Here is a 72,089-nt window from a genome sequence, read left to right on the forward strand (position 1 = left end):
GGTGTAACTTTAATTACACCGTGTATGGCTTTGGATTGCTTCACATTTTTTGTACTGGTGGTACTTTTAGTTTTTTGGTTGCTTGTGTGTAGCTATTATGGCACTCCCTGCCATTAGGTAACCCTAGGAATACAGCTCGGGTAGTTTTGGTAACGTCGCACCGTGTGAGAACGCGACCTTACCTTTTTTGTCTTGTTCGCGCGCTCAATGTACTGGCTCGGGAACGCGATAACGACTTTTTACTCGATTCGCGTTGCCGAACACGCCGATTTTGCATTCTCGCGAACAATATGTCCCGAGTTGCATAAAAGTTCCTCGAAAATGTTTAATGTGTCCCCTGTGCTACCAAAAAGTCCTCATTTTTGTTATTTGGTTGTAGTTTTGGCTTCCTGGAGCATGGGCCACTCCCAGTTCCTTTCGGTCCTCTATGTAATGATTTCTTGTTTATGGTTGGGGTGACCAATTTGGGGGGTGGTGTCTGGTGTGTCCATTTTGTGAAGCTAAGCATTGTCCCTTTGGCATAGGCATTTATTGTCTGTCCTCTCTTTCTTTTCATGTAGTGGTGAGGGCCATTTTGTGTGTACTTACTTCCTTTGTGATGATTCTGCTATGTTGTTGTTGGTGGGCAGGCCATGTGGTGGCGGCCATTTTGTGTATGCTTCCTTTGTGACTGATTTTGCCATGTGGTGGAGGCCATTTTGGGTGCATCCCTTTTCCATGTTGTTTTTGGGTGTCCCTGTCCTCCTGGCCCTATGGAGGCGGCCATTTTCTGTGTCCTTCCCTGGTTCTCTTCTTTTGCCATAGCCATCCAAGGCTTTTGTAGGTACTACCACTCACAGCCATAGGTGCATTCAAGTTAATCAACTATTTTTGTGGTGTAACTTTAATTACACCGTGTATGGCTCTGGATTGCTTCACATTTTTTGTACTGGTGGTACTTTTAGTTTTTTGGTTGCTTGTGTGTAGCTATTATGGCACTCCCTGCCATTAGGTAACCCTAGGAATACAGCTCGGGTAGTTTTGGTAACGTCGCACCGTGTGAGAACGCGACCTTACCTTTTTTGTCTTGTTCGCGCGCTCAATGTACTGGCTCGGGAACGCGATAACGACTTTTTACTCGATTCGCGTTGCCGAACACGCCGATTTTGCATTCTCGCGAACAATATGTCCCGAGTTGCATAAAAGTTCCTCGAAAATGTTTAATGTGTCCCCTGTGCTACCAAAAAGTCCTCATTTTTGTTATTTGGTTGTAGTTTTGTCTTCCTGGAGCATGGGCCACTCCCAGTTCCTTTCGGTCCTCTATGTAATGATTTCTTGTTTATGGTTGGGGTGACCAATTTGGGGGGTGGTGTCTGGTGTGTCCATTTTGTGAAGCTAAGCATTGTCCCTTTGGCATAGGCATTTATTGTCTGTCCTCTCTTTCTTTTCATGTAGTGGTGAGGGCCATTTTGTGTGTACTTACTTCCTTTGTGATGATTCTGCTATGTTGTTGTTGGTGGGCAGGCCATGTGGTGGCGGCCATTTTGTGTATGCTTCCTTTGTGACTGATTTTGCCATGTGGTGGAGGCCATTTTGGGTGCATCCCTTTTTCATGTTGTTTTTGGGTGTCCCTGTCCTCCTGGCCCTATGGAGGCGGCCATTTTCTGTGTCCTTCCCTGGTTCTCTTCTTTTGCCATAGCCATCCAAGGCTTTTGTAGGTACTACCACTCACAGCCATAGGTGCATTCAAGTTAATCAACTATTTTTGTGGTGTAACTTTAATTACACCGTGTATGGCTTTGGATTGCTTCACATTTTTTGTACTGGTGGTACTTTTAGTTTTTTGGTTGCTTGTGTGTAGCTATTATGGCACTCCCTGCCATTAGGTAACCCTAGGAATACAGCTCGGGTAGTTTTGGTAACGTCGCACCGTGTGAGAACGCGACCTTACCTTTTTTGTCTTGTTCGCGCGCTCAATGTACTGGCTCGGGAACGCGATAATGACTTTTTACTCGATTCGCGTTGCCGAACACGCCGATTTTGCATTCTCGCGAACAATATGTCCCGAGTTGCATAAAAGTGCCTCGAAAATGTTTAATGTGTCCCCTGTGCTACCAAAAAGTCCTCATTTTTGTTATTTGGTTGTAGTTTTGTCTTCCTGGAGCATGGGCCACTCCCAGTTCCTTTCGGTCCTCTATGTAATGATTTCTTGTTTATGGTTGGGGTGACCAATTTGGGGGGTGGTGTCTGGTGTGTCCATTTTGTGAAGCTAAGCATTGTCCCTTTGGCATAGGCATTTATTGTCTGTCCTCTCTTTCTTTTCATGTAGTGGTGAGGGCCATTTTGTGTGTACTTACTTCCTTTGTGATGATTCTGCTATGTTGTTGTTGGTGGGCAGGCCATGTGGTGGCGGCCATTTTGTGTATGCTTCCTTTGTGACTGATTTTGCCATGTGGTGGAGGCCATTTTGGGTGCATCCCTTTTCCATGTTGTTTTTGGGTGTCCCTGTCCTCCTGGCCCTATGGAGGCGGCCATTTTCTGTGTCCTTCCCTGGTTCTCTTCTTTTGCCATAGCCATCCAAGGCTTTTGTAGGTACTACCACTCACAGCCATAGGTGCATTCAAGTTAATCAACTATTTTTGTGGTGTAACTTTAATTACACCGTGTATGGCTTTGGATTGCTTCACATTTTTTGTACTGGTGGTACTTTTAGTTTTTTGGTTGCTTGTGTGTAGCTATTATGGCACTCCCTGCCATTAGGTAACCCTAGGAATACAGCTCGGGTAGTTTTGGTAACGTTGCACCGTGTGAGAACGCGACCTTACCTTTTTTGTCTTGTTCGCGCGCTCAATGTACTGGCTCGAGAACGCGATAACGACTTTTTACTCGATTCGCGTTGCCGAACACGCCGATTTTGCATTCTCGCGAACAATATGTCCCGAGTTGCATAAAAGTTCCTCGAAAATGTTTAATGTGTCCCCTGTGCTACCAAAAAGTCCTCATTTTTGTTATTTGGTTGTAGTTTTGTCTTCCTGGACAGGCCATGTGGTGGCGGCCATTTTGTAGGTACTTCCTTTGTGCATTTATCATTGGCCTCCCTGCTTTTGGTCTGATCTGATAGTAGGACAGAGTCCCAGAGGTGGTAGTTAGTTACTAGTTAGCGGGGCTGCTTTATGTAGCTGTTTCTATTTGGTCTATTTAATTACCATCATTACGGCATGTGTGTATGCCATTGCATTTCCAAGTTGGTTGTCTGGGCAGGGGGGTAGGTAACTTTTTTGTGTGTGTAATAATTTTATGACTTGTATGTGTTTTTGCAGTGAAGTTTTACAAACTCTTAGCCATGGGGTATTTTGATTTTCCTTGCATTAACCTGTCATGACTCATGTGTAGCAGGCATCCTCCTTTTTCTGTCCATATTGGTATATTATAGGCCTGCTTGACTTTATTATTGGTTATTTCTGGACTTCATGTGGCTGGGAGCTGTGGTGCTCGTAGTATTAGTCTTCTTTTTTGTGTTTTATACATTGCCCTGTGTGTCTTTCAATTGTTCATGTGTTGGCTTACTGCTTGTTTGACTGACGTTTTCTGTCTTCTTTGCTTGTAGGTGCACAGAAAAAGACTGAGGAGGTGCTGGCTGTTTTCATCCATCGCCCGTTCAACTGCCAGACGGACGTCCTTCAATTGTACGCCACGTGTGGTGTGTGACTCATCTGACCACACATCTCTGCAATTTGTGCTACTGAGTGCTGCTGTGTGCTGCTGACATCAGAAGAAGATGGGTCCTAAGAGAGCAGGTACCAGGTCCTCCACCACCAAGAAAGTTGCTGAGAAGAAGGTACAGAAGAAGGAAGTGTCACTTAAGGCTGGTATGGACCCCCAAACCTTTTTTGGGCCCCCAAAACGTACGCCTGCAGCAGCGGTGTCCGTGGTGCAAGCTGGAGCCAGCACATCCGCATTAGCGTGGGCAAGCCACCAACCCAGGGCCAAGCACATGAGGGTCGAAGAGGTAGCCGGCCTAGTGTTACAAAGCAGTGATACTGAGCCTGAACTTAACTTATCGCTGTCTCAAAGTAGCACACAATCCACGCAAGATGAAAGTGCTGAACAACCGCCGCCAGCAGTAGATGTTCAACAACCACAACCACTTCCCGCAATAGTTGTTGAAAAACCACAACCACCGCCCGCAATAGTTGTTCAACAACAACAACCAAATCCCACAGTAGTAGTTGTTGAAGAACCACAGCACGCTATAGTACTTCCTCAAGAACAACAACCACCGTCTCCGCACGCAATAGTGGAAGTTGTTCCTCCCGATGTCGGGGCAGTTCAGGAAGTAGAGCCTCATTCCGAGCAAGAAGAAGAGGAAGCCACTTCTGGAGGTGATCTACTGTCTTTAAATTTACGAAAGGAAAGGAGGGTTAGTGGCAGTGCATCGAGTTCTTCGCATAGCATCCCTTCAGATGACCTTGATAAGGATTGGCATCCACAACGAAGAACTGAGCATTCAAAGGAGAGGCATCAAAAGACCAGGCTGGGAAAAAGGAAGGATCCGTCAAGGCTTGAACTTCCGGAGTTCGATGTAGGTGAACAGGATACTGATGGTGATAAAGACGGGTCTGACACTGACAATGTCATCATCACAAGCGTTATTCCTGGTGCAGAGGATGTAGAGACCAGCATTTTCATCCTATCCAGAAGGGCTGCGATTAGTGATGAGCAGATAGCACGTGTAACTCCTACACACTCAGCGCCCAAAGTAACACCAGCTCCCATTTTTGCATCAGCGAAGGCCCGGCAGCGTGCGACATCCAGCGCAAGCGCCACCTCAACAGAAGGAGGTAGTGGCAGTACTAGTACTGAACTGTCACATAGGGAAATTCAACAGAAAGGCTCCAGTTCATCCGGGATTGGAAGTGGGTCCTCCTCTTCCTATGGCAGGAGACAAAAGTTTAGCTCCCCAGTCTGGGATTTTTTTACGGTTCACCCACATCAGGAGAACATTGCTATATGCACCATTTGTCACACCAATGTTAGTCGTGGTAAGATTGGTACAAACTATGGTACTGGAGGCCCAACGACCCATATGAAAAAAACACACACAATTGTATGGGAGAACCACCTTGCAAGCTTACAAAAAGATGTAAGCACTGGTGTTGGTGGGGAGGATACAGTACTACAAGGTCCACTCATGGAAGAAGAGGGAGACGATGACCTTCTATCTGGGAGTGGTACACCAATGAGCCCTGTCGCCAGCACTGGAGTGGTGCAGTCCAAATCCTCAGCATCAGCAACTTCTCAGTGGCACCAGAGTCAGCCGGAGACACCAAGGGCAAGGAGTGAAAAGTCTGCGTTGAAAGGTGGTCCGTCTAGCAGAACAGACAGAATTACCAAGCAGCTTACCATTACTGGCATGTTTAGGCAGGAGGGAAAGTACGAGCGGAACCACCCAACAGCACGTTTGTACAATGCGAAACTTGCAAAAATGTTGGCACTGGACCTTCTCCCATTTTCATTTGTTGAGGCAGTGGGATTTCGGCAATTAGTGGCAACACTCGCCCCAAAATGGGACGTTCCCAGTCGCTACTATTTTGCAAGAGTTGCTATTCCAGCACTACACCACGACGTGCTGGGATTGATTGGGAAAGCCTTACAACAAAGTGTTGTCCATTGTATCCACCTGACAACCGACATGTGGAGCAGTCGCGAAGCCACAGCAGATTACATGTGCATCACCGCACACTGGATCTCTTTTGCAGGTGTGAAAGACAAGTTAACATCAGGCCTTCTTGACGTTGCTGGGATTTTCAATGACACTCGCAAACATGCAACTGTAGCCATGTTTGGTATGGAGAAAAATCATACTGCTGACAACATTTTGTCTGACTTTAACAGCAAGGTCTTTGAATGGCTGAAACCAAGAAGCCTTAAGATTGGTTTTGTTGCCACCGACAATGGCAGTAATGTAGTGAGGGCAATGAAAGATGGACAGTATTTCAGGGTACCCTGTTTGGCACACTGCATTAACTTAGTCGTGCAAGACTTTCTGAAAAATGAACTCCAAGTCAGCACCATACTGACCATCTGCAGAAGAATATGCACGCATTTTAACCATTCTTTCAAAGCGCGGAAGCTGCTACGCGTCATTCAGCGGGAGCATAATTTGCCAGTCAAAGCACTGATCCAGGAGGTCCCAACACGTTGGAACTCGACTTATTTCATGCTTGAGCGTCTCTTTGAGCAGTACATACCACTGAATGCTTATGTAATGTCAAGAAGATTAGTGGATCCTACTGTTAATCTTAAAAGCCTGACCGTTGAGATGTGGCAGTGGGACATCATTAAATGCTTGACAGAGATGCTACAACCTTTTGAGGTGTTCACACGTGCAGTTAGCAGGGAGGACTGTACTATGGGCCAAGCCATCCCATTGTTGTACATGCTCGAGCAACAGCTGAAGGAGGTCTGTGAAACATACGAAGGTGACGAAGAAAAAGTTGATGCATGTACCTTGGCCAAGGCCTTACGCAACCGCTTATCTGTAAATGCAAGGCTTAAAATGATTGTGTCAGATCCAAATTACATAACTGCAACAATCTTGGATCCACGGTACAAATTGTTTGTCAGCAGTAGCGCAGTCATTCCTTTTTCAGATGGGGATGTTGCCAATTACAAAAGTTCCATAGCTGTGGAAGCTAATGATTTCGAAACTGAACGGCTGTTACTTAAAGGCCTGACAGTGCCAGCCCAGGACAGTCAAAGTACTCCAGGCCATCCTCCTGAGGCAACTCAGGCAAGTTCATCACAGCATGAGAGCGGTGCGTCCGCTTCCCAGCAGGCACCAACAGTACCAAAAGCAGCACCTACACGATCTGATTCAGCAGACACAACCAAAAGCATAACTGCTTTTTTTCTACAGAAGGGGATGGGTAAGTCCGTTGCTGTTGCAAAGGGGAAAGAGGAGCAGCAAAGCCGAGCACCAATGAACACTGAGCGGATGGTTCAGGCCTATCTGCATGACACAACAGAGGTGTTCATGGAGCAAAGCCCATTGGTCTATTGGTATGAAAGAAGGAGACAGTGGCCAGTGCTGAGCAGGCTGGCGATAAAGTATTTGGCTTGTCCTGTAGCCAGTGTCGCCTCTGAGCGGGTTTTCAGTGCTGCTGGTGTCATTGTGACATCGAAAAGGACCAGTCTCTCCCCCAAAAGCTTCGAGAGGCTGACAATGATAAAAATGAATCAACACTTCATACCACCAGACTATACTGTACGTGAATCAGAGCAGGATGAAGAAAGCGAGCCCGAAGAATTCATCACTGCTGGGTTACATGACCTACTGCTGTCCGGACCCGCAGAGTTTGAGGACGAGCACATCTTCCCTGACCAATAGGCTGTTAAATTGTGACTTTTTCCCTTCTTTTATTTGTGTTATTTATTTTCTTATTAAAAATGACTTTCTGGTGCAAAACTGCTAATCTTAAAATAAAAAGCTCAACCAAATCCATCCCCACCACTCATTCTTTTAATGTACCTACTGGAGTTGCACACCTGTGCATTTATTTTCGCTGTATCTTTTTTAGTTACCTCCTGGAGTTGCACGCCTGTGCATTTATGTTCCATGTTGACTGCACTCCTCAGAGTCTTGCTGCATCTTCTTGACTCCCACTCAAGTCAATACAATTCCATCTTGGCAGCCATACATTTGATGTTGTAGATGGAGTATAGTACAATAACAATAATGTAGCCTCTAACAGTCCCTCCATAATAAGTGAACCGTACATGACTACAGCCATCCTCTATTTCATTTGAAATCTGCAACTCATAATAACTGCCTTGCTGAGTCTTACTGTTAAGGCTACCACCTCTGTCTGCAGACAAGACAAGACAGTGCGCTGAGATGGCTCACATCCTTTCTCTCCCGACGCTCCTTCCAAGTCTGGGAGGGAGAAAGCCGCTCACCCTCAATCCCCCTCTGGTGTGGAGTGCCTCAGGGCTCGTCACTGAGCCCCACGCTTTTCAACGTGTATATGGCCCCACTGGAGGAGCTGGTCGCCCCATTCGGAGTCACGATCGTCAGCTACGCTGACGACACTCAGCTGGTGGTGACCCTCTCACACCCCAAGCTAAAGCCCTCCAACCTGCGAGACTGCCTCTCCTCCGTCCATAAATGGATGGGCGACTCTGACCTAAAGCTCAACGGGTCAAAAACAGAGATCCTGCTCCTCGGTCACAAAACTTCGAGTCTCCCCCCTAACATCTGGCCCGCCTATATGGGTGACCCCCCCTCCCCTAAGACAGAGGTTAAGAGTCTGGGAGTGTGGCTGGAGACAGATCTCACCTTTAAGACACAGGCTAGGAAAACAGCCGGCATCTGCTATGGGCTACTTAGATCATGCAGAAAGGTGCTCCCCCTACTACCATTTCAGTCCCGCCTCCTGCTAATTCAAGGCTTAGTGCTAGCAAGGCTGGATTATAGCAACGCTATTTACCTCGGGGCGCCGGAAGCCACCCTCCAAATACTACAAAAAACCCAAAATGCCGCAGCCCGCCTGCTCACAAACACCCCAGCAAGAACATCGGCCAAACCTGCTCTAAAGAAACTTCACTGGCTCCCCGTGAGGGAAAGAGTTGCCTTCAAGGCCCTCTGCCTGGCACACAAGGTCCTGCATAACGCTGGTCCCCCCATTCTGAGCACGTGGATCACTCCATACAGACCGCCGAGAGCGCTCCGGTCTGAACAGGGAAACCTTATCGTTGTCCCTAGGGTGAAGAAAACACGCATCGGCGGCCGCAGATTTTCGGTAAACACGGCCAGAAAATGGAACGCTCTCCCCTCGAATCTCAGAGCTGAACCAAACCTCCTACGATTTAGGAAGTCCCTCAAAACCCTCCTTTTTCCCTGATCTATTCGAAGCTTTCCTGTGCCCCCCCCCCTTAGGAGTCCGAGGTTTCAGCGCTGGGATACTCGAGGGTGACTACGCGCTCTATAAAAACCTAAAATAAATAAATAATAAATAAAAATAAAATTCAGAGACGACTCTTCTGTGTCAAAAGAAACTTGAGCAGGCATCCACAACTGAAGTCAACTTGTTGTGATGACTCGCATTACAAAGGCTCGGCAGCATCTGTGATCAATCTTCTGACAGTGAAAGAGAAGAAGAGCAAAACAGGTATAAAAATGAATGATGCCATGCATTGCATTGGATGTATTTTTTGGCTGACTCTGAGCTAATGTGCATGGAGTTGAAGTATACTAGTAACTTCAGTTCAGACTCACGTGATAGCCAATTCTTCCATGTTATTTACTAATAATAGAAATGATTTACGCACTTGTGTTCCTACTACTACAGATGCAGTCAGGACTTAATTTATCGTAGTCACTCACTACAGACTGAGTTGCTGATGATAATGATGGTGACCACCATATCTTTGCTGTCAGGCAGTTGGATCTGAGCTGATTGATGCACGATGTTTCTTGGAGTGGAATACAAGGTAATAAATAAATACAAATAAGAGTCACAGCACAGTAGACCCAGGCTACTACATGTTTGTGCACAGTGCTGTGGTAGAGTACAATAGTGGTATGATTGATGACTGAGAATGACGCATTGATTTTGTTGATTAATTTTGTAAATGCTAGGTTGCTTTTTCAATTTCATTCACCTTTCTGTGGCTCTGAAATTTTTAGGGAAATGCAGTTTGTATAACGGCCAAACCTGTGTCGTCGTGGGCCTGTTGTGTGCTGGCTCCTGTCTTTTTTTGTACTTCTAGATTAAAAATGATATGCAACTAGTAGACTTATACAAATTGTATCCAAGCCGCCTCAGTCTGAAAGTCCTCTCATACGACTACTCCTCTTGTATTGTTTTTTTTATCTTCACTGTATTACAATTTGTTTAGGTCATTCACATTCTTTTGTATTTGCCTTTTCTTTTTCAGGCTGGACATCTTTCACGGTTCACCCACTGCTTTATAGTATGAGCATCAACTCTCATCATCCTTACCACAGATCCTCATCATCAAGCAATTGGATTGCGGGAAACCAAGAATCATATTCAGCGTGTCCTTTTCTTACGTCCATTGCTTACAATCATTAGCTAGCGGATCAACATCATAAATCATCGTCTTCATTGTTTTGCTTTTGTTGTCTCCAATCTCCATGCGTACTGTTTTTCTTTCTCAAACCTTTCCCAAAACCCCCGTACCCATCCATTAAACAATCCCTAACCCTCTTCCCCCGGGCTGCGTGGTTACATTGAGGTGTGATGTTTCTTACATTAAATATACACCAACAATTTGATCACGCGCTTGCTGGGGCAGATGTGGTCAAAGCAACAATAGTGAAATGTCAACAAGGCATGGCCAGGATCTTCTGCGGCTTCCCAACTCAAGCTCTGTGTATAACGCCAAATAGTTTACCATTAACATCAAACAACGAATGCATCTAATGAATTGGCGTAATTTTTTGGGTTTAAAGTGTAAAGCATTATGATTTAGAAAAGTTTGACGTTGCCGTGAGTACTACAAGTAAAGTTGAACTTCTTATCTTCTCTTGCACTTTGTTTCCAGTCCCCAAAACCATTGTTTTGTTTCAGTTTAGCAGTTGCAATATTGGGTCACCCATGCAATGTACTGTACTTACTTATACTACCCCCACATTGTCTGTCACGCAAATGACTGTCTCTTTCTTTTTGTCGCTACTGGCAGGGTCTGTCTACTACTATCACAGAAGTTCTGATTCTGAACCACAGATTCTTCGCCATTGTCTTGGAAATCAAATGCAGCCCTTGCAGTGCCACACTTCATGATAAATCATCATCATCTCATCAGCAATCACAGGTAAGATAAGTTTGCAGTGAGGTATAACGCAAGACAGACTGGTCGTTCTTCTAATACTACAAATATAACTCGGTGAGGGTTTACTGCATCTATCTGTTTGCATGTTAAAGATGTGGACAATATATTTTATTATTAAAAAGCACTGTCCGCCGACCTGCATGGCCAAATTAAACCTTGCGAGGTTGCACAACGTACATTATTTGGTGAAACACTCCCCCCTCCAACCCCACAAGAAACGCAAATGAACTTCAAATGTTTTCTTTTTAACGTAACTTTGTGTCTCGTTTATTTTAACATAATGTAATATATAACTAAAGATGATACAAAAATAAAATATATATAAATCCTACACCAAGCTGTCCCCCTACCCGCCTCCCCTAACCCCAACCAAATTCCCACGCTCAATGTCATGTAAAAAAAAAGTAAAAACCCAACACCCAATTCCCACCCACCAACAAAAGGATTGAAAAAGGGGCAAACAGGGTCCATCTCATAGCCGGCGGGCTTTTAAGTGTTGATCCACCAGGATCTTTACACGCTCCTCTATCTGTTTTTTAGTCTGACTGCTTTGAGCCTCCAGCCTGGCTACCCGGAGGGGAATTTTTCGCTGGAACTGGCGGCACCTACATTGGCAGCCATGTTGTTGTGGGGGGGTGGACGATGCGGGGAAAATCTGGCGGCGGGCGGCTGCCTGACCACGCCAACGTACTCCTGCAGGCTTGGGGGCCGGGGCATTGGAAGAGGCAGCAGCTGCTGCCGCCGCCTCCTCCTCCTCCTCCTCGGCCTGAGCCACCAGCCGGCGGTAGGCCTCAACGATGGCCTGCAGTTTCCGCTGACGGGCCCGGACTGCCAGCTCCTTCCTCGTTGGTTTAGAAGGAGTAACTATAAAGAAAGAGACAGAATTGTTGTAATCCAAAATCCCAGCAAATCAAGAACACAAAATGGATCCAACACATTGTGGGCGGCACAGTACAGTAGCAATAGCAAGCAAGTTGAGTACCTAAAATGTTGTTTTATCTATCTTGAACATTCTACGCCTTATATACTTCATTTGTCTGCCTTTTTGGCACGGCATTATGCCTGCCCTAGTAACATAGCATGGGTGTACTTCAACGGTCACATACGAACACCTGTCTTTTTCATATCTCGTTTTTTTATATCATATACTCTGTGCTTCCGGGAAAAGTGACAGTCTCAAACTAACATTAAATTAACAGTGGCCAGCTAGTACTAGTAAATGTCTACTCTAGAGACTATCATTCTTTATATCGCCAACAAACGTTAGGTGGTTTGTGTTTCGCCAGCAACGACCCGGAATGCATCCAGTCGTCCCCTCCTTCCCTTGCCTTTGTGTTTAACCAAAACACCGCTGCCAACACTAGTATCCACTATCCACTAACCACCAATATTGGATGTGTCTCCCACCCACGCAGGCAGCTGTGTTTTCCACTTTCTATGCTTCCACAACAACCCACTCATCCAACTGCTCTCAAACACCTGCATTGCTGATTCCAAAGTATCCTTCTATATTATATGATTAGAGCTTTTTCCTTGCACCTTTCATCATACTTAAAATCAATCTCATGTTAATCCATTGCGGTCATGTAATGTTGTGGATAAGACTTTTTTAGTCTGCCACCAACCTTTCACAGCTGAGTTGTAGTCACATAGAAGAGGCATGTATAACTAATTTTATCAATTCTGCCCGGTGGTAATGCTTTTGCTAAGCTTGGTAATGAGAACAGTGGCGTCATATATTGTCCAGTAGAACTTCAAGTTCATTATAAATATCAGAGTACAGTGAGGAAGTTTTCCCCACCCACCAAGTAATGCGGATCACTATTGAATGTAACTTACCATCGCCCACCGTTGTTGTCTCCTCCCCCGCTGCTGCCGGTGCTGCTGTAGGTGCCTCTGGTGGTCCTCCATTCCCCTCCGGGATCGCCTCTGCTGACGGCGTTGCAGCGCCGCTGCCCCCGTCGGCACTGGTGGATGGTACCGGTTCTGCAAAAATAAAAATAAGTAATTAAGTACACCTTTTTAGATGGATGCACAGCCCCCATTGTACTTGTTCACCAAGAACGGAGTTCTGCAAAACAGTTAAGTACAACGTAATCACTAGTAGTCCACATTGCCTAGTACAGCAGAGTAAGTAACACACTACACATATCAGCATTTATTTCATCTATACTGCTACTCTAGTCCTTGGAAAGTTAGACTGAACCATGTAACCTAACCAGTTTGTACATCAATGACATGTCTACAGTTTTGCGCATGCTACCTCACAGCTTGTTGCGCAGTACGAGAAGACGCCTTTGAGGCCACATGATAGTTCAAAGCATACACCTGAAGAGTTTGGAAAATAGAGGCCCGTATTTACTTTTTGAATGTGGATTGTGGAATCCAGTTTCCTTACAGCCTCAGGTTTTACACCTTTTATTTAGCATGACAGCTAAAAAGTTGAATAAATGTATGTAATGTTTTCATACTGTCTAACATGCACCACTTTTGTCATTATCTTTCGGCAGATGAGAAGATTTACTTCTACGAAGCAAAGATTTGCAGAGCTTACCAACAAGAGGCATATGCAACCAGTATACGTTCAATGGTGAGGGGTCTCCGACATTTCCCACATTTCCCTATCGTGCACTGGTAGCTGTACAAATGTAGAATACTTTTTATTGAGCCTTTTTTAACTCTGGATTTCTTCTGGTGGCCCTGCCCTTGACGTATTTGACAGAACAACTTAAAAACATTTATGTTACTTACTTAGTTACTTCTAACAAAATAAAGGTTTTGAAGTACCACATTGACTCGGAAGTATATTTTCAGTGTCTGTTGTCTTGTAGACTTACATGAGAGAGTGAGAAAAAGGGGGTTACTTAGGTTATGGATTGTGTAATAAAAGCATTTGGCATCTTCATATTGGGGTTCAGGAAAGGGGTAATTGAATAATTGACCAATGACTGAGCCCATATAGGTTGTCGTTCATTGAATTGTGGGTTCCTCTGAGTTCTGTGACTGAGGTGTAAGACTGTAAGTAAGTAAGGTCCAACCTGCCTATCAACAACAACATCCAATTTTGGGGTGCATACATAGTTATGTATGTCACTGCATAGAAGAATACCCGCAAGAGTAGTAGTGGTATTCATTACTAACGCTTACAAAATAAAGTAGACCAACATCTGCATGCATACTTGGTTGGTGTCAATTGCCAAAGAAGAGACATTACAGAGGAAAAAGCATAAGACAGGAGTGGACCCAGTGCCTTCCGCTATTCGATCACAGATTTTTTGAAAAGATTGATACCTTAACTAAAGTTAGGTGAAATGTCATTAATCGGTTGGAAAAAAAGCTCCGTTAGAAAGTTAGGGAAATATCATTGTTCCAAAAGAAAACACTGTTGGACTTACTAGGGACAGCAGCAGGATCCTCAGTAGAGGAGCTCTGTGCCTGTGGTTCACAATCACGTTCACCCGCCGACTCGGTCCCAGCCTTCTGCTTGCCCCTGGGTTCTGTGGTTCATGTAAGAAATAATAAAGAAAGAGAAAACATTGAGTGCTGTGAAACATAGACAGCAAGCATTTCAAAAACCACTGCTACAACATTAAAAGAAACAAACATTGGTCTACCAAATGACTACTGCCTTGCATGATTCACTGACTAGTGTACTTGGTGAAAACAAATCAAATGTTTTTTTTTTTTTTTTAAACCTTTATTTGGAGACAAGCAAGATCAAGGGAAGTGCATACACAATACATACAGACATTCATGGCCATTACAATGGTACGTCAAAAAAACCCAAAAAAAAATGATATACAAGTCAATACAGGGCAGCAGACCAGTCAATATAAGGAGCAACATCGGAATGCACAGTGCAAATTAGAGAGCAATGATCCAGCATGTACAGGCAAGCTAATGAAACAATACAATACGGACACAGTCGATTAGCTCACAATAAAGAAAAGCAAAGGGAACACAGATGCAAGGGACACATATAATAAGGGTACCCGACAGGGATACGGCCTCAGGCACCATCCATATACTTGTCAGAAGGGGAACTACAACCCCCAACAGCTCGCACAGAAAGGAGACAGCGTAGCCTCTCCCCCAACTCCGGAAGACTAGCAGGTGTAGTATAAAATCCCAGCCCATCAAGGTGCCATCAACCAATCCCTTCACGGTCCCCTGAGTCAGAATCAGAGTCCTGCACAGCTCTGGACAGGAGGTACACCTGGAGCGGGCTCCAAAAGTCCTTCGGTCTGCATCGGACAGGCATAAGGTCAGAATAGATGTTGTATTGATCCTGACAATATATGAGGTCAGTCACCCAATCCTGAAAGCGCGGCACCCTGCCACGACCCCAGCAACAAGCAACCCTACGCCTAGCCAGCAACAGGGCCACGTCAACAAATCTACGGTGAGAGGCAGGCACGTCCTTAGAGTAGCCCAGCAACATCACTAAGGGGTCAAATGCTACCCCATCCTCCGCCATAATCTGCAGGGCCTCATGAACCTGAGTCCAATATTCTAATACACCCGCACAACTCCAAGCCAAATGCAGGAAGTCAGCGCCTTCCGCACGACATCTAGCACACCTGTCATCTTCCGCTAAATGAAATCGTAGTTTCCTCGCCGGGGTATAATAGTACCGCTGAACAAACTTGTAGTGGATAATTTTAAGGCGACAACTAGAAGAGACATTGGCCGTGAGCCCACAACAGTACTTCCACTGCTCGTCAGTAATAGGAGCACCTAACTCGGCAACCCACTGCTCGTGCACCCGATTGGCCGGGACCGAACGCTGTCTGCGAATAGCCCCATATAATTTCGACACCAGGTGTCGTCCATCTGAGACCAACAACACGTGGAGGGGGAGGGTAACCCCAGGCTCCGAAGGGAAATCTGAAAGCAGAGCACGCATGCCCTGCCGTAAGCGGATGAAATAGAACAGCTCTAGAGGGGAGCAAGCAGTCGCTCCAAAGAAATGAGCCTGCGTACGGAAGGCACCCGCATGGAACAAGTCGCCCCACGTGAGGATGCCCAGACGTTTACACATTCGCTGAAACCCCGTTTCCAACAACAGCGACAGATCAGGATGATAAGACAGAGGCAGAGCCGGCGAATAAAGAAAGGAGACGCCCAGCAATTGAGCCACCCGCTTCCAAGCATCCACCGTGCACGTCACAGTCGTGCGAGGTGTCTCCACGTCGGACACCTTGCCCAAAACCATCCCCTCCAGTGGGAGCGGGTGGGCAACCCAATGTTCAGCAGCAATCTGGGGCATGAACGGCGTGGGGCGCATCCAGTGATAAGCGTAGTGCGCCTGAGCGCTGAGATAATAAAGCTCGAAGTCAGGGACATCGAATCCGCCATCAGCATAGGGCAACGTAAGGGTAGCCCACGCCACCCGCGGCTGCTTGCCCCCCCAGAACAAACGCAACAGCTCGGAACGGAGCCTGCGGAAGAAATAGGCACCCGGATGATACGGAAGGTTCTGAAAGAGGTAAAGAAAGCGGGGTAAAACTACCATCTTGATGAGGGACGCTCTACCGGCCATGGAAAGAGGCAAGGACATCCACCTGGTGACATCATCTGCAAGCTTGGTAATAGCCACCCCATAATTAAGCCAAACTGATTCGTCTCTATCCAAGGACACGACAATGCCAAGATAACGCAACTCCGAATCACACCATTCCAGAGGGTAGTCAAGGGGAAACCTAGCCACAGCAGCAGTGAGGGGGAAGAGCTGAGACTTCCGCCAGTTAATATGGACACCGGAGACCCCCCCAAAAGCAACCAGCTCTCGTAAGAGCGAATTAAGGTTGTTCTCAGGGTCTTTGACATAGAGCGTAACGTCATCGGCGTATAAAGAAATACCGACCTGTCGCTGCAGACAATTAAAGGCGCTCTGCTGGTGAAACTGACGAATCCTACAGGCCAGTGGCTCAATGGCTATAGCAAACAAGAGGGGCGAGAGGGGGCATCCCTGTCGGGTCCCTCTCGTAAGAGGGAACGAGGGGGACAGCACCCCATTCACCACCACCTTCGCCATTGGATCAGTGTATAAGAGCTTAACCCATGAGATGAAGATCCTGGGGAAGCCCATTCGACAAAGAACATCAATAAGATAGCCCCACTCAACAGAGTCAAACGCCTTAGTGGCATCGAGAAAGATGGCGGCGACCGGGACAGTAGGATCAATGGTTGACACAAGCGAGAACAAGGTGCGCAGATTGTGGGAGGTAGCACGGCCAGGCACAAATCCCGACTGGTCAGGCAGCACAATAACGGGCATGAGTTCGGCTAGTCGTACTGCCAATACCTTCGCGAGAATTTTGACATCGCAGTTGAGCAATGAGAGGGGCCTATAAGAGCCCACATCCAACGGATCTTTGCCCGGCTTAAGCAGCGACGTAATGGCGACCTCGCGCATGGAGCCCGGCAAACGCCCCTCCTCCAGGGACTCCTCAAAAACCTCACGCAGCACAGGGGCCATGATGTCCACATAACACTTATAAAATTCAGCAGGAAGGCCATCCAGACCGGCGGCCTTCCCATTAGACAGAGACATGATGGCATTCCTGACCTCCTCAACCTCCAGGGGCCTACCTAAGAACTCCCGATGACCATCCGATAACCAGCAGAGTGCCAGCTCATCAAGGAATCCGCCGTATCGAGTCTCACCCGTCTGCTGAGTCGTGTAAAGGTGCGTATAGTGGTCAATAAAGGTACGTTGGATCTCCGAAGTGTCTCGGCAACGAGTGCCATCCGGCGACACCAATTCCAGAACGTCAGACCCATGTCTTGGATGTCTAGTAAGGGCAGCGAGGACCTTACCGGGCCGCTCCCCTTCACAGTATCGCCTCGCCGTCCAGTATTTCCCCCTATGCTTAGCCTCTCTAGCAGCTTCCTCCTCATAGTCAGAGAGCTTAGTACGGAACTGCACCAGAAGGTCGGGATCAGAGTCAACCTGCATCCTGCGTTCTAAGTCTCGCAAGTCAGCCTCCAAGCCCTCGAGGGTCCGAACAATCAGCCGAAGAACTCCACAACTTTTAGAAATAGTGACACCCCGGATAGTAACCTTGAACGCCTCCCAAATGACCTCGACGCTGTCCACAGAGCCCTTGTTCCTAGGGAAGAACGCCTCTACCTCCACGCCAAGCTCCTCCTTGAACACCGGGTCAAGCAAAGCAGTCGGAAGCAGACGCCAAGGTGGGCGCGGCCTATGTAACCCGGGGACGGATAGGACAACCTTCACCGGACAGTGATCAGAATATGTCCGAGCCAGATGAGTAGCCTCCCGCAGGCCAGTTCCCAGCCCCCTAGAGAGAAACACATAATCCAGTCTAGCCCATGAACGAGCATGTGTGATGTAATGAGTGCCCTCCTTGGTGGCAGGGTGGGCGTACCTCCAGCCATCGACCAGCCCGGCCTCTTCCACAATCCCCCGCAACACTTCTCTGGCATGTACATTATACTGAGGGCTCCCCTCGGATCTGTCAACCTGGGCATGAAACGCAAGATTGAAATCACCTCCCCACACAATGTAAGTGGCATCCACAGCAAGAACATGACCCCACAAAGTGACAAAGAAACTTGGCGTATCAACATTAGGAGCATAGCAATTAACAAACAAGACAGTGTTCTGCCCAAGCCGCCCCCACAGTAGCACATATCGCCCCTCAGGGTCCCCAACAAATCCCAGTTCCTGAAATGCGAGCGATCTTTTAACAAGGATAACAACCCCCCGAGCATAAGAGGAATAGGAAGCAAACCTCCTGGCCGCAGCCCACCTCCCGCCAAAGTTGGGGGAAGGAGCGGGACGCAGATGCGTCTCCTGGAGGAGAGCTACATGAACAGCATGCCTGTCCAAGTACTGGATCACACTACGACATTTCCTGGCGTCATTAAGTCCCCGTACATTCCAGGACAGAATCGATATCTGATCCATAACAGCAGCAGACATCACCCAATTTCAGGGCCCAATGGGACCCAAGAAGCAATCACAGGGCATCCAACCACCAGCAACAGCCAAAAATAGGTCCACACCCTAGGGCGCAGACACCCCCCCACAGACACACCGCACAGTCCCCAGCCATCTCCGAACCAATCAACCAAAACCACAACAACCCCCCCCAGCCAAACCGCCCATGCAACAAGCACTCATAACATACTGCACGCCGCATGCCACCAGTCCATCTCGCGCGACCCACAACTCGCACACGTGTTTCTCTTACATAGCACATCCCAGCACGTGGCAGCCTAAAATGGCGGCCAGCGCATCCGGGCCCAAGATGGACGGCAAATCGGATCACATGATCAGTGCCGCCAGACAAAGGAATGAACCAGCCCAAACAACGGGCATAGCACCACACCCATACACCCAGACAGCAGCAGCATCTATCGTACCGACCCAGAGATTCTGGGCAATTAAACATGGACAACTTCACCCCCGCCCCATCCACCCACCTGAGATCACCCCAACAGTCAGGCCATACGCGTCCCCACCCCCCCCCCATTCCCCAACAAACTTCCAGTCAAACAACAAAGGACTAGAATCCAAACCAAAGGTACACATGGGGCACACCCTCCGGGGAACCTTCCAGAGGTGCACGACCCCACTCCCTCACGCCACGCCAGTGTCCGCGCCAACGAGCGTCAGACGGCCCCAGGCGCCGCGCGGGGGTTGGGTGCCCGGAGCGCAACATCAGATAGCACCATCCCGCGGTGCCACCCCGACCCCAGGGAACAGCAAGCACTCACACAGCTCACGAAAGACATGACCCCCGCTCCAACAAAAGCAAAAGCGGGCAATAAGAAGGCCGCAAATGTGGAGAATGAGGGCAACAACACTAAATATGAAAGACACGCGACCAGGACACTCCAAAAACAGGAAAAAGAGAGACAAAGTCCAAAGTCACCGCAATCAGGCGACCTCCTCCTCAGCCGCTGAATGTTCGTCCTCAGGGCCTCGATCGCCTCCCCGGTCCGCGGCTGCCCGCTCGCGCTGGAGGCGCTTCGCAAAATCCTCAGCATGCTGTGGGTTGGTGAAGAAATGTTGTTTAGCCTGGTGCGTCACTCTAAGTTTAGCAGGGTACAGCAGGGCATAGTCTACTTGCAGGTCCCGAAGCTTCTTCTTCACCCCCAGGAACTTACGGCGCTGATCCTGCACCATTGGCGTGAAGTCAGGGTACATGGTGAAAGACACCCCTTCGAAAGAGAGGGCCCTGTTAGTGCGGGCGGCCTGGAGGGCGGCATCCCGGTCTCGATAGTTCAAAAGACGCGCAATAATGGGGCGCGGTGCAGCCCCAGAGGCCGGCCGAGGTCCCAGTGTCCGATGCACTCTCTCAACGATGAACTGGGATGAGAAAACTTCCGCACCAATGGCGCCCACAAGCAGCCTCTCCACATAAGTCTCCATTTTGCCCACATTCGTGGATTCCGGCACACCTATAATGCGCACGTTGTTGCGCCTACTCCTCGCCTCCAACTCCTCATTCTTGGCGGCAATAACACGCAAGATATTGTCCATTCTCGCCAGTTGGGTGGTATGGGTGGCCGCCGTGTCATCATGGTCCGAAATGCGCTGTTCCGCCGCCGTCAAGCGCTCCTCGTGCACATCTAACTTCTGGACAACCGCATCCATGCGTGACGATATCTTGTCCACTTTGTCCACTATCGTGGCAAACCCCTGCCTCATCTCCTGCATCATTTGGGCAAAGTCCGGCGGCGGCGGCTGCGGGACACCATCAGCGACATTCGGGGGGGGGGACCGCGAAGGCCCAGCATCCTGGAGCAATCGCGTCGCCCGCCTAGCCCCTCCAGAATCAAAGGATAGCTTGGATTGTTTAGTGTCCGGCTTCCCCATAATGGTGCGCTAGAGACGTATTGGAGGACAAAGAAACAAATGGGGTCGAAAGCGGACCAAGGGTACGGCCACAAGCAAAAAACTCGAATCGTGGGGGCACGAGCAGGCCAGCGCGCCCCGCCACACCCAACGACGAGAGAATGGCCGTCCCCGCTCCAAAGCCAAAGGAGCGAGCCCCCATAAACCAAGAAGAAGATCCGTGGCACCTCCGTGTGCAATGGTATCCGGGCAGGCAGATGCAGGAGCCAAGAGATAAGTCCGTCAGCAAGGAAGAGCCAAACGGCTTGCCCAGCGAGCGAGCGGGCCCCGATGAAGAGGGGCGGAGCAAGGCCTACACCACACGTGCAGAGCCCCGGACTGGCATGAGCAACGACGCCGGGCCAGGGGGCATCAGACTTCCAGAGCGCAAGTCGGGGAAACTTGGGGTCCCCGTAACTTCGGCCAGCAACCTCCAAATGGCCCAGGAATTGTACCGTGGGTGGTCAGTCGGTATCCCAATAGATCCGTGGGGTCAGATCAGGGCGCAGCGATGGTCATCAGGATCCCTAGACGGATAATAGCTCCGGGCAGCGGGAGCCTCACGACAGTGCGGCCATTCCGCAGTGCGCCCTCTAGCGCCCCCAAAACAAATCAAATGTTCCATAAACATTCTGATTGCAGATTACTAAGTAACACAGAGGCAGTAAGACCTGAACAACACCACAGATTCAAGAATGGGGTAATCAATCAATTATCTGTAAGTAGCCATTTCTTTTTCATTTTTTGCCAGCAAAATGCATAGATCGCAAGGAGGAGACATGCTTAACTTTGTGCATACTAACTAACATGAAATTGTACGTTCATGGCATCATATTTTGTTTTGCTACTGACTGAATGCTACTGCTGCCCTACCCACTCAATAAACAAACTACATCAGTTCTATGGAGGGCTGAGGCAGGGGCGGCTATAGGCTCATGGTGGTCCTGGACTCCTGGCCAGGGAGCGTAGGTGGGGGGCCCGGAAGAGGAGGTCGGGGCGGAGCACGGAGGCCAGTGAAGAGGGGGGAGTCAGGGTGTTTGGAAGTGGAACAGAGCCAGAGGCACCAAATCCCTGCCAGGGGCCGCCACGCAAATATGTATCCATCCTCTGAGGATTATTAAATTAAGGATATATATTGGTGGGGTGGCCCCTGGCGTTTGGTGGCCCTGTGCAGTTGCACAGCTTGAACATGCCTAAATCCGGCCCTGGCTGAGGTAAGAAGAACAAAGTAACTTTTGCATTCATTGCCAGAGGAGTATTATTCATGCAGAAGAGAAGGCCGTGAAAAAAAGATACAATATGCATTGCAAACACGTACAATTATCCATCAACGGCTATTTCACTGACGGACAAAGGAAGGACAAGACTCTATTAATAGCATTAACTAACTTCAGTTCTCTACAATAAAGAAAATCTCACACCGATAAACAGCAAAAGCTAGCGCCAAATTGAACACGCAAGAGTCAGTGAAGATGAAGAAGCGCAGCATAGACCAGTGTCATACAATTACAGTAGATATAATAACGGAATACATCGGAAATGTAACTAGGAGCACCAGTCATCGCGTTACTTATTCAGCCAAGATTTACAAAGATACAACAACAATACTTATACTACTATAGAGATATATTATACACACACTTTTTTTTTTTGGGTAGCCACTCACCAAGACCCACGACCTCGACGCCAAGCAGGTCCAACAGGTCCTGCTCCCGGTCCAAAATGTCTGCCCAACGGTGGGTCAGCTGGTGGTGGGTACGCCGGATACCGGAGCAGCGGAAGACTGCCCGGCGCACCTTCACCCACCGCCGGAGACGCTCCTCAATATGCTGGTAGCCGGAGCCGGGCCTGCCACCTGCTGCCAACATCAAGGGGAGGTAGCGCTGGATAAAAAAAACCAGGGCAGCCACCTCCTCCTCCCCAAAAAGTTGGCGGGGCCTCACCCCTAGGGGGCGCATTCTGCCGCAAGGCAGCCTAGTTTTTTGGGGCACTGGCGCCTTGCCCTTTGAGCCGCCGCTGCTGCTGGCGCCCTTGACCATGGTTCTGGGTGGAGGGTAGAAGAAAACTAAAAGTTCAAGACAAAAAGGTAGGGGAAAGAAGAAGCAAGGTAAAAGAACAAGAAGGAAGTAAAAAGCAATAGAAAAGTTGTAAAAGTAGAAATAAAATGAAAAATATAAACCTAGGCACAGAGAGAAATAGGTAATAACTAAAGAAAGTTAGAAAAAGTGGGTAAAAAGACAAGGATTAAAGAGATTTTAACAGGATGCAAAAGTAGGCCCAAAACCATAGCCAGAGTGTGTGATCCAAGATGGCTGCGCCCATCGCGACCGCATTGGTAGATTTGCGCGATATTTAGCGCGATCACGCACTTTTGTAGTGCGAACGAGAAGATGAGTTCCCGAACATGTCTTGCACAACGCGACCACGTTAATTGTGACCCGGAACAGGAAATAAGGGAACGCAAGCAGGCGGGACAAACCTCTGGGGTAATTTAGCGCGCTAGCCATCCCGAGCATGCAGGCAACGCCCCGAACACGCGCACCGCGCTCCCGAAGACGATAAACGGCGCGCGAACGGGCCCAGCAAGCAACTCCGCATGCTTGCGGAGCTACGCGTAGTTCGCGGAGTGCAACTACGTCTTCGCGGAGCTCCGCGGAGTCCGACTCCGCGAACTACGCCCAGGGTTAGTAAATACCCTCAGTGATTATGCACAGGTGCAAAACCTGAAGCAATGCTTTCTGGGACTGGTGGTTCGATAAAACCCAAGTGGGTCGCCGCCGCCATTCGCATGCAAAAAAAGTTTTAAAGGGATTGCCAATGTCCCCGCAAGCACCCCGCAAGTAAAGGCACCTCCTGTACCACAAAAAGCTGCCCAAATGAGGCAGACGTGGACCCGCAGTTGTCCGCGGATGTGCAAACCCGCGACCGTGGCCGGCCGCTAACAAATGGAAGAAAAGGTTGCCACCTAGGTGGGAATGCACTTACAGGTAGGAATTAATGGCAGCGCAAGGGCGCGAGCTGCGAACAGAGTCCCTTTCCTGCCAGACGCGTTTCGGGCCAACGCCCTCTTCAGTGGCAGCACATGTGACATGACGGCAGCTGCAGGCACCAGTAAATACCCTCAGTGATTATGCACAGGTGCGAAACCTGAAGCAATGCTTTCTGGGACTGGTGGTTCGATAAAACCCAAGTGGGTCGCCGCCGCCATTTGCATGCAAAAAAAGTTTTAAAGGGATTGCCAATGTCCCCGCAAGCACCCCGCAAGTAAAGGCACCTCCTGTACCACAAAAAGCTGCCCAAATGAGGCAGACGTGGACCCGCAGTTGTCCGCGGATGTGCAAACCCGCGACCGTGGCCGGCCGCTAACAAATGGAAGAAAAGGTTGCCACCTAGGTGGGAATGCACTTACAGGTAGGAATTAATGCCAGCGCAAGGGCGCGAGCTGCGAACAGAGTCCCTTTCCTGCCAGACGCGTTTCGGGCCAACGCCCTCTTCAGTGGCAGCACATGTGACATGACGGCAGCTGCAGGCACCAGTAAATACCCTCAGTGATTATGCACAAGTGCGAAACCTGAAGCAATGCTTTCTGGGACTGGTGGTTCGATAAAACCTAAGTGGGTCGCCGCCGCCATTCGCATGCAAAAAAAGTTTTAAAGGGATTGCCAATGTCCCCGCAAGCACCCCGCAAGTAAAGGCACCTCCTGTACCACAAAAAGCTGCCCAAATAAGGCAGACGTGGACCCGCAGTTGTCCGCGGATGTGCAAACCCGCGACCGTGGCCGGCCGCTAACAAATGGAAGAAAAGGTTGCCACCTAGGTGGGAATGCACTTACAGGTAGGAATTAAAGCCAGCGCAAGGGCGCGAGCTGCGAACAGAGTCCCTTTCCTGCCAGACGCGTTTCGGGCCTTTACTTGCGGGGTGCTTGCGGGGACATTGGCAATCCCTTTAAAACTTTTTTTGCATGCGAATGGCGGCGGCGACCCACTTGGGTTTTATCGAACCACCAGTCCCAGAAAGCATTGCTTCAGGTTTCACACCTGTGCATAATCACTGAGGGTATTTACTGGTGCCTGCAGCTGCCGTCATGTCACATGTGCTGCCACTGAAGAGGGCGTTGGCCCGAAACGCGTCTGGCAGGAAAGGGACTCTGTTCGCAGCTCGCGCCCTTGCGCTGGCATTAATTCCTACCTGTAAGTGCATTCCCACCTAGGTGGCAACCTTTTCTTCCATTTGTTAGCGGCCGGCCACGGTCGCAGGTTTGCACATCCGCGGACAAACTGCGGGTCCACGGCTGCCTCATTTGGGCAGCTTTTTGTGGTACAGGAGGTGCCTTTACTTGCGGGGTGCTTGCGGGGACATTGGCAATCCCTTTAAAACTTTTTTTGCATGCGAATGGCGGCGGCGACCCACTTGGGTTTTATCGAACCACCAGTCCCAGAAAGCATTGCTTCAGGTTTCACACCTGTGCATAATCACTGAGGGTATTTACTGGTGCCTGCAGCTGCCGTCATGTCACATGTGCTGCCACTGAAGAGGGCATTGGCCCGAAACGCGTCTGGCAGGAAAGGGACTCTGTTCGCAGCTCGCGCCCTTGCGCTGGCATTAATTCCTACCTGTAAGTGCATTCCCACCTAGGTGGCAACCTTTTCTTCCATTTGTTAGCGGCCGGCCACGGTCGCGGGTTTGCACATCCGCGGACAAACTGCGGGTCCACGGCTGCCTCATTTGGGCAGCTTTTTGTGGTACAGGAGGTGCCTTTACTTGCGGGGTGCTTGCGGGGACATTGGCAATCCCTTTAAAACTTTTTTTGCATGCGAATGGCGGCGGCGACCCACTTGGGTTTTATCGAACCACCAGTCCCAGAAAGCATTGCTTCAGGTTTCACACCTGTGCATAATCACTGAGGGTATTTACTGGTGCCTGCAGCTGCCGTCATGTCACATGTGCTGCCACTGAAGAGGGCGTTGGCCTGAAACGCGTCTGGCAGGAAAGGGACTCTGTTCGCAGCTCGCGCCCTTGCGCTGGCATTAATTCCTACCTGTAAGTGCATTCCCACCTAGGTGGCAACCTTTTCTTCCATTTGTTAGCGGCCGGCCACGGTCGCGGGTTTGCACATCCGCGGACAAACTGCGGGTCCACGGCTGCCTCATTTGGGCAGCTTTTTGTGGTACAGGAGGTGCCTTTACTTGCGGGGTGCTTGCGGGGACATTGGCAATCCCTTTAAAACTTTTTTTGCATGCGAATGGCGGCGGCGACCCACTTGGGTTTTATCGAACCACCAGTCCCAGAAAGCATTGCTTCAGGTTTCACACCTGTGCATAATCACTGAGGGTATTTACTGGTGCCTGCAGCTGCCGTCATGTCACATGTGCTGCCACTGAAGAGGGCGTTGGCCTGAAACGCGTCTGGCAGGAAAGGGACTCTGTTCGCAGCTCGCGCCCTTGCGCTGGCATTAATTCCTACCTGTAAGTGCATTCCCACCTAGGTGGCAACCTTTTCTTCCATTTGTTAGCGGCCGGCCACGGTCGCGGGTTTGCACATCCGCGGACAAACTGCGGGTCCACGGCTGCCTCATTTGGGCAGCTTTTTGTGGTACAGGAGGTGCCTTTACTTGCGGGGTGCTTGCGGGGACATTGGCAATCCCTTTAAAACTTTTTTTACATGCGAATGGCGGCGGCGACCCACTTGGGTTTTATCGAACCACCAGTCCCAGAAAGCATTGCTTCAGGTTTCACACCTGTGCATAATCACTGAGGGTATTTACTGGTGCCTGCAGCTGCCGTCATGTCACATGTGCTGCCACTGAAGAGGGCGTTGGCCCGAAACGCGTCTGGCAGGAAAGGGACTCTGTTCGCAGCTCGCGCCCTTGCGCTGGCATTAATTCCTACCTGTAAGTGCATTCCCACCTAGGTGGCAACCTTTTCTTCCATTTGTTAGCGGCCGGCCACGGTCGCGGGTTTGCACATCCGCGGACAAACTGCGGGTCCACGTCTGCCTCATCTGGGCAGCTTTTTGTGGTACAGGAGGTGCCTTTACTTGCGGGGTGCTTGCGGGGACATTGGCAATCCCTTTAAAACTTTTTTTGCATGCGAATGGCGGCGGCGACCCACTTGGGTTTTATCGAACCACCAGTCCCAGAAAGCATTGCTTCAGGTTTCACACCTGTGCATAATCACTGAGGGTATTTACTGGTGCCTGCAGCTGCCGTCATGTCACATGTGCTGCCACTGAAGAGGGCGTTGGCCCGAAACGCGTCTGGCAGGAAAGGGACTCTGTTCGCAGCTCGCGCCCTTGCGTTGGCATTAATTCCTACCTGTAAGTGCATTCCCACCTAGGTGGCAACCTTTTCTTCCATATATATATATATATATATATGTTACCTGGCGGTTGCCAGTAGGTAGCTATAGTTAGGACCTAGTTTCCATAGGAAATCCACAACATTCTATTTGGAATAACTTTGGTGCCGGTGGACGAATCTTTGTGAATTTCTCCAAGAAAATGGCCTGCTTGGTTCCGCTCCATCCCTGAAAGTTTGGGGGTGATTCATCAAGTGGGGGCTGAGAAAAAAGGGGGGTCCCAAAACATGTTTTCCCCATGCAATTTTCCATAGGGAACTTTAGCCAGGTCTACAGCCCCAACGGCTGAGCGGAACTATACCAAATTTGGCAGAGAGGTAGAGTTCGGTTCGCAGATTGTGCTTTTTGTTAAATAGTGTAAATCCGTTTAGTAGTTTCTGAGAAAATTGCAAGTAAAATCATAGCGATATCTAGAGACGGGGTGCAGGACGCGTACGGAAATCCGTTCACTTACGAGCGCGAGTTGCATGCTGATTGGCTGTTTACTGTCTGTCAACACTTGAAACCAGGAAGTGTTGGTGGCCATCTTGTGCTTCAGTAGAACCGAGTAAGAAGAAAATAGTAAAGAAAGTTGAGAAATAAGGGACGTGGGTAGGCTACAAACATTTTAATCCTTTACGCTTGCTCAGGGGGTTGTACATGGATGTTTAGGCTCTATTCTTTTTTTTAAAAGAAAAATCACAGAGTACGCGTACGGAAATGCCTAGAAAGATGAGCATGAGCTGCATGCTGATTGGTTGTGACCTGTCTGAACACTCGATACCAAGAAGTGTTGGCAGCCATCTTGTTCATCGCTAGAAGCGAATCACAAGAAAACAGTAAACAAAGTTGAGAAATAAGGAAAGGGTGCAGGGTAGAACGACTCTGACCCTGTAGGTTTCATCAGGGGTTAGCTTTAGAATTTTTAGGCTATTTTTTAAAATTTTATTTTGAATAGAAAAATCACGGAGTAAGCGTATTTACGTGCACGAGCTGTATGCTGATTGGTTGTCGAAACTAGGAAGTGTTGACAGCCGTGTTGTTGGTCGCTAGAACTGAGTCAGAAGAAAACAGTTAAAAAAAAAAAAGGTGAGAAATAAGGAACGGGGGCATGGTAGAAACATCCTGATCCTGTATGTTTGGTCAGGGGGTCGGTCATGGATTTTTAAGCTCAATATTTTTTTCTTTTGAATAGAAAAATTGTGAAGTACGCGTATTTACGTGCATGCTGATTGGTTGTCAACTGTCTGTCAAAGGTGAGAAATTATGAAAGGGGGCATTGTAGAAATATCATGATCTTGTAGGGTTGCTCAGGGGGTCGTTTATGGATTTTTAAGCTCTATATATTTTTTTTTTCAAATGGAAAAATTACTGCGTACGCGGACGTACAATCACGAGTTGCATGTTGATTGGCTGTCAACGCTTCATGTTGTCAAGGGGGCGTACGTGCCCCGTGGTCCGCCACCTTCCTGGGGCAGTAATCTTTAAAGTAGGGTGGCTGTGAGGGTATGGATCTCCTAGCTCCGGGAGTTACCACTTTTCAGGGCTTTTTAATGTTGGGAGGGGGTAGCAGTGATTCCGTCCTGGAGCTCTTAATTGTTCTGTGGACTACTGCAGTGTCCCGGGGTGTGTACCCTAGTTTAAAGGTTAGATGTTGATTTTCTGGGATATGACATCTAGTATGATCATATGAGTTTTGAAATTGATAATGAGGTATATAAAATAAATTATGAAATTATTTTAGGTCTATTAAGTTATGAGATGTTATAAGAATAAATTTATTAAAATGGCTGCAAGTGTGCAAATTACCCGGTGCCTTTAAGTAGTAGTTAAAACAAAAAGGCTTGATGAAGGGTCTTGACGTTCAATCAGAATGTGATATTGAAGAATAATTGATAATACCAGTCGAGAAAGGAAGAAAGTGTGCAATTTAAGAACTGCTTTCGGCTGAGGTAGTTCATACTAATTAGAAGATAATGTCAAAAAAGTAATGTTGAGCATAGTGATGATCGAGATCCATGCATTTTATTAGGTCGATAGATTGTTCCTCGTAAGACAAAACATCATCACAATAAATGCATAGAATGTTAATTTCATCGAAATGAGGATTAATTTGTGGGCCTGGATTGGTTGCTGAATGTGCTACTGCAGTATTCGCTGTGCTTTGTGCAGCAGTAGGTAGGTTCTCTATGTGAATGAAAAGGAGGAAATGTTTCTGTGTTAGGCTCTATACGAATAATAGCCTGAAATGGATGGACACATTTAATAAGAATAGACTCATAGGTATTTAAATGTATCAGTTCAGAAGGAATTATTATGAAGCCTACATTATTATGCACAGCACTAGGAGGCATTTTGTTCTTATCCAATTTGTTATAAAAATATTTAGAAATATGCTGATTAGAATGCAATTCAAAACAATTCTGTGAGTAATAAGTTGCAAAATGTTTCGTCATTATTATTTTCCTTTTTAAATACAAATGAACAGTACTGGTTTGAATTTTAAAACGAGTTTGTTGAAAACAAATGGAAGAATAATTTGGTGTTTTGGTGTTAGTGAAATCGCCTACAACTTTGTAATATGTTGCTCACAATTAAGTACAGTACAACATTGTACATTCTGTTCCACATTTTCTTCTATTAATATCTCAGTTTCTGCACGGTTTTCCTGCGGACCAAAGTAACTAAGCTGAATTTCTTCAGAGACATTTGTTACATCTGATACAGATGCACGGAAAAGAGTACTGTTAATTTTTTTTAACATTAGTGCTGGAATTTTTGCGTAATACAATGTTCTGATTAATTTTCTGATTTGAGTATGATGAACTGGTAACATTCTGAATTGGTGAAAAACACTTTGGTATACTTTTTTAGAACGATAAGGCAGGGATGACTTTGGAAAGCAGTATTTTCTCTCACTCTGCATGAGTCTAGTGCGTGCCACATCTTAATCTTTTGTTTAACACTTTTGTTATTATAGTTGGGTAAAAACTTGCATAAGAAAATTAATAGATTCTTAACTTACAGTATAAATACTACTACAATTGGAAGTGTTCACTGGAGTTTTAGAATGTGTCCCTAAAAGTTCCTCAGGTAACACTTATTTTGCATTTGTAGGAACAATTTTGTGTTTCACAATAGAACAACCATTTCTAACTTCATAGGTATGAATACTAGTGTCATCTGTATGCAAATCATTACTCTGAAGATAACTTGTCATTAAAAAAGGCTTAGAACTTGATCTATCGTTCCAGTCTCCTAAGAAAAATGTCTGAAAAATGTGTTAGTTTCTTTTTTCCATTTACTTTTGGCTTTCATTAAAGGGATCGATGAATGCAATTTTGTCACAGTTTCAGTCAGAATCTGTGGACACAGTACAATTATCTGTCTTAAATAAAGCAAAGCTACATTCAATGTAGTCCGTAGTGTAGATGGAAAGGTGAATTGAAGTTGTTAATCCTCTTGTCCATAGTGTAGGTCAAAGGCAGTAGTTGAGACAGAAATGGAGGAATGCTTTGTCTCTTTTTTAATACAAAATCTGAAAACATACAGTAGAAACATCTATAATTTTAAGAAATGAAGGCTGAATTTCATAATGTACAAACTGTAAGGAAATGTGATGACATTGTGAATTTGTCTGTTTTAAATAAATCAAGATTGTATTGAATGTTTTCTGTACTACTGGTGGTATTGGTATCTAGTTGTGAACTCTAGTGAGTGCAGAATTTATTGAAGGCTCTTCTTGGTAGACATAAGATAAATTTACATGCAAAAGTGAATTGAAGTTGTCAACCCTGCTGTCTGCAGTGTAGATTGAAGGCAGTTGTTGAGACAAAGATTGAAGAATTGTATTTAGTTACAGATAACAGAATCTGAGGACATAGAATTGTATTTGTGATAAGGAAAACAGTGCTTAATGTAATGCGGTCCTTCATGTAGAAGGAAAGCTCAAGTGAGTTGTCAACCCTGCTGTCTGCAATGTAGATTGAAGGCAATTGTTGAGACAAAGATTGAATAATGCTATTTAGTTACAGATAACAGAATCTGAGGATATAGAATTGTACTTGTGATAATGAAAACAGTGTTGAATGTAATGCGGTCCTTCCTGTAGAAGGAAAGCTCAATTGAAGTTGTCAACCCTGCTGTTTGCAGTGTAGATTGAAGGCAGTTGTTGAGACAAATATTGAATAATGCTATTTAGTTACAGATAACAGAATCTGAGGACATAGAATTCTATTTGTGATAAGGAAAACAGTGTTGAATGTAATGCGGTCCTTCATGTAGAAGGAAAGCTCAATTGAAGTTGTCAACCTTGCTGTGTGCAGTGAAGATTGAAGGCAGTTGTTGAGACAAAGATTGAAGAATGCTATTTAGTTACAGATAACAGAATCTGAGGACATAGAATTCTATTTGTGATAAGGAAAACAGTGTTGAATGTAATGCGGTCCTTCATGTAGAAGGAAAGCTCAATTGAAATTGTCAACCCTGCTGTCTGCATTGTAGATGGATGTATGTCGTTACAACACATACTTTTACAACGCATACCTTTACAACACATTTTTTACACCGCAACATTTATTACAACGCATTCCATTACAATGCATGCCATTACAATGAATTTTTTGAAACTACTGTTACAACGCATTCTACTACAACGCATACTACATTTACAACGCATACCATTACAACGCATACCATTACATTGCATTTATGGTAAGTATTGGATAGGGTAGGGTTAAAAATTACTATTCTAACTCCAGAGGGTGCAACAGTAGGGTAAGTGTTGGATAGTGTAGGTATGCGTTGTAATGGTATGCATTGTAATGACTGCGTTGTAATGACATGCGTTGTAGTGGTATGCGTTGCAGTGACATGCGTTGTAATGGTTGTGTTGTAATGGTATGCGTTGTAATGGATGTTGCGTTGTAAAAGTTTCTTTGTAAAGGTAGTGCGCTGTAAAAGTTGCGTTGTAAGTGTTGTTTCCCGTGTAGATTGAAGGCAGTTGTTGAGACAAAGATTGAAGAATGCTATTTAGTTACTTATTACAGAATCTGAGGACATAGAATTCTATTTGTGATAAGGAAAAGAGTGTTGAATGTAATGCGGTCCTTCATGTAGAAGAAAGGTGTATAGAAGTTGTCAACCCTGCTGTCTGCAGTGTAGATTGAATGCAGTTGTTGAGACAAAGATTGAAGAATGCTATTTAGTTACAAATAACAGAATCTGAGGATATAGAATTGTAGTTGTGATAAGGAAAACAACACCCGGCCCTACTTTGAATTAGAATAATAGTTGGCAAAGACAGTTAAGAAAGGCAGTAGGTAGGTGTGCTTGTGCTAGTGGATGTAGAATAAGGTGAAAATTAAGAAAGACAGGAGACGTGGACACTACCGACCGTTTTGTAAAGGAAGTGGGTGTTTAGTTTTCTAGTGCATTACACAGAGACTGTGCGTCAGATTTTGTAGTGGGACCCTGAAAATGGGTATCACATCTAAGCAAACAGTGCAAGTGCAGAAAGTACAGTCACTGTGCGGTAGAAAGGACGGAAGAAAGGACACAAGTGTGCAAATTACTGACTGGTATTAATGGTTTGCCTTTGGACGGGGTACTTATTACAACAAAAAAGTTTGATAAATGTCTAACAACTAATGTTAAGGACAGTGACGGTTCAGTTTGTTGTTTTTGATGAGGTTGATAGACTGTTTCGCGTAACACAAAAGTTATTCGCAATAAATGCATATAAATTTAACTTTACCAAATTGAAGATCAATATGTGAGTATGGACTGTTTGCTGAAGATGCTGTTGCAGTAGTTGATGTGCTTAATGCAGCAGGAAGTGGGTTGTTCTGCAATCTGTTTTGAAGTGAAGCTAAGTTGTTGGAGTGCAAGTTGTTTAAGTGTTGCACTATATTTGCTGTGCCACAGGAGGATTTTTTGCGTTGATCACATCTTGAAAGAGTTGTTTGGTAAATTTAACAGATTACTAATGGTTGGTGTGTTTCAGTTAGTATGTGTCTGGACTTTGCTGGAATCTTTAAGGGACACATTAAAGCTTTCATAATGCAGAAAAACGTTGTACTTAGTGACGTCTAATTCTATTTTGTGAAGAACTGTTGAATTCTACATCCGTCTTTAGAACTAGTGGGAGGGTAGCATTTTAAAGTGTTTGATCGGTTACACTATAAGTGTGCATGGAGGTAAAGAAAACTTAGCATGGTTATGCATGGGAATAGTCTTACAGAAAACGTAGCATTGAGGATTGTAAAAGCTTGACATAGTAATCTGTTTAGAGTTGGAGCAGAGTTCCTGTAACATTTATAGTTAATTTTCTTTTTGAAATTCAGCAATTATTTTCTTTTTCTGTTGAAATATAAATTTAAATGTTCCTCTTTGAAGGTCAGGAAGCAACACCGGTCCTCTACACAATATTGTTCAATGGTAGTCTAAAAAGTAGTGGTAATTTCACTGTCACCAAGGTAGATATCTGACTATCGAATGAGTTAGTTGTTTTTTTAGACAACTATTTCATAGTCCTAATAGAAAAGGTGTTTAGACTCAACAACATTTTTTTTCTTTTACATATATAGGCAGTAACAGGTAAGTATGATTTACATTTCCTTTTATGGATCGAAGGTCGTCATCTGCTGCATTCGAAACATTGGGCCTGTTGAAAAGAAAGTGAAAAGTAAGTTGTAATTAATATTGCATGGTTTAAAGGTGAATAGGTTGTTGAAATAAAAACTTTATAAGTATTTATATGGTAAGCAGTTCCAGGGTGAGAATATGCGGTTTCATAACCTGGATATCGGCACACAAAGTAGTTTTGTTCAGTGCCAGTAACTACTGTGGAAGTTTGTGCTTTTTAAAACCCAAATTTTTTAGTTTTGCCAAAGTTTGTTATAATGGTGAGGGCACAGCAGCTTCCACTGCAATAACGTTTTAGAAACACGATGGCAAAAGAAGTCAAGCAATGACAAAACTAAAAAGCTGACCATCAATTTTAGACTTACTGCCTTTGCCAATGTTTGTTTAATTTTGTTTTCCATATTCTTTTTGAAACTAGTTATAGAGATTTTCGATAATGACATTTTTGAGAAATAGTATGGATCAACATGTTACTAAAAGATTCTGCAAAAACATGGAAAGCGAAATTTTATAGTAGTTTAGCAAAATGTTTTTTTCCTGCTTTCTCTTTTTTATGAACATTTTAGTTTGAAAGGAAATAATCATCAATCTTGCTTTTAAGCTTCTGCAATTATTTCCATCAAATCGCAGAGCATTATGGGAGCAGCAAACATAGCCTCATAGTAGTAAACTTTGCAAATGTGTGTACACTTTTTTTTAATATAAAAGCTGTCAGTAGTGTAGTCTCAGCTTACAACATTTATTTTGAACACTCACTCTAATAATTATGACTTTGCATCAATGTTGTTGAAGGTGGAAGGTCATTAACATATGGACACAAATATTACCTCGGCAGCAGACAGTTTCCATTCCTGCTCCAGAACGTTTTATTGAAAATTGGCAGCTGAAGGATTTGTGCTGCAGGGGATGGGACTACTTGTTCCAAAGACAAAGTAAATGTGAATTTTTTATAGCCCTGGCCCCAATAAATATATCATGGTGATCATTGAGAGGTGGAAGAGTTCCTGATAAGTATACGTGGGTCAGACGTGTTTTAGAGCTGTATGCTTTTGTATACTGCAGTACAAAAGGGGGTGGTGATGGACGGAGCATCTGAATCAATCAAACACTCACACCCAGTCAAAAGATCTGGGTTTAATCCATCACCGTTCTTTAGCCCACTCTGCCATCCCAGTTCAGACATGGCCATATGCAAATCAGTCTGACCCTGTGCCTCATGGGAACAGTCCAGCCTGAACTGCCAAGCCATGTCTTCCCTGGACCGGAAACAAGCTTCGGAGGACCGGTTTCTGGCATTTCAGCCGTCTTCAGCCCGGCTTGCTTGAATCAAGTGGCAAAGTGAGCAAGGGACTCACGTCTGAGCATACCCTGCCATACATATGGCGGCCAAAAGCGGTACAAAAGGGAGTGGTGATGGACGGAGCATCTGAATCAATCAAACACTCACACCCAGTCAAAAGATCTGGGTTTAATCCATCACCGTTCTTTAGCCCACTCTGCCACCCCAGTTCAGACATGGCCATATGCAAATCAGTCCGACCCTGTGCCTCATGGGAACAGTCCAGCCAAACTGTATACTGCAGGCACTGATAGTGTGCAGTGAGAGCTTCCAACATTTACTTAGAGTGTCTGGCTGAATAATAAAGGCATTGAATTATTGAAGCATAAATACAGGTTTGAAAAGTATTAACATATGGGCAAACATATTACCTTAACTGCAGACAGTGCCCTTCCCTGACCTATTATGTGGTACTGCTAAGTGGTAGAGAAAGGGTTTGTGCTACAGGGAGTTGGGACTACTTGTTCCAAGGATATAATACACATGAAAACTTGTTGTTCTTGATCCCAACCAATATGTTCTGTGCATCGGGCTATAGCAGGGGTCTCCAACCTTTTCTGTAGTAAGAGCTAATTCTGATGAAGGAAAGTCCTGCTGAGCTACTAGCATATTTTATCACTGTAAAATGCCGATGATATGTATTAACATTACACTATGACCACTCTAAGCACAGTTATCAGAAGTAACCCCCCAAAAATTTCAGGTGAAGTTATCAGCAGAATGCTAGGACAACGTTTATCAATATAAAATGCTTGTAATGAAGTAAAATTCAAATCATCACATGCTGTGTGCCACAAAGCGTAGTACCACAGCAGTAAGTCTCTCCAACTCAAATTGTATTATCATTCTGCTAACAACTTTAAATGTGTTTTAGAATTGCCATATTATGTCTTCATTCGCATATTAGTTTTTGAAAATACACATAGTTTTCTATCAAAATCCCTTTTATCTTTGAGCAATCAAACTCAATTTTCCAGAAAAAAAACCTTTAAAAAAAAATAAAAAAATCAGTTTTCATTGTTAGAGAATACACAGTCCCTAAACATCAGCTTTTACTTTTCATTGAGTACCGCCATGTAAAAATGGGTATACAACTGTTACAACGAAGTTTTTACAATGCACTACCATTACAACGCAGGCATTACCACGCATACCATTACAACGCATTGCGCTGGGGGGCGCTCTAGGATAGGGAATAAGTATAATTTTATATCCAACACCTTCCCTAGTGTCCACGGGGACTGGAGTTGGAATATAAAATTATACTTACCACTATCCAGCACCTCTAAGCGCTATGCGTTGTAACGATATTCGTTGTAAATACCGCGTTGTAATGGTATGCGTGGTAAAAGTATGCGTTGTAACGTCATACATCCGTAAAAATGCCTCTCATGGACAAATTATGCTTCAAATACAGAGGTATTGGAATCATAGGCCATGGTTCCTCACCATAACACTAAGGCCCCCATTAGGATGACGGGCGGACTTTGTCCGCCTGCCATCCCATCGGAAAAAGGGACCGCCCGCCATTAGGGCGGGGGTCCCGTTGGGGGTATTAGGATGTGCCCGCCACAGTGGCGGGCACATCCTGCATTTTTATCATTGTGGCGGGCGGTGCTCTCAGCACCGCCTGCCAAAATGATAAAAATGCATTCATGCATTTGCATAAACAAAACAGCAGGCACCGCGCGGTGCCTGCCGCTTTGTTTATGCAAATGCAGGGGGGTACCACAGGTACCCCCCGTGTGCATCCCCACCTCTCCTTCACTCTGGGGGCCCGCAGGGGTCCCCCAGAGTGAATACCGCATGCCTTTCCATGGCGGCATCGCCACCGCGGAAAGGCATTTAACGGAGCCCATCCTAATATGGCTGGCGGTGTAAATCAGACACAGCCACCATATTAAACATTTTCCGCCCAGGCCGCCTTGTGACTGGGGCGGAAAAGCGGCGGACGGTCTTTCCGTCTGCCGCGGTCCCCCCCGCCTTCCTAATATGGCGGGGGGAATTCAGGTGCAGATGGCGGGGGCAATCCGTCTGCCATCCTAATGGGCCCCTAAGAATGCCTCTGTTATGCTAATAATGCCCACCATTAAAATAGGGCTACCACTGTGCCACAGCTGGATGCCCAACAGTTATGGCCATTATTATGGGAGAAGATGCTGCCACTCTGTCAGGAATGGCTAAAAGCAGATCAGTCATGCTCTTAATATGTCAGTGATGGCAGCAAGTATGTAATTACTCTACTTGTGTGCCCAAAATAGTCAAGGACGAAAATATTATAGCTAGGGCACAATTATACATGAATGGGCTCAATTGCATCAGATATAATACTCTTATGCTGGAGACCAGCATACATATTTGGTAGTCTTTGACGCTAGGAGTAGTTTTAAGGAATCCACACTGTTTATTTAGGAAGGACACAATGTAACACACCCACACAAAAATGAATGTGATGTTTTTAATTTTCCCTGCTCTGGATGCATACTCTGTTCTCTTCGGCTCTTTGGTTGATCATGCTCCCAACTAACATATTTTCACTTGAAGTCACACCCTTTGGTGGGTCATCCCTGGTTACTGTTGCAACTATTCTTTGATGTCACATACCGTGCGACTGATGGAGCCGGGTGGATAATATGGCCAATCTCTTTCTTAGGTAGATTTAAAGTGGATAAAGATGGTTCATGTGGCAGACCCATAGGCCAATGCTGCATCTTCCACATGCTTCAACACCCTCCACTTACTCAGCAAGACCTTCAAATGGACCCACCCCCCGAATCCAGGAAGACCATCACCTATGCACCCATCATCAGCAGGCTGGACTATGGGAACACCCTCTATGCCGGAATCAACAAATCTCTACTCTACAAACTTTAGGCCAGGTCCACGGCTAGACTCATGCTCAGCATCCCATGACAAGACCACATTACCCAGCAAATACGTTCCCTCCATTGCCTCCCCGCAAAAAAAACAGAGTGATTTTCAAGCTGCTCACACACACCTATAAAGGTCTCCACAACATCGGACCTCAATACCTCAACAAATTAATGTCCTTCTACACCTCCAAAAGAAACCTCCGCTCCTCTGACCAGGTCTTGGCTGAGATCCCCAGCATCTACAGAACCAGTACAGGAGGCATACCCTTCTCCTACATCATGACCAAGACCTGGAACAAACTACCCCTCAGCATCAGATGAAGCACCACACTGAAAGCATTCAGGAAGAGCCTCAAGATCTGGCTTTTTGAATGACCTGAGGTGCCCAAATCCCCCGACACACACTCCCCCAGCGCCTTGGGACCCTCACAGGTGAGTAGTGCGCTCTATAAATCCCTGATTGATTGATTGATAGGCAACCAAAGTGTGTGTTTGAGTGTTATCAAATGGCCCTGCTATTGGTTTGGCTGTCTGTAACTCTTAAGGGTAGTGGAATGAGCAGTGTTGCCTTTTACAATATATAGAGAATCTCCTAGATTGGCTTGGTTTGCTTCACCTCTGAGACCTACTTTGAGGGTGCTGATGAGCTACCAGTAGCTCCAGAGCTACTGGTTGGAGAGCCCTGGGCTATAGGAATTCCACATCCGTGACGGTGCATAGGCAGCTTTCGAACATAGTGGAAGCAACTCAGAAAAGATTCTTACCATAAAGTTTTCTGTAGAAATTGCTGAAACTTTTTGGTTGTAGACAGCACAAGACTTTTCAACAGACTGTAAATATAAAAAAAGATGTATATAAGCAAATTATAATAGCAATGCTAACCATTGGAAAGTTAATTTGTAAATTATTGTAATTGTTGCAAGTGTTTTGAAATCAACGCAATGGGACTGTGGCAACTATTCAAAAGAACAATAATTATTCGTATTGGGGTTGAAAACCAATCGTAGGTTTGACAGTAACTGTGTTAGGACCATAGTAGTGGTGAGACAAAATGATGTGCAAATAGCAATATGGTTCCGACGGGCACTATAGATTCGTTTGGTAGACGTTCATAAATGTTATCCTTGAAACCCCTCTTTGCTATTTACGAGTATTTTAAAGAAGTAAACTATTAAGATGAGTTACTGCCATTGGTCATAGTCGTGGCGATTCAATTGTTGGAGGGAAAGCCTTTAGAGAGATACGAATGGTTATGTTTAATAGTTTCCTTTTTTAAATTTCAGAAATGATATTGGCAATTTTATATTTGTGCAATATAATAAATAATAAAAAGATAAGGGACATTTTTTTGTAGGGAAAAGTTACCTAAAATTTTAATGAAAACTCTTGATAGGTCTGAATTTTGTTACTCCGTGAATCATGACCCATTGTCTTTGTTAAAGGTTTGGAAGTGTATAGAAAATATTGTAGGAATATGATTTTTAATATGGAGAGTTTACAGTTTATGGTACAGATGTCTACATTAGATACATTATAAAATTATTTTAAAAGATTACCCTTTAAATTATTTGATAAAACATTTTTAGATAGTTAAACTATTACAACCAGTTATATTTTCCAAGAATAACTTTGAAAACGGACTAATAAATGTTGAAAAACTTGCACTTACCAGAAGTATTCAATGACAGACAGTATTTGTCGGGGTAAGAAGAATGTCCATTTTCTGAAAAGGTACCTGTAGAGTTTAATTGCAATCATTAATACGTTTACATTACAACCAAATTACATTCGTTTAGAGTTATAGGTATTAGAAAAAGTGAATATTAATAAATATATTTTCAAAAGGAACATCGTTTCTTTGAAAACTTTAAAAAATATCTTACATTTGTCATAGTCTTCTAAACGGTACTCGATTCTACTCTTAAACATTAATTTAAATAGAGGTCTGAGAGGGCCATATGAGGTAGCAGTAACTATTACAGCCATGTAGGCATCATTTTAAAGAATACAGGTTTGGGAGTGTCACGTGACACAGTAATAAATATTAAAACTAATGGGAGAATTAGGAGGGGGTAAATACGATGAACTAGAAAGTATATATTCTACAAAAATAAAGCAAAACAGAGCTGGGAGGGCCACATGACAGATTAAAAAAAAATAATACTATTGTGAAAGCACAATTTGTATCAATACAGGCTAAAGCACGTAACAGTTTAAAAATACGAAACTGATATTTATGCACAGAGAATTTTTACAATTAGAGGTCTGGAGGACCTTGTGACACAGAAAGAAACATTTATACTATGTATATACAATTTAAAATTGTTGAGGGGTAGGAGGGCCACGTGATGGAGAAAAGAATATCATCATGAATGTACAATAAAAAGAACACATACAAAAGCACGTGACAGTATTAAAAAATACGACACAGAAATTCATGCACGGTCAGTGTATAAAAAAAAGAGGCTTGGGAGTGCTCCGTGACACAGCAGGAAATATTAGGATCAGCAAAGGAAGATCAATAAGAATACAAGCCTGGGAGGGCCTCGTGATGCAGAAAAAAAAATACCATCAAGCACGCACAATTAATAATGGAGGCCTGAGCACGTGGCGTAGTAGAGAAATACGAAAAAGAAATTAATGTATGCTGAATTTATAAAAAAAAAGAAGCTTGGAGGACTTTGTGACGTAGAAAGAAAAATTTCCATTATGTATGCACAATTTAAAACCATTGAGAGGTGGGAGGGCACGTCATGCAGAAAAAAATACCATCATGCACGTTTAATCTATAAGAGCCAAAAGCCCGTGACACACTTCTAAAACAGAACACAAATTCATACATGCTCAATTTATATAAAAAGAGGCTTGGGAGTGTTTCGTGACACCGAAGTAAAAATATTCCGATCATGAACAGAAGATGAATATGAATAGAGGCATGGGAGGGGCTCATGACGCAGAAATATATAATATCATGCAAGCACAATTAATAATAGAGGCCTAAGCACATGGCGTAGTACAGAAATACGACACAGAAATGTATGCACGCACAATTTATAAAATTTAGAGGTTTATAGGACCTCTTGACTTATAAAGAAACATTTCAATTATGTAAGCACACTTTGAAACCATTGAGGGGTAGGAGGTCACGTGATGTAGAAAAGAATACCATCATGTACATACAATAAAAAGAATAGATTCCAAAGCACGTGAGACTCTTCAAAAATACGACACAGAAATTCATGCACGCTCAGTTTATAAAAAAAAGAGGCCTGAGAGTGCTCCGTGACACAGAAGGAAATATTAGGATCAACAAAGAAAGATCAATAAGAATACAGGCCTGGGAGGGCCTCGTTACGACGAAAAAAAAATACCATCATGCATGCACAATTAATAATGGAGGCCTGAGCACGTGGCGTAGTAGAGAAATACGAAAAAGAAATTTCGATTGTAATAACTGTTGTTTGCGATATAATTATCATCATTTTTTTGTAATGCTTGATGTTGAAATGCTTTCTAATGTGTAAATAATGTTTGTCTTTAATGTATGTACAGAGTCTATTTAGCCTTGTAAATATTTGAATCTATTGTCTTCTTTTCTGTTATGAGTTTTTGCAAATATGAAAAAGATATAAAATAATTGACACAAAGTAACGCTGTCTAGGGAAGTGACAATAAATTGGTTTCTTACCCTTTGAAAACAGGTATTGAGTAATTGTGGTATGGGCACTGTTTGCCTTGTAATGGCATGCGTGGTAAAGGAATAAGCATGGCAAAAGTGTGCGTTGTAATGGTAATGCGTTGTAACTGCACTTATGTTGTTACAACCACGTTGTAATGTCATGCTATGTGTTTGCATGCAATATAACGTCATATATTCCCTGAGAGACCTTCACTTGCTATCTATCAACAAAAGAATTACCTTAGCTCAAGCGCCTCACGCACTCCTACAAATCCTTCCACAATGACAGACATACATAGCTCAACCACCACTTCTGCTTCTACACTCTCCCCTGACATCTCCACTCCGCCCAACTGGCGCAGGGCACCATCACACATCTGTAGACCAGTGCTGGAGAAAGATCCTTGTCTAAACTTCTGGAACTTCCTGCCTCTGCACCTCAGGCAATCACCATCACGTCCACAATTAAGGAAGGACCTCAAGACCTGGCTCGTCAAATCAATCGCAGATCCTCTCCCCTCAACCTCCCACACACAGCGCCTTGAGACCCTATGGGTAAGTAGTCTTGCTTTAAATACTAATTGATTGGAAGCAATGGAGCAGAAAGAAAGGCGTAAAGCTTATCACATCATAAGACGCTTGCTTTTGAATGGAAAGGGGCGACCAATCGGTCCCCCCGAACGTATGGTGGAGTACCCCGATCCCCCCGGGAAGCCATCTTGGGCGGGAGGCGAGTCTCGGCTGGTATGCCCGAAGCGGCGTAGCCGGGGCGCGCTTTTTCCCGCCCTAGAGTGGGTTGTCCTAGACACCGAAGCCGCCAGCCAGGCCCCCGGAGGCGGGCGGAGGCGGGTTTACGCCCGCCCTGAAGAAGGATATAAGGAGCGACAAGCCAAGGTAGCATCCTCTTGTTCCTGTGCTCTGAAGCTGCACCTCCCCGCTGCACGTGAGCTCGAGACGGAACGAAGAGCCAATTTTGAGCGTTGTAATTTTGTCTTTGTTCTTTCAGACATCATCGTTGGAGGATGCCGGGCAAGAAGGCCGGAAAGCGGGTCGGTACCGATCAGATGCTCCGCATGCTCGTAAAAGACATGGCCGTGATGAAGAAGCAGATGGCGGCAATGAACGGTGTAGGGGGCCCTAAGCGAGTCGTCGGACCAGCATTGCCGGGAGTAGTCCCCAACGGGAGAGGCAAGAGGTCCAAGAGGGGAACAACTGGGGGAGAGGCCCCGGTTCCCGAGGCGCCGCCGGCGCTTCCCAATACACCGATTGAGGAGCCGATCCCGGTTCCAAAGGAGGGGCAACCAATTCCCGTCGTAGTCACCCCTGTGAACGGGGAGGATATGCCTCCCGAGTTGGCTGCACAGCTGGCAGCGTGGTTGGGGAAAGATAGTGAAGGCACCACGGCAGATGACGCCAGGGCAGTAATGAGGCAGTTGCGGCAATCAAGAGAGGCTGCAAAGGCACCATGTTCTTCTGTTCCCCCACAGGCTCCAGTGGGTGAAACCGCAGCGGGCACGAGTTCGGCAGCGACTACGGCTACAGCTTCTAATTTAGGTAAGCGGCCACTGCCGATTGCGGGGGAGGGGTCTGTACCCTCACGAAGGGAGAAAGTGGCCCAGCATATTCCGATTGAAGTCAAGGAAAAGATTTGGGCTGATAAGTATGTAAACATGTTTTCTTTGCTAACTGATCATTACGAGATCGAGCATGTGAAGGGTCAAAAAGAGTTTCTGCATCCGAGTGTTTGGCGCGCCAAGATGGCCGCCTTTAAGGTCGATGAGAACATAGGTAACTGGGGCAGAGCGTTTGGCATATTCACTTCAATTATGGGGGAACGAAGGCCTGAACTGTTGGCCGAGTTGCCCGTGTACCAGACACGTATTATGGAGTACTCTCAGTCATATGACGGCAATCAGTGGTTTTGTTATGATAATGTCTTTCGGAAGGCCAAGGAGTACGACACATCTCTGACGTGGGATTGTTACGACTCCATTTCCTGGCAAAAAATGGAGAAATCAGGCATGTTAAAGGCACCATTGTCGGGGGGGAACGGGGGTGAGTTTTCCCGCCATTCATCTGGGGTGCCCATTCGGGCGGGTGCAGGTAACGAGCATCACTCAAGGTCGAGTGGCAACACAGGCAAAAAAGGGATCTGCTGGAATTTTAACAGGGGGAAATGTACAAGGCCCCAGGGGTCATGCAAGTTTAGACACGACTGTGGGGGGTGTGGGCAGTCCTCTCATCCTGAGTCCATGTGCAGAGCCAAAACGGGTGATAACGGTGGTAGGGGAAGCGCCAAACAGGTCTGAAATAGTCCGAGGGGCGCCTTTACCTACCCCGGTTGATACCATGGCAATGATTCCTTGGCTCAATGAATACCCGGATCACGTCTCCGCTGGGGTGTTGCGAGACGGGTTTTCGTATGGTTTCCGCATCCCAGTGGGGAATTTTCAGGGTAAGGCACATTGTAGGAACCAACTGTCGGTCCTGCAGAATACGGCGGTGGTACAGGCAAAAATTGGGAAAGAGGTGGCCCGGGGTCGGGTTGCCGGACCTTTCGACATGCCACCAGTTGCTAACTTTGTTTGTTCCCCCTTGGGAGTGGTCCCCAAGAAGGACCCGGGTGAGTTTAGATTAATACATAACTTGTCAGCCCCGAGAGGTCTTTCAGTGAATGATGCGATAGACCCGGAGGTGTGTTCGGTGCGGTACGCATCTTTTGATGAGGCCGTCGCCATGTTGAATCGCCTGGGGCCCGGAGCGCTGATGGCCAAGTCAGCGTTCCGGTTGCTCCCGGTACACCCAGACGATCAGCCTCTCCTGGGTTTTATGTTTCAGGGTCGCTATTACATGGATAAATGTATGCTGATGGGATGCTCCATATCTTGTGCTTATTTTGAGAAATTCAGTTGTTTTCTGCAATGGGTTTTCACAAGAATGATTGGGTTTCAGCATGTTATGCATTATCTTGACGATTTTCTGTTCCTGGGGCGGCCGGGGATCCGGAATGTGCACAGGCCTTAAAAGGGTTTTGTAGTCTGATGAATCATTTCGGTGTGCCATTGGCGCCAGGTAAGACTGTGGGGCCATCTACTTCGCTCGAGTTTCTTGGAATAGAGCTCGATTCCGAAGAGGGTTGCTTCCGGTTGCCCAAAGAAAAGGTAATGAAATTCAGGGCCTCGCTTGAAACATGTATTCGGGAGACCAAGGTGAACTTGCATCAATTGCAGCAAACTGTGGGTCAGTTGAATTTTGCCCTTAGAGTTATGCCAATGGCCCGCCCTTTTTCCCGCTCGATTGCACAAGCCATGGTCGGTCTTAAAGAGGGACACCACCGCACGAGGCTCTCGGCAGAGATTCGCCAGGACATGCGCATTTGGTTGGCATTCCTGGCGGATTTCAATGGTCGGATTGTCTGGAACAAGCCGGCGGTGTCCTCCGAGGAGTTGGGGCTGTGGACGGATTCGGCGGGGAGTATAGGCTTTGGCGCCATATTCAGTAATCACTGGTCGGCTCAAAAGTGGCCGTCATGGTGGCACGAGTGTGGGCTGACGAGTAACATTGCTTTTCTTGAACTGTTCCCCATTCTGGTGGCCCTAAAAACATGGCCTGAGGGGTTCCGGGATCACTCTGTGGTTTTCTGGTCTGATAACATGACCGTGGTCGAGTGTATCAATAGTCAGGCAGCACGATGCAAATGGATTCTGAGATTGCTCAAGGAAATTGTGTTACTATGTATGCAATTGAACGTGCTCTTTAGGGCAAGGCATGTGCCCGGAGTACTTAATCAGGCCGCTGATGCGCTTTCTCGTTTCCGTATACAGGCCTTCTGGGGTTTTCTGCCCACAGCGGACCCGGTGGCGGCACCATTTCCCGAAGCTCTCTGGTCTCTCGGTGCCCCGAATTACAAAACCTCGTGGGAGAGAGTTTAGCACCCAGGACAAGGAAGGCATATGAAGGGGCGTTCCGTTCCTATTTGTCCTTTTTGGGTTCGGCTAGGGGGGAGCTTTGGGGCCAGGAAGAGTCTGTCGTAAAATTTTTGCTGTCTTTACATCAGGCAGGCAAATCGGTAGCCACGGCCCAGAGGCATCGGGCCGCCATTTCCTTCATGGCGCGGGCTCATGGGATCCAGGACCCTACTGCATCTTTCGTAGTACAGAAAGCCCTGCGTGGGTGGCAACGCCTTGAGGGTCGCAAAGTAGATGAAAGGCACCCGATAGGTCTGGAGAGGTTGGCTCTGTTATTTTCCGTTCTCCCTGCGACTTGTTCATCTCAGTCTGAAACAGTGTTATTCCGGGCCGCTTTTGCATTAGCATTCCATGGGGCTATGCGGGTAAGCGAACTGGTGGCGAGGAACAAGCAGGATACGGGGGGGGACTGTGCCGAGAGCACGTTCTAGTTAAGGGGGATACGATGACTGTTTCGTTTCCCAGGTCCAAGACCGATCAGGGTGCGATCGGGGACAGTGTAGTAGTCCTTCGGATGCCCGGATCTCCCATGTGCCCCGTCGTATGCGTTGAGGAATATTTGGCGCAGAGGGCGGCATCATGGGGGGGGGACTTTGTTGAGACACACTGATGCCACCCCACTGACGAGGTTTCAGTTCCAGCGGGTGCTTGCAATGGCAATTTCGGCCGCGGGCTTGAACCCGGGCGATTTTGGGACCCATTCCTTCCGGATAGGGGCTGCTACAGAGGCTACAGCCAGGGGTCTGAGTGTGGACAAAGTGAAACAACTGGGGCGTTGGTCCTCGAATTGTTACAAAAGGTATGTGCGGTTGCACATGTTGTGAAGCTGTAATCATGTACTCACGCTTCTTGTTTTTGTTTGGTTTACAGTTTCGCAAGCTTACGAGGCGGGGCGGACTGTGCAGTCGACCCGACACCTGGGAACTAGCGGTCAAAGATCACCGGCTGAGGAAAAAGTGGTGTGGGTCGTGGGCCACTCATACGTGAGGCGTGCCGCGGACGTATTCAAAGCAGGTGACATGATTCACATGGCTGGGGAATACGGGTACAGGGTGACCTTCTACGGAAGGGGCGGGCTCTGTATTGACCAGTTTCAACCTTTTCTCGAGGGTTTGTTAGCGCGGACAAGGTCACCGCCATCTATAATCATAGTGCATCTTGGGGGCAATGATTTGGTGACCACTGGTAGACGACTACTTCTCGAGGCAATACTATCCACAGTAAGTTGGTAGGCGAGAAGGGTTCCAGGGTGCACGATTGCATGGTCCCATATGATTCCACGAAAGGTGTGGCGGGGGGCGAATTCTGTGTCTGCTATAAATCATTCAGTGAAGATGGTAAATAACAAATTGGTAGACTGTTTCGTTCAAGTTCATTGCATTCGATTCCTCATGGTTGTATTAGGGGGGACAGTATGTATCTAGAGGATGGGGTACATTTGTCTCGGGTGGGGAATTCTTTACTCATAGGAGACCTCGTAGCGTGGCTAAAGAGTTTACGGCATGACCTTTAGGTAGGAGTTTTGTGGGGGGTCCGGATAGCCGGTCAACTATCCGGCCTGTGGCGGTAAGGTCATGATCGGTGAGCAGTAATTGGAAGATCCCTATGGGGGGGGCGTCACCCATTACGGATGGGAGCGCCCGGGGGGGAGGTGGCCATTGGCCCCTCAACGGGGAGGCGGTCCCTTCTAAGGATGGGACGCCGAAAGGAAAGGGAAGGCGGTCAAGGCCCCTCCCTGGATAGGAGGGGCTACGGGCCCCTCCTGGGAATTTCCCGGGGCCAGGACATCTGCGACGGCAGATGTGGTAAGTTGTGTGGGGTGGGGAGGGGGGTCTACGCTACCTTCTAGACACCTCACACGAGTCCTCGAACGACCATAAAGTGGCGTCGAGTTAATTGGGGCCCCCGTCAAGACAAGGGAAATTGGTATGTGCACAGGAGGTACAGTCCTCTGTGCGGCCGCCCCTCACAACTGAGGGGGTAGTTCTGGTTTAGGGATCTGACACCGGTTACGACCTTGCCGTTGGCCCTTAACGTTAGGATGTACAATTTCAATTTAAGAATGTATTTGAAGGATGTTAGTATCGGCTAGGAGAACCTTTGTATTAGAAATATGTTAAGGTCAGCCAAAACGTCGTAATGTGGAAATGAAATTGTACATGATATGAAACTGTTATTTTAATGCTTTAACTTTTGTTTCATATTTTTAATAAATACGGCCGGGAGGGTAACTCCCTCCCGCCTTCCAAAAGTTCAGAAAAACGTTTCCGTATTCCCATTCTTGGGGATTTGTGTTGAGAGGGGGTGGCGGGTATCTCAGCCATATGGAAAGGGGCGACCACTCGGTCCCCCCGAACGTATGGTGGAGTACCCCGATCCCCCCGGGAAGCCATCTTGGGCGGGAGGCGAGTCTCGGCTGGTATGCCCGAAGCGGCGTAGCCGGGGCGTGCTTTTTCCCGCCCTAGAGTGGGTTGTCCTAGACACCGAAGCCGCCAGCCACGCCCCCGGAGGCGGGCGGAGGCGGGTTTACGCCCGCCCTGAAGAAGGATATAAGGAGCGACAAGCCAAGGTAGCATCCTCTTGTTCCTGTGCTCTGAAGCTGCACCTCCCCGCTGCACGTGAGCTCGGGACGGAACGAAGAGCCAATTTTGACCCACCCACCAGCCCCTGAAGACAGCAAGTGGTTTGAAATAAAGTTTTGATGGTAAACGCAATTTTCTTACAGGTTGTTGATTAAAGTCGTGATTCATTATGCAATAAAGTGGATAATTCTTTACAGTATGTTTTATCGAATAAAGTTTTGCACCAGTGTTGATCAGTGATGTTTCGACAGTTCATACTTTGAGCATCTGTGTCTTTTAGTAATTAGTCTTTTAGTTTAATGTCGTATTTATTTTTTCGGTCGGGCGGTAAGGTCATGATCGGTGAGCAGTAATTGGAAGATCCCTATGGGGGGGGCGTCACCCATTACGGATGGGAGCGCCCGGGGGGAGGTGGCCATTGGCCCCTCAACGGGGAGGCGGTCCCTTCTAAGGATGGGACGCCGAAAGGAAAGGGAAGGCGGTCAAGGCCCCTCCCTGGATAGGAGGGGCTACGGGCCCCTCCTGGGAATTTCCCGGGGCCAGGACATCTGCGACGGCAGATGTGGTAAGTTGTGTGGGGTGGGCAGGGGGGTCTACGCTACCTTCTAGACACCTCACACGAGTCCTCGGACGACCATAAAATGGCGTCGAGTTAATTGGGGCCCCCGTCAAGACAAGGGAAATTTGTATGTGCACAGGAGGTACAGTCCTCTGTGCGGCCGCCCCTCACAACTGAGGGGGTAGTTCTGGTTTAGGGATCTGACACCGGTTACGACCTTGCCGTTGGCCCTTAACGTTAGGATGTACAATTTCAATTTAAGAATGTATTTGAAGGATGTTAGTATCGGCTAGGAGAACCTTTGTATTAGAAATATGTTAAGGTCAGCCAAAACGTCGTAATGTGGAAATGAAATTGTACATGATATGAAACTGTTATTTTAATGTTTTAACTTTTGTTTCATATTTTTAATAAATACGGCCGGGAGGGTAACTCCCTCCCGCCTTCCAAAAGTTCAGAAAAACGTTTCCGTATTCCCATTCTTGGGGATTTGTGTTGAGAGGGGGTGGCGGGTATCTCAGCCATATTTGTATTTGCACAAATAAAAATTTTAATACCACTATTTTGTTTTTATTTCTTCTCATAGTGCTACTCATCCACATGTAGGGTGTCAAAGCGCTTTAGATCACATGTACACATATATTGACAATAAATGAAGAGTGTAAATCAATGTACAGGTTGTGTTACAAAAGTAAGTGAGGGTGGTTACAAGGTTGAAGGGTTGCATGCTGTTTACAGCTCACTGTGCTATATTGGAAGGATTAAAACGTATGAACTGTACATAACAAAATGAGCTCTGTATTAAAAGCAGTAACCCACTTATCTAGATTCATAAAATAAAAATCTGTCATCTGCATATTACATAGCATTTTACATGATGTGCTTTGCATGAGACACATTAACCCTTGCAAGTTTATTTAAATGCAGTCATGAAACTAGACTGTGCTATATGTTGAAATAATTACAAAGTAGCATATTTAAATAATATAAATATTGCAAAAATAATTTAAAAGAACAATAATTAATATTTCACACTTACCCCAGTTATCAGGCAGCTTCTGTTTTGGTCAGTCAGCCGGTTGATGCTAGTTGCTGGCTGGCTGTGCTTCTTCTGTTGTTGTCCAGCAGCTATTGATTCAGAGAGAGCTGAAACAGTAGAGCTTTCACTTTCAGGATGAAAGTGAAAGCTCTACTCTGTGCAGCATGTGACTCCACGTCACAGGGTCATGTGTTAAGTCTCATGACTCTATTTAAAAAAAAAAACGCTGTAAGCATTTTATTTATGTCACAAAGTTAAAAGTTTATATACAATAATCATTCAGTGCAATGATTATTGTAATTTAAACAATGACCTTTCCCAACTGAGTCGTCTTTGAGAGATGGGTGGGGTCAGTTATGCATGACCCCACCCCCTCCAGTGACGACTGATCAAAGGGTGGGGTGAGGCTGTCCTCATCATGCCCCAGCCTTCATGTACAGACTTCAATGTAGCCTCGTGCTTACACTGTACCCGCCTGAGGCTGCTGTAAATTTATGACGCCTGCTTGCGTCATTTCTGGGCGGGCCCCAAAAGGGTCAATCTTTATATTCCCGGGCTGGCACCTAATGCGCCCGGTGTTTGCACTTTTTAAGTCTTAAATTGTGACACATGCGCAAAGCGCATGTGTCACAAATCACCCCACACGCTGCCTCCATTTCCTGCCTGGCCTGCCTGCTGCTGCAGTGACGCTCGCTCAAGTGCATCCTAAACTGCAGGCAGGCAGGCAGCAGGACTTCACATGGCAGACACCAGACGGGGCTTTGATTGGCAGTGCGGCTCGGGATTTAAAATGGCAAGTAACATTGCTGTAACTTAGCATTTTAAATCCCTTACTCTCTATGCATGCCGGCCGCGTCGATAAGGGGGGCGGAGCCCCACCGCCCTTGAAAGAAAACCGCCGCCGACAGGGACAGACTGACAGTTAGAGCCAGAGACGGAGGCAGACACAGATAGAGGCAGAGACAGTTAGAGACAGAGACAGATAGAGACATATAGAGAGAGAGACGGATAGAGGCAGAGACAGAGGCAGAGACAGATAGAGACAGGGGCAGGCAGAGCTAGATAGAGGCAGAGACAGGGACAGACTGACAGAGGCAGAGACAGATAGAGGCAGAGACAGATAGAGGTAGAGGCAGACAGAGACAGGCAGAGAGATAGACAGAGAGACATACAGAGAGAGACAGAGTGAGAGACAGAGAGAGAGAGAGACAGATAGAGGCAGGGACAGATAGAGACAGACAGAGATAGACAGAGACAGATAGAGGCAGAGACAGACAGAGATAGAGACCGAGACAGACAGAGATAGAGACAGACAGAGACAGGGACAGACAGAGACAGATAGAGGCAGAGACAGGGCGGGGTAGATAGATAGAGGCAGAGACAGAAAGAGACAGAGAGGGAGACAGAGGGAGGAAGTCAGAGACAGAACAGACAGAGACAGGGACAGACAGAGAAAGGGACAGACAGAGACAGATAGAGGCAGAGACAGGGACAGACAGACAGAGACAGAGAGGCAAAGAGACAGAGAGATAGAGAGAGGGCCAGAGAGTGGGACAGAGGGAGAGAGAGGGAGGGAGAGGGCAGGAGACAGAGGGAGGGAGATGGAGGGCGATGGAGACAGAGAGGGAGACAGAGGGAGACAGAGAGAGAGGGCGACAAAGGGAGGGAGAGAGAGGGAGGGAGAGGGACACAGACAGAGGGAGGGAGAGAGAGACAGACAGAGGGAGACAGACAGTGGGAGACAGACAAAGGGAGAAAAAGGGAGGGAGACAGACGGAGAGGGAGAGAAAGAGACAGTGGGAGATAGAGAGAGAGAGAGAGAGAGAGAGAGAGAGAGAGAGACAGAGAGGGAGGGAGGGAGATAGACAGAGGGAGGGAGACAGACAGAGGGAGACAGACAGCGGGAGATAGAGGGAGGGAGACAGAGGGAGGGAGACAGACAGAGGGAGACAGACAGAGGGAGACAGAGGGAGGGAGACAGAGGGAGGAAGACAGAGGGAGACAGAGGGCGACAGACAGAGGGAGACAGATAGAGGGAGGGAGACAGAGGGAGGAGGGCGACAGAGGGAGGAGGGCGACAGAGGGAGGGAGACAGACTGAGGGAGACAGACAGAGGGAGGGAGAGGGAGGGAGACAGAGGGAGAGAGAGGGAGACGGAGAGAGCGAGAGGGAGAGAGACAGAGAGAGAGAGAGAGAGGGAGACAGAGAGAGAGAGAGAGAGAGAGAGAGAGAGACAGAGTGAGTGAGACAGAAGGAGACAGAGAGAGAGAGGGAGAGAGAGAGAGGGAGGGAGACAGAGAGAGAGAGAGAGGGAGGGAGACAGAGAGAGGGAGGGAGAGATAGAGAGAGTGAGGGAAACAGAGAGAGTGTGAGAGAGAGAGAGAGAGAGAGAGAGAGAGAGAGAGAGAGAGAGAGAGAGAGAGAGAGAGAGAGAGAGAGATGTTTGTATGAAGGGTCAGGTGGCTCAGTGGACGAAGGCGTCCACTGAAGGGGCCTTTCTTCAACCTCATGGTGACAGTTTTCTTTGTTGCTCTAGCCCCGCCCTCCTCCCCCACTGACCCCGCCCCAATCGGTGCAGCAAACCACACTGTAAATTTGCCCCCCAAGATAAAGTTTGTAGTACCCATGCGCTAACCGCTGCAGCCATCTGTATTCATCAGAAAACCCCCAGCATCTTTTTCACAACCAAGAATCAGCTTCCTAACACAGGGATTTCAGTATGATTTGCGTGGAGACAAAGTATTGCACAAAAATCACTGGTTTTGTTTTATTTCTCCCTCTCGTATTTCTCTTTCTCTTTTCTTCTTGTTTCTCTTACCCTCTAGTTTTGTTTTTCTCTCCTCACCCTCTCCTTTCTCTCCCTTTACATGTTGTTTTTCCTTCTGCTTCTCATTTCTCTTTCTCTCCCTCTCATTAACCTATCAGTTCACTTTCTTTCCATCTCTTTTCTTTCACTCTCGTTTTGCTTTCTCTCCCTCACATTTTTTTGCACTCTCGTTTGTCCATGATTGCAGTTTATATTTCTCTTGAACTCTGATTCCTGCTCTTTCCTCTCTTCGTTTCCCTTTCGCTTCTCATTCTACTTTCTATATATTTGTATTCTTTCACCTTCAGTCTCTGTCCATTACTCTTCCTCACTCATTTCTTGTTTTGTCTAACTCACTACTCTCCTTTCTTCACCTTGTATCTATTTCTCAACACTTCCTTGTCCTCCTGTCTTCCTATTTTTCTTTCTCTCATTTCTCTCTTAGATTGCACTGCCTGTCCTTTCCTGCTCTAATTTTTCTCCCCTATGGTTCCCACTTTCTACCTTTTCAGGCTTTGCCTTGGACTGTTGCATAATATGCTGTATAGCTAAATAATTATAAGGACCCAAAAGCGAGGGACTGGCACATACCTTTGCACAGACAAACACAATTTTGCTCTAACATTTGCACTGATGGTTTGATGCAATAAATGTGTTTTTGTTCCAAACAGCTCATGCACATCTTGTTTTTTGCATGTGTTGATCAATTTAAACTGTTATGCAAAATTGGCATTTTGCAATCTGCACTGAATCAAATTAATGCATTCATACATGCTCATGTACAGTCCTTGCTACAGTTGTCAATTTAAATGCAAGGCGTCTCTCTAAAGCGCTCTGATGCCTTTGGTCAAAGTTTGCGCTATATAAAACTGCAAGAAAAGTCCCTAAGGTCTATTATCATTATGCATAAGTACCAGCAGATACGCTCCGCACTAGTGCTCATCCCACATACTGTTCACCAGTTTTCAATAGTGCAATATCACATGTAGGCAAATCCATTCCCAGAACTTGGAGTGCCCTATCCAGGTACTACATACCTTAAAATGCTGGTGCACATCAACAAGCAAGTGAGTTTGTGGCAATCACAAACTTTGCAAAGTGCATTCCCACCATGGATATGACTTGACATTCAGCCTTATCTTTGTAAGGAGCAAAGATGGAAATAAGGCAGGAACACTTTCAGAATCACTAGGGGTGTGGGAGAATGTATTTCATTTTTCCCTTGGAAACAGTGAGAAAAAAGTTTGCAAGTGCAAATACACATTTTATAGCTATTTAGACGTGCATCTGTTCCCTACTTACTTTTACATGTTCTGTAAATACCTGCAAATGTAGATACACTTGCAAAACTGTAATTATCAGAGCACTTTAGGTCTCTTTTAGTGCACTCAGCATCAGCACAGCACCATCTCAACATCAGCACAGCACCACCTCATCAGTGCACCACCACCAGTGCAGCATCAAATCAGCACCATCTCAGCACCAGTGCAGAACCACCTCAGCATCAGCACAGCATTAGCACAGCATCACCTCCGTATCAGTGCACTGCCACCAGTGCAGCACATGTGCAGCCCTCCTCAGCAGCAACTCAGTACCAAAGCAGGACCACTTCACCTTCAGCGCAGCACTTGCTCTGCATTAGCGCAACATCAGCTCAGCCCAACTCAGCAACACTCAGCACCACCTGAGCACCAGCTCAGCAATGGCCAAGCACCAGCTAAGTACCACAGAATGACTGCACCACAACAGCATGACTCTGCATCATCTCAGCATCAGCACAGCACCATCCCCTGATCAATGCATCACCAGCTCCACCTCGGCACTAGCGTAGCACCCTCAGCATGAGCACAGAACCACCTCAATATCAGCACAGCACCAACTCTGCATCAGTGCACCACCACCAGCATGAGCACCACCTTAGCATCAGTGCAGCATCACCTCAGCACAGCACTAACTCAGTACCACCTGAGCACCAGCTCAGCACCACATGAGCACCAGCTCAGCACCACAACAGCATCACTCAGTGCGACCACAACATCACTCAGCACCACCTCAGCACCAGCACAGCGTCTCCTTAGCATCACTCAACACCACCTCAGCACCCCCTAAGCACAGCACCCCCTCTGCATCAGTGCGCCACCACCAGCACAGCACTAACTCAGCACCACTTCAGCATTAGAACACCACCCACTCAGCACCAGTACAGCATCACCTCAGCACCCGTGCAGCACCAACTCATCATCACTCAGCACCACCTGAGTACCATCACTGCACCACCTGAGCACCACCAAAACATCACTCGGCACCACCTTAGAATTACTCAGCACCAACTCAGTAACATTTAGCACCACCTGAGCAAAACCTCTGCACAAGCACACCACCACCTCAGTATCACTCAGCACCATCACAGCACCATCTCAGCATAAGTGCACCACCTCCTCATCAGTGCACCACCACCAGTGCAGCACCCCTCAGCACCAGCTCAGCACCACCACTGCATCATTCCGCATCAACACAGCACCACCTCAGCATAGCACCATCTCTGCATCAGCGCACCACCACCAGTGCAGCCCAACCTCAGCAGTAATTTAGCAGTAAGGCAGCACCACTTCAGCATCAGCGCAGCTCCACCTCAACACAGCACCAACTCAGCACCACCTGAGCACCAGCATCACTCATAATCACTCAACACTACATCAGCATTACTCAGTACTACCTCAGTATCACTCAGCACCACCTCAGTATGTCTAAGAAGCACTTCAATATCACTCAGGATCACCTCAGTATTACTCAGCATCAGCTGAAATGCACCACCTCAGCACAAGTGCAGCACTATCTCAACATCAGCACAGCACCATCTCAGCATCAGCACAGCACCACCTCATTATCAGTGTACCACCACCAGCGCGGCTCCACCTCAGCACCACCACTTCAGTATCAGTGCAGCACCACCTCTGCATCAGCTCTCTGCCTCTGCATCAGCTCATCACCACCTCAGCATCAGTGCAGCACCACCTAAGCACCAGTGCAGCACCACCTCAGCACCAGTGCAGCACCAGCGCAGCACTAGTGCAGCACCAGCGCAATACCTCAACATCAGTACAGCACCATATCATTATCAGCACAGCACCAACTCCGCATCAGTGCACGACCACCAGCTCACCCCACCTCAGCCCCACCTCAGCACTAGTGGAGCTCCACCTCATCAGCAACTCATCACAATGCAGCACCACTTCAGCAGAAGTGTACCATCACCTCAGCACAGCATTAGCTCAGCATCACCTGAGCAATAGCTGATCACCACCTGAGCACTATCTCACCAGCACCACCTCAGCATCACTCAGTAGCACCCCACAATCTCTCTGTACCACCTGAGCACCAGTGCAGCAGATCAACCTCAGCATGACTTGGCACCACCACAGCATTACTCAGCACACCTCACCATCAGCACAGCAGCATCTCTGCATCAGCACAGCACCACCTCCTCATCAGTGCACCCCCACCAGTGCAGCACCCCCCAGTACTAGTGTACCACTCCCTCAGCACCACCTCAACGTGAGCACAGCACCTTCTCAGCATCAGCACAGCACCATCTCGGCATCAGTACAGCACCACCTCCGCATTAGTGCACCATCATCAGTGAAGATCCACCTCAGCACCAGCACAGCCCCACCTCAGCAGCAGTTCAGCACCAATGCAGCACACCATCAGCATCAGTGCAGCACCAGCACACCACCACCACCATTACCACCTCAGCATCACTCAGTACCACCTGAGTATCATTCAGCACCACCTGAGCATCACCGCTGTACCACCTGAGCATCACTCAGCACCACCTCAGACTGCCTTCAGACTCTGACGTCTGTTGTTTTTCCCCTAGTGTCCATCCGCTGCCAGTGTTGAAATTCAGGTACTATTTCCCAATCTCCACCCTCTTGTTGTTTATATCCCTCCCGTAGCAACAAAAACCTATAAAAAAAACAGCAATAGAACAGGCAGCAAGACATTGCCAGCATTGCAAGGACTACAAAAAATAGAAGGCTTTTTTATGTTAATTCTTGTTTTTATTAGGGTCATTCAGTTGTACCTAATGTCTTCTTAGTTATATATAAGGTAACAAAAATGGTTAAAACAGTATTTGAGTATAACTTTTCAACATGATGCACAGCAGCCACACTGCTCTACAACATAGCTGAAAGACATTGGCAAAGTCAATAGCTCTGGCTCGCCACATTCAAACAGAGAAGCAAAGCTCGACTGATAGGGCCTACCACTTTATTGTGATCTTAGAAACCTTAGAAGCCTTGAGAAAAGCTGTGGACCATGGGAACTGTGAGAAGTTGGCCTGGTAAATGAAGTTCACTATTCTAGTGAGCACCTTGCACCAGTCCAAACGACCCTTATGGTGATTGGTTGTAAGTCAAACTTATAGACCAGCTATCCTAATGGTAGCGTGGACAAAGCAGTCTTAGGCTAAACTCAAGAGGGCATGTGAAGCCAGCTCTTTTACCATATGCAATCCCTTTTTAATACCAAATGAAAGGACACCAAACAAGTTATATATTACAAAATATATGTATGTATTTCTAGAATAATCCCCTTAACTCTTTATGAGCACAGGAGTACAAGCGTTAAACAAAGAACACAGTATAACATACAATAAGCTGCACAATTATGGCTAGGCCGGGTGGCCACTCAAACCATATATTGAGAAAGTGGTATAAGTACCACGTCATGGACAATGAACAGGCCTAGGGAATCGCTGGGCCTACACTGGACTAACAAAGGTTAGGTCGGGAGAGGCCCACAGGATACGGGTGCAGAGTCTATAGGCAACCCCGTTTACCATACAAGTCAATGGTGCATAAAAATCAGAAAGTTAGAGGTTTCGGAGACTTCCGACTGGACTAGAACTTAGCCACTTAAAACTAGGACACTAGAGGTGTAATCCACTATAAGAGTGCTGAAGTTAGATCGTTACTTCCCCCACAGGAAGCTGGTGCATAGGTGCCAAAGTGTGTCGGGTTTCGTCGTGAAGTTCTTTGGAGCCTGGAGATGAAGATGCTGCATGCGGCCAGGCGAGAAGAGTCTGGTTGGATCCAAGGGTGGATCGAAGATGTAGAGTATGTAGAGTACCTGAAAGCAGAGGGTACAGAGTTCAGGTCACTAGCCAGTGACCAGCGAGGAACCAGGAAGGAACCAGGCGATGTCGGGTTGCAATCAGGTGAAGGTCGAGGTGTTTGTCTCCACTGCCACGTGGACCAGGAAGGATCGAGGATAACCAGCTGGTGAACACGAGCTGTCCCACGAAGGCTCTTGCTGTCGGCGGTGTCGGTACTCGATTCGGAGTCACCAAGCCTTGGCAAAGGCAACCCACGCAGGATGCAAAGATGTCTTCTTGATCTGACCGGGAGGGTCAGATCGATGGCTCCTTTTCAGGGGAGCTGGGGCCAGTCTGGAGCAACCAGACCAGCAGTGTAGTTTTGATGTTTCGTCGTCACAGAGGCCACTAGCCAACGGGCAAGCGACCGGACAGCGTGTCGAGCAGGAAAAGTGCAAAAGGGCCCCACGCAGCACTCAGAGAGTGTGGAGAGGTGATCTTTGGAGCACAAGCTGCTCGGAGCTGGGGCTTCTCAAACCCCAAAGCACAGCATCGAGGGTGCCTCAGGAGCTGCGCTGGAAGCACTTCGTTGACTTTTCAAGATGGCCGGTCCCACGTCTCTCGTCGCCTCCATGGGTCTAAGCTTTGCTAGGACTGTGGATCGGGCTGTTGGAAGTCTGGGAGTCCAGGTCTTGTCGTTCTCTGTCATTTGAGCTCCGGCAGAAGCAACGGCAAAGAAAGTCTCGTCGCGCTGATGGTGCCTGCTTGCACAGGGTGGCCACTCCTTGACCACAAGGGAGATTCTTCATTCTTCAGTCTTCTACGTTGAGTAGGATGTCGAAGGGTCCAGAGATTTGTTTCAAAGTTTCAGTCAGGATGATCTAAATTGCGTTGGCACAGCTCCTACCTTTATTCCAAATCAAGGGGCGGGATCACCTGCTAGGTCCCTCCTATGGGTGGGACCCAGGAAGGGGGTGGTTACACCCCTTTCCCTTTGTCTAGTTTCGCGCAAGAGCTGGGGCTGGTGTGCCCCAGCACCGGTTTGAACTGGGCTACGCATGGAATGCCTTGTGCGCCCCAAGCAGTGTCTAGTTTCATTTAACCCTCCCTGCTACAATCCACTATCTCCTGTCTGGGGTGGTGTAACACCTCCCTGTGACAGAATACCATTTGTCCAGGCCTCCCCTGCCGGAGTTTCGGTCAGCAGCAGGAGGCCAGACTTGTGTCTGTGGCAGCAGCATCCATTTTGTGATGCTGGGGCTCTGTTTAGATTTAACCGCGTTTAAGCAAAGTAACAACTCTACTCCCTCTAGAAGGGTGGAATGCTACCCCCGTCACCAGAACTGGCGAGGGAGTAGTATTTTAAAGCGTATGACACCTTACACGACATGTTTTGATAAAGCCAAACCAAAGTTAGCAAGTAACCGCGAGGATTATAATGCACTTAAGAGTATATGGTATGGCAATATCCCAGAACAGCTAAGGGAGTTGGTCCCGAGAGCTGAAGACAGGCTCAGCTCATGCTAGAGCACCATCTCACATAAAACCAAGCACTCTGACTCCAGGATTGATAACGCCTGCCATAGGAGTGACTTATAGGTGTATATGTGTCCAGATATAGGTTTAGATATAGGTATACTATATCTAAGCACGTGGTGATTACACCACCTTGCCCCAGCTGAGTGATCAGCCAGTTGTGTCATTTTGGATGGCCAGCCAGGAGTGGCAAAAGATATGCTGCCGCCCCTGGTATGCCTTGGATGCACCTATGCCCTGGGTACCTATAGTACACTGTACAGGGGCTGATAAGGTGACCCAATATCCAATTGGAGATGTACCTAGGGTACATGGAGTCCATTTTAAAGAAAGAGCAGATAGCCTGGGGCACTGATTAGCAGGGTTCCAGGCCAACTAAGTCGAAAACCAGCTAAACAATAGGCAAAAAATCTGGGGTAACCATAGTCAGGTATCCACCTTCCAACACAACTCCCCCCCCCAAAACAAAAGGAGATAAGGCTTTCCTTGACCAGGTATTTTAATTAAATTTTAATTTGCGGGTTTCTAACTCGCTAGAATCGACTCCCGAAGGAGTATCTCTGCGCAATAGACTGCTGGGGAACCCGTCCTGGCTTTCCCTGTGAGATGGTCCCTACTGGGTATCTCCAAGGTGAAACCAGGCATACCCGGCGTATGTGGGGGGCCGTTGTGGAGATGAGGCAAGCTAATGCCCAGAGTTGCCGAGTGTGATCCCTAGTTAGAGTAGGCACCGAGGTGAGAATTATCAAGTCCTCTGACCCTGGTCCACGACCCTGCCGCGTCAGGAATTGAACCCTGGTCCCGGGCCGTCCTCTGCTCCCGGGTCTGCCGCCTCTAACCAGTAAGCCACAAGCCTATATTGCCTAAGTGGCAATATAAGGAAGTACCTGCACTAGCATGATTACCCCCTGTCTCATGGTCCACTAAGCAATCCCTCACCCTAGGGGTATCAGAGGGTCTCCATCACAGGGAATCACTACCTGTGGTGTGTTTTGGCAAAGTAAAAGGCTGGTGTGGGAATGGAGTATTGAAGTGAGGCTCCCCTAATGTAGGGCTCAGCTTTCTCCAATCACTATCCACCCTGGATGCCTTTCTTTCCATGACTGAGTTGCACTGTGCTCTCAGGGTCAACCTCTGGCTACCTAAAGCTGGAGGCTGGGTCCCTTCCATTGGCTTACCGGAGGGACAGGTCAGGTTTGGGGCCTTTGGGTCCCAGGTTTGGCTGTGCCCAACAGAATCCATCTGGGGGAGGCTCTTAACTAAGTTTAAGGGAGTTCCCTCAGGAGTTTTTAACTTTTTCACCTTGCTAGGGCTGCTAGCTTTGGTGCCCCTAATCTGCTGATGGGGTGGTTCTTTTGGACAGGGGGCCCTTTGGGGTCCACAACTGGCCTCCCTGACCTTTAGAGCCCTGGGCTGACTGAGGCAGGGTAGAGAGGGGCAGGTTACCTGCTCCAGACTGGGTTCCACCTGGGAAGGGTCCACTGACATCAGGGGCTCTGTCAGGCTAGGCCCAACCACCTCTGGGGCAGTTCCTTCACCAGGGGTAAGATCAGTTCCCTGAGGAGGCTGATCCTTTCCTAAAGTCTGGTAGGAGGGAGATTTCTCTTCCTCCTCAATGCTCTCTGTTTGTGTGGAGTGATTCATAGTTTCAGGCTTCACAACACATGCATCTGTTTGAGTTTGGGCTGTGGCCATCACAGCCCCACCAACCTTTTCAGGAAGGGACTCAGTTTGGGTATGGGCTGTTACCATCATAGCCCTGCAGCTGAGATTTCCAGACATTCCCCAGTAGACAATCTACAGGCAAGTTTGATGACACCGCCACTCTCGTGCGGCCAGTGACACCTCCCCAGCTGACATTTACCACTGCCATGGGATGGTCTTTCTGCACTCCATCAATGTTGATCACCTGGTATGTGGCTCCAGGTAAATGTTGCCTTGAGGGAACTAGGCTCTCAGTCACCATAGTGATGCTCGCCCCTGTGTCTCTATAGGCCTCAACTTTCAGACCATTGATGAGGGGCTCCTGTCTGTACTTGTCCAAAGTGTTGGGACAAGCAGTGAAGTTGGCAAACCCCATGCCATTTTCACAGATAAGAGTAGCTGTGGTAGGGGACCTGGTTAGGCCAGAGTCCACCTGTGTTCCCCAAGTAAACCCAGCCAAATTTTTGGGGGCAATCCCACCACCTGGGGGATTACTACTATTAGTAACAGGAGGTGTTGGAGTATTACCTGGAGGAATATTCTCCTTATTGTTGGCCTTAGGGCAACTGCTGTCAGTCTTCCAATGGCCAGGCTTTTTACAAGCATGACAATAAGGCATTTTCTGGGTAGAGGAAGTGTCTTGGGACCCACCCCCATCCTTGGAGTTTTGGGGCCCTGGGGAAGTCTTGTCTTTAGATTTATCCCCACCTTTTTCTTGAGGCTTGGTAGACTCCTTCTTCTGGTCATTATCCTGATTTCTAGGCCTAATCCTGGTTCTGACCCATTTGTCTGCCCTCTTACCCAATTCTTGTGGAGAGGTCAGATCTGAGTCCACCAGGTGCTGGTGTAAAAGCTGGTTTTGACAATTACTAAGGATCTGCTCCCTCGTCATCAAATTATACAATCCTGTATAGTCATGTACTTTGCTGCAATGCAACCAACCTTCCAGAGCCTTAGAAGCATAATCTACAAAATCAGTCCATTCCTGAGTCTGTGTCTTCTGGGTATCTCTGAACATTATCCTGTACTGTTCAGTGGTTAAGCCAAACCCATCAATTAGAGCGCTCTGCAGGACAGTGTAGTTCTTTGCATCCTCTTGTCTAACAGTGAGGTGCTTGTCTCTCCCTTTTCCTGAAAAGCAGAGCCACAAGATTGCTGCCCACTGATCTTGGGGAACCTGCTGTACCATGCAGGCTCTCTCCAGAGCAGTCATCCATTTGTGGATGTCATCCCCATCTTTGTAGGGGGCACACTTTTACTCAGGTTTGTAGTATCATAGGACCTGTCTTTATCCTTGGGGATAATGCTGCCACCAGTGGAATCTAATCCCCTTAATTTTTGCTCCCTTGCTAAAGCAAGTTTAGCTTGGGCCAGGGCTACCTCTTCCTTTTCAATCTGGAGTTGGACAGCTCTCATCCTAGCCTCGTGCTCTTTTCTCTGGGGGGAAGTCATTCCCCTTTGAGATCCCCTAGAGGCATTAGACTGGTTAGATTCCCTGGAAGGAGATCTAACCCTTCTATTACCAGGGTTAAGTCTACTATTGGGCCTGTAAAGGTGGACACCTTCTCCATTCTCATGTATGCTTATGTTGGCCTGGTTCAAAATTCTAACTTGAACCTGGTCATCGTCCCCCTGATCCTCTGACTCATTTCGATCCTCATCCTCGTCTACCTCTTCAGGGTCAACTTCTGGGGCATCAGTATTATCAGGTGGGTTTCCCTCTCCTATATTTCCTGAAGGACCTGCTGCAGCTTCCTTCTCAAGATCAGTTTTCTCTAAGATTGCTATGAGGCTAGGGATGGTGGGGTTGTGACCCCTTTTCAGCCCCCTTGAAGTGCATAGGGCACTCATGTCCTTGTGGCTGAGTTTTTCATAACTGGGTGGTGCTTTGTGAGAGTCACTCACAGGTAGAGAACTGGAGGGTTCACCTGTGCCAGGCATGACTAGTGAGGTACAAGTGGTGCACTTACCTACACTATTTGTTTTCCTACTGGAACCTCTCTAGAGGTTGTAGTCAGGGTGTGCTAAGCCCTTTGGTCTACAACCACTAAGTTCAGTAAAACTTAAGTATGCTAAGCTTTGTTAATATGTACCTAGGTACTTGATGTGATATTTCAAATGATATTGTCAAAGATTAGAATTGGAAAAACAACAGCAAGCTCAAATCCCAACCGCTGCACACCAATGTGAGAAGTTGGCCTGGTATATGGTGTTCACTATTCTAGTGAGCACCTTGCACCAGTCCAAACGACCCTTATTGTGATTGGTTGTAAGTCAACCTTATAGACCAGCTATCCTAATGGTAGCGTGGACAAAGCAGTCTTAAGCTAAACTCAAGAGGGCATGTGAAGCCAGCTCTTTTACCATATGCAATCCCTTTTAATACCACATGAAAGGACACCACACAAGTTATATATTACAAAATATATGTATTTATTTCTAGAATAATCCCCTTAACTCTTTATGAGCACAGGAGCACAAGCGTTAAACAAAGAACACAGTATAACATACAATAAGCTGCACAATTATGGATAGGCCGGGTGGCCACTCAAACCATATATTAAGAAAGTGGTATAAGTACCACGTCACGAACAATTAACAGGCCTAGGGAATCGCTGGGCCTACACTGGACTAACGATGGTTAGGTCGGGAGTATTCCAAAGCGTATGACACCTTACACGACATGTTTTGATAAAGCTAAACCAAAGTTAGCAAGTAACCGCGAGGATTATAATGCACTTAAGAGTATATGGTATGGCAATATCCCAGAACAGCTAAGGGAGTTGGTCCCGAAAGCTGCAGACAGGCTCAGCTTATGCTAGAGCACCATCTCACATAAAACCAAGCACTCTGCCTCCAGGATTAATAAGGCCTGCCATAGGAGTGACTTATAGGTGCATATGTGTCCAGATATAGGTTTAGATATAGGTATACTATATCTAAGCAAAGGGTGATTACACAACCTTGCCCCAGCTGAGTGATCAGTCAGTTGTGTCATTTTGGATGGCCAGCCAGGGGTGGCAAAAGATATCCTGCAGCCCCTGGTAGGCCTTGGATGCACCTATGCCCTGGGTACCTATAGTACACTATACAGGGGCTGATAAGGTGACCCAATATCCAATTGGAGATGTACCTAGGGTACATGGAGTCCATTTTACAGAAAGAGCAGATAGCCTGGGGCCCTGATTAGCAATGTTCCAGGTCAACTAAGTCGAAAACCAGCTAAACAGTAGCCACAAAATCTGGGGTAACTATAGTCAGGTATCCACCTTCCTACAGGAACTCATAAACATGTTCTCAGGGGCCAGAAAGTACAGTCTGCGTTGCGCTCGAGGGCCGCATCGATGCTGGGCCATGATCTCCAGTGAGAATAGATGAGCCGATGGATTGTCTGGACAGAAAATAAACCAATAATTATGTTCACCGTTCATATAGTTTTCTATATACTTCCCCAGACAAATAAGCCTTCACCTATGACCAGGACTGCCTACCTGGCAGGAGGACATGTTGAATTAGATGTAGAAATAAAGACAATAGCCAGAAGAAATAAATCCTAGCAACATCGTTTTTTTTTCTAATTGTTTTTTTCTACAGTGGATTTAGCTTGTTCTATTAGCAGGGCTGCCCTGATCATAAAATAACCTGAAGTGACTATAGAAAAAAAACAGCATCAGAAAACAAACTTACTTGGTTAACAGGAAAAAACACGGAACTCAAGCAGTTTTGTTTCTCTGCTGCTCGTTCCCCCGGGCAGGTCTGCTCCCAACAAGGAAAGGTGTGCTGGCTGCCAGAGACCCATGGGCCATACATTAAGCACTACAGCTTTAGACAGACAATCCACATAGGGTGAAACATGTGCTGGCTGAACCCTGTGGTATTCTACTCCATTACTGTCATCAGGAAAAAACTACTAAAGAATGTACTCATGCTGTACATGTCTAATGTCCAGTGTTATACGTTCTAGAGGAAGAGCTCTGTTCTTGATTAATATTATTACGCCAATTGATTTTGCCGGCATATACACAGAATTAACGCTGCCTTATATACCCACAGGAATCGGGCCTTAAGAAGTATGACAGTCACCCAACATACTTAGGGCCTGTTTGCAAATGGGTCTTTAAATTCAGATCACTGCGTCAGGGCCGGACTGGGAACCACAACCGGCCCTGGCAAAGTGATCGGCCGCCCCCCCTACCCACTCGGGGGGAGGGGGGGTATTAGAGGTGCCGCCGAGCTCTTTGCCGGGGCTGGTTATTGGCCGATTTTGGTACAGGGCCGATTCTGCAGCTATGCTGCAAAAACGGCCCTGTAACAAAAACGGCCCCCAGGAGCCCAAAACCGCCCCCCACGCGTGTGGCGCACTGGGGGATTGCCCGGTGCCCGCTATGGCCAGTCCGGCACTGCACTGTGTAAACCCCTGTGATTGTGCATGGGTCAGAATTGTGAGTTGAGTATTATTTAACGCATCTGATAATTATTGGATGCATTAAATACCTCAACCTTCATTAAATTTCAGAAGGTCAAACCTGCCGAAATTTAACAGGGAAAAATTGTACAGCATTTATTGAATCAAGTGGACTTTGGTGCGTTAAACACCAAAATCTGCATGTTAATCCCCACCAGTTCATAATAGCACCCAGTGGAATCGTTATTTATCATGTGCGATAAGTAACACCTAAATTCGTAATGAGACCCTGGGAGCTTTACCTAACAGGCCAATACAAAGTGGGGATTTCTAAGACTAAAGCCCATTGTTGATCATTTGCCACTTTTCGTCCTCGATAACTGTTTCTCTTTCTCTTTTTCCTCTCCTATCTACTTCCTGTTTTCTTTCCCTAGAGCTCTGTTTGTCTCACACTCTAATCGTCACTAGCTCCAAGGGCGGCTCCTCCACTATGGCAAAGGAGCGTCACCCCACTGCTTTTAAGCAGTGAGAAACAAAAAATGTTAATAATTTAGAGTTATTATTATTTTATACTTAGTGTCCTGCTGCTTTGGGGCAGGCGGGTGGGTGGGGCTGCACTGCTCTTGGAGCAGGGCAGGAGAGGTTTGCCCACTTTCCCTGTTCTCCATGCAGGCTGCATTACAGCATGCATGGAGAACATTCCCACCCCTCCAACCCCTGGCTGAGCGCGGTTTCACGGAGCTCAGACCAATCACAACGCTGAATTGTAGCCAAGTGATTGACTTAGGGAAGGGAGCCTGGCTGCCTTCTTCCTGTTCCTGTCAGCATCGGAAGCAGGAGAGCAGGAGCAGGGAAGACGCGAGACCTGGGCACAAGGTAACTTTATTTTTAAAATTCCGATCCTCCCCCTGCACAACCACCCTATGACACCTCCCCCTGACCCCTGCGCCCACCTCGCCACCCACAAGCCTTGCCGGCCACCACTGACTAGCTCTCCATTCCTGGCCTCCTTTATCTCACTATTCAATTCTTTATCTTCTACTCCGTGTCTTGTGCATTACCTTTTTCAGTCTTTGCCTAATATAGATTCTCACCTTAACTGGCCAGTGGTGGCTCCTCCCCTAAGGCGGGGGAGCGTTGCCCCACTGCTCAAAAGGAAAAATACAATGATAATAAAGTATTGTTATTTTCATTGTATTTTTTATATGGAAGTCAGTGGCTTGCGGGCAGGGCTGGGCAGCGTAGGGGGAGCAGTGGTTTGCACTCCTGCCAACTGTGCATGTTACCCACCGAGCTGCATTACAAAGCCTGGTGAGGAACATGCAAAGCCTCTCTATCCCCGTCTGAGCGTCGAACCACGGCGCTTAGACAAATCACAATGCTACAATGCACCGTTGTGATTGGCTATTGCAACTTTGTGATTGGTTCAGGAGAGCCTGTGTGCCTGGGTACTTCCTGGTGGTGGCAGGGACTGGAGACCGGAAGATTAAGAGGACGGAGGAGAGGCGGCCGTCCGCCGGTTTCAGGTATGTCCTTTTAATTTTTTTCCATTCCCCCACCTGCCTCACCATCCCTGTCCGGTAGCAGCCGCTACTGTAACAGGCCCCCGGATTTCTTGTCTTCTGTCAGACTCTCTTTCTTTTTTTCTCACACCTTAACTGCATCTTCTATTTTCCCTCTTGCTAATATTGCTTTCCTCTCTTATTTTCTGTTCTGTTCTGCTGTCTCCTTGGTCTCCTCTCTGGCTTCTCTCTCTGATTCTCTATCTCGCTCACTCACACACACTCTCTCTCTTCTCCATGACTGTTTCCTACATTACACGTTTCCCTCTTTCTCTCTCCTGCATTATATCTATTCATTATTTTTCTCTTGCCGCTCAATATGTGTTTTTTATTCTTATTTCTCTTGCCTTTGTATTCCAGTATGCTCCGATTCTGAAATGGAGAAAGTGGCTGATTACTGCATTGATTTACAACAAACCAAGCAAAGATACACCCCTGAATAAAGCTCTAGGTTCACGACAAGTTTGAGGTAGTTCCAGTAATAAGCTGGACAAAAATTGCCTTTTAGTTGGAAAGTTAGACCTATCCATCAATACACGTCATATAATATGGAAATGCAATAACTGTGACTTCGAAGAGAGCTTCTTGGTTCATGGAAATACACAAATATTGCTATCAAATACAAGTTTTTATTTGAAACAATAAACCTAATTCCCCGAGACAAAAGGTGAAACAATACTATTAGTAAATACACGGTTTGTTCTCAAACATACATTTGCCATTCTCATCAATTATTCACATGTATTACTGCCAAAGAAGGCTAGATTCTGCCTTGCATGCCGTGTATCACACTCTCCTGCCATGGATGCCCACATTATGCCATCATTTAACACTACTAGGCAATGATCTGTACCTACCAGGCGTGGGCCTCATCATGGCATAGTGTCTTATGATATTCCAAAAATTACTATCATTTTCTTAGGGCAAGCATTTTTCAAAGATGACCATATACATGCACTAAATGCCTATAAACTGTAAAGCAATATCACCACTACATCAGGACCAGTACTGAAATAGGTGGTTGTTACCATCCTGCCTTGAATTCCCACAATATGCCAAGAATTACCACCGTTATGCCTTGGCATACACTCTGCCAGGTGTGTGTGCCATCTTATTGAAGAATCTTTTAATATCCCCAGAATTGTCAGCGTCATTACAAAGCCAGCACTATACCAGGTGGGGTTACCATCATGCTGTGAATTCCCACAATATGCCAAGAACTACCAGCATTATGTCAGGTGCGGCATTATCAAATGGGAGGGCATTAACATGCTATTTACGCCCAAATATGACAGGAATGGCCAACATTATACCAGGGCCAACCTTTATCCCGGGAGTTGGCACCATTCTGCCACAGATTTTGACAGAATTTTAAGGATTGACTCAATTATTCCTGGTCAACTCTATATGGGAGCTCAGAGGGGAAATAGGACAGGGTCGCCCTCCACTCAAACTAAACCAACAACAAAAACCCTGTACTAAGGGCCAACACTTGTGTCAGTTACTACACTAATGGACGAGTCCATTAGTGTAGTCTCATCATCGGTAGTCACTCGATTCTTGGATATCCAGAGCATGAAGGTATCCACTCCTGAGATAATGCTGCACTTGGCATGTTCATGCTAATTGCCATATTTATGGGCATCAATGGTATGACAATGCCTACCCCTGGTATAAGGCTTGTCCTTACATAATCATGGTAGTTCTTGCCATAATATGTTTGTCCGTGACATGACGTGTCCAAACCTGGTAACTATCTGGCCCAGGAATAATTGAAAACCAACAACAAAAACCCTGTACAAAGGGCGAACACTTGTGTCAGTTACTACACTAATGGACCAGTCCAAATGTACTGATAACTATTGCACACCCCCTCAATTTTTGAGGGGAAGAATTCACTGCACTACGCCCAAAAAGTTTCCGAATTTTGATAAAAAAAGGCTAATCTTCCTTGACAGATACACAGAACAACACACTGTCTGACACAACCAGGTCAGTATCAGGTACCCACACCGTCAGTGTTGGACAAAGTTCTACTTAGAAAAAATGTGCGAGAACCGAATGACACCTCACGGAAACACCACCAACGGGGTAACTGGTATGTAATTTCCAGACAAGCCCCTGTCTCATCATCGGTAGTCACTCGATTCTCAAAGAAAGAAAGAAGATAGTGTCCAAAACAAACAACCAAAAAGTGTAACAAACATTGGAAGCAGAGAATATCTGCTAGTGACAAACATTCAACATAGTAAAGTGCATAAAACACAGCATCTATGACTGATAGGTGTCTTGTTACACCAGCCTGTCTGGCTGTTCAACATGTCTGTTTGGCAGGTGTCGGTAGTTTGAAAGTGTGGCTATTAGCTAATTAGCTAATTACCAAGAGACACATTGTGTATGATTGTTCCTTTACGACAGCGTGAATGGGCGTTTTTCTTAGTTTTTTAACAACTGATGCATACAAAGATCTGCTGAATGTTGGAACTCTCCCTTGTCTTTTACACCTTCAGATTGTTTAAAGCTGAGTGAAGGCAGAGACTCACGGTTGGAGTATTTCTGCATCCCTCCCCACCCCCAGGCGGCTGGTATGACCAAACAGGCTGCCTCTGGGTAAATAATGTTCACACATATCTACATATATATACAGCATTGTTTGGGTGTGTTTGCATACTTTTTTTAACACATTTTATGTGCCTGTTTCCTTGGCAGTTAAACACAGAACAAGTATCCAAGAGTGGAGTGGCAGCATATAGTGCAGCCCTGATGAACCTGCCAAAATTATTGTGGCAGTGAAACATGTCGGCATTGGCAATAGGTAATGGTATGCATGAATAGCTACCAGCCTTTTTATCTTGATAACAGATATTCATTTCCCTATGAATAAAGTTTGTGAAGGAAATTGGATGCTGTGTTTTATGCACTTTTCTATGTTGAATGTTTGTCACTAGCAGATGTTCTCTGCTTCCACTGTTTGTTACACGTTTTGGTTGTTTGTTTTGGACACTATCTTCTTTCTTCCTTTGAGAATCGAGTGACTACCGATGATGAGACAGGGGCTTGTCTGGAAATTACATACCAGTTACCCCGTTGGTGGTGTTTCCGTGAGGTGTCATTCGGTTCTCGTACATTTTTTCTAAGTAGAGCTTTGTACAACACTGACGGTGTGGGTACCTGATACTGACCTGGTTGTGTCAGACAGTGTGTTGTTCTGTGTATCTGTCAAGGAAGATTAGCCTTTTTTTATCTAAATTTGGAAACTTTTTGGGCGTAGTGCAGTGAATTCTTCCCCTCAAAAATTGAGGGTGTGTGCAATAGTTATCAGTACGTTTGGACTGGTCCATTAGTGTAGTAACTGACACAAGTGTTCGCCCTTTGTACAGGGTTTTTGTTGTTGGTTTTCAATTATTCCTGGGCCAGATAGTTACCAGGTTTGGACACATCATGTCACGGACAAACATATTATGGCAAGAACTACCATGATTATGTAAGGACAAGCCTTATACCAGGGGTAGGCATTGTCATACCATTGATGCCCAGAAATATGGCAATTAGCATGAACATGCCAAGTGCAGCATTATCTCAGGAGTGGATACCTTCATGCTCTGGATATCCATGATATACCGTGAATTATCACCACTATCCGAGCACATTATAGTGAGCTAGGATTCAGGATGCAACAGGTGCTCAAAATACGCCTTGAACCAACAACGCCATTGCAAGGACTGCACAATACCTGGGAAATGTACAATAATACCACTCATGCCAAAAATGGCACAAATTGCCACCATTTTACAAGCGTCAGCCTTTCCAGGGCAGGCACCACCCTGCCATGGATGTTCACAATATGCAGAGTATTACCACCTTTATGCCAGGGTCACAACAATACCAGAAATAGCATCTGCGTGGCATGTATTCCTACAATATACCAAGAATTGCCACCAACATGTGAACATATCCACACATGTGCATGCTCACACACACAGAGTTGCATTTAAGACTTTTCTTTTTTATACTTACCTGTGTCCAGGTCTGGCTGTTCGAAACTCTACAACTGCTGGCCTTGCAGTTCCTGCTTGGCTCACAATATCTCATTATTTTCATTGCAAGTCCCATTCCCACAACTTGGCAGGCTCAGTATCACACTTGCGGTGTGAATGTCAACAAAAGGCTTCATTGAAAGTTGTGTGCTGTCAATAATTACACTGTAAGTGTGACACAGGCCTGCATTTGGTTTCTAAACATTGTGGTCCATGATTTTAGGCTCCACCTCTCTACTAGAGAGCTGTGCATGATTACTCTATAAAACATTAACTGTATGTGTCTGATGTGGCAAACATGACCTACGACCGAACAGTTTTTATTTTAGTCACTGTGAGAGTCAGTAGTTTTGCTTTAGAGGTAATACAACTTCAGAGTGACAGGGTAAAAGGTGAGGTGGCTCTGATGTGTCCAAGCTCTCTCCTGTTTCATTTCCTTCAGGCTTCCCCCATATAGCCTATATTGCACTGAACTGCCTGTGGGGTCCTATTCCTTCCACTTGCTTTTCTCTTTCCTCTAGTTTTCCATTATCTTGTCTCTGCTACATTGTTCTCTCATTTTTAGGTCTTGCATAGGCAGCGCATGCGCTGTTTCTCGAGACATGCTGTATCCACTGTAAGGGCAATCAGCACACCTATCTGTTTCGATGAATTCCTTCATGTGCCAACCGAAATTCCTTTGTTTTAATCGGTGAATAGTTTACATATATCCCTCCTTTTGCTGTTTTGGTGATGCCCTGGAAACTTGCCTTGTTACATGGATCGCTTCACTATAGGCTATATCAGTTAGTTTTGGCGCACTACTTTTTGTTTTACCTGGGCTTGTTTGTCTTTACGAACGTGCTCAACCAGAGCTGTAAATCATGTCCTTATCTTAATTTCCACTGTCTTTGGTTTCACAAGCACTTTTTAAGCCGGAGGCTGTGTTGATTGTCATCCTACAAAATATTCATTTGCTAAAATGCCTAAAACTCAAATAATATACTTACTTAATGGAAGTGAAGTTTAAGAAGACAGTCAGCAGTAGGATCAACCTATCTACATTGTGCTCTTGACAGCTTGATAATTTGGAATTATAGCTGTAAACATGCTGGTATTGCTCCGTTTTATGAAAATGAAAGCAGCTTTAGGTTGCTCTCTTCCAACTTTTAATGCTTTCTTTTAGTTTTCAATCATTGGTAAAATACAAGCAATACCAGGGGCTGCTTCCA

The sequence above is a fragment of the Lissotriton vulgaris genome, chromosome 7 (assembly GCF_964263255.1).
Source record: "Lissotriton vulgaris chromosome 7, aLisVul1.2, whole genome shotgun sequence".
In the NCBI taxonomy this organism is placed as follows: domain Eukaryota; kingdom Metazoa; phylum Chordata; class Amphibia; order Caudata; family Salamandridae; genus Lissotriton; species Lissotriton vulgaris.